The sequence below is a fragment of the Cupressus sempervirens genome, chromosome 7 (assembly GCF_028749045.1).
Source record: "Cupressus sempervirens isolate cs-2001-9-10 chromosome 7, ASM2874904v1, whole genome shotgun sequence".
NCBI lineage: Eukaryota > Viridiplantae > Streptophyta > Pinopsida > Cupressales > Cupressaceae > Cupressus > Cupressus sempervirens.
This window is the reverse complement of record NC_143124.1, coordinates 2,223,093-2,295,181: the sequence shown is the minus strand read 5'-3', so window position 1 is coordinate 2,295,181 and position 72,089 is coordinate 2,223,093. Positions and strand designations below refer to the sequence as shown.

The 72,089-nt window shown below is 35.2% G+C and overlaps 7 protein-coding genes across 7 annotated transcripts; all 7 read right to left on the bottom strand.

Annotated features, from left to right (window-relative positions):
* Positions 1-4,369: 4,369 nt before the first annotated feature.
* Positions 4,370-6,757, bottom strand: LOC149545118 (disease resistance protein L6-like). Its single transcript, XM_089793696.1, has 3 exons — positions 5,692-6,757; positions 5,303-5,578; positions 4,370-5,194 (listed from the first exon to the last, which is right to left on the bottom strand). Exons 1-3 carry the CDS (start codon positions 6,397-6,399, stop codon positions 4,625-4,627), a joined length of 1,554 nt encoding a protein of 517 aa, XP_089649822.1. The 5' UTR covers positions 6,400-6,757; the 3' UTR covers positions 4,370-4,624.
* A 21,440-nt stretch (positions 6,758-28,197) lies between these two features.
* LOC149545116 (TMV resistance protein N-like) lies at positions 28,198-32,685 on the bottom strand. The gene is made up of 5 exons (XM_089793695.1): positions 32,087-32,685; positions 30,895-31,978; positions 30,508-30,783; positions 29,644-30,399; positions 28,198-29,113 (listed from the first exon to the last, which is right to left on the bottom strand). The coding sequence occupies exons 2-5, from the start codon at positions 31,816-31,818 to the stop codon at positions 28,634-28,636; spliced, it is 2,436 nt and encodes an 811-aa protein (XP_089649821.1). The 5' UTR covers positions 31,819-31,978; positions 32,087-32,685; the 3' UTR covers positions 28,198-28,633.
* LOC149545117 (putative 2' cyclic ADP-D-ribose synthase BdTIR) lies at positions 32,083-32,607 on the bottom strand. The gene has a single exon (XM_089793707.1). The coding sequence runs from the start codon at positions 32,605-32,607 to the stop codon at positions 32,083-32,085; it is 525 nt and encodes a 174-aa protein (XP_089649833.1).
* Positions 32,686-33,764: 1,079 nt separating the features above from the next.
* On the bottom strand, positions 33,765-35,331 carry LOC149545115 (uncharacterized). Its single transcript, XM_089793706.1, has 2 exons — positions 34,609-35,331; positions 33,765-33,818 (listed from the first exon to the last, which is right to left on the bottom strand). The coding sequence occupies exons 1-2, from the start codon at positions 35,329-35,331 to the stop codon at positions 33,765-33,767; spliced, it is 777 nt and encodes a 258-aa protein (XP_089649832.1).
* A 36-nt stretch (positions 35,332-35,367) lies between these two features.
* LOC149545114 (uncharacterized) lies at positions 35,368-37,656 on the bottom strand. The gene has a single exon (XM_089793705.1). The coding sequence runs from the start codon at positions 37,654-37,656 to the stop codon at positions 35,368-35,370; it is 2,289 nt and encodes a 762-aa protein (XP_089649831.1).
* Positions 37,657-37,683: 27 nt separating this feature from the next.
* Positions 37,684-38,997, bottom strand: LOC149545113 (uncharacterized). The gene has a single exon (XM_089793704.1). The coding sequence runs from the start codon at positions 38,995-38,997 to the stop codon at positions 37,684-37,686; it is 1,314 nt and encodes a 437-aa protein (XP_089649830.1).
* A 746-nt stretch (positions 38,998-39,743) lies between these two features.
* LOC149545112 (replication protein A 70 kDa DNA-binding subunit A-like) lies at positions 39,744-41,608 on the bottom strand. Its single transcript, XM_089793703.1, has 2 exons — positions 41,433-41,608; positions 39,744-41,235 (listed from the first exon to the last, which is right to left on the bottom strand). Exons 1-2 carry the CDS (start codon positions 41,606-41,608, stop codon positions 39,744-39,746), a joined length of 1,668 nt encoding a protein of 555 aa, XP_089649829.1.
* Positions 41,609-72,089: the final 30,481 nt, after the last annotated feature.

The window sequence follows — 72,089 nt, the reverse complement described above, 5'->3', positions numbered from 1 at the left end:
TGAAAAGAAGAAGAAGGACCTTTCTAAGGTCAAGTGCTTTGGATGTCACAAGTTTGGCCACTATGTCAGTGATTGCCCAGAGAGGAAGAAGGGTAAGAAGCAGGTGGCACCTTCAGCAAGTGCGGAAGAACTCTCCAGTAGAATGGAAAATGAGTTTGCACTCATAGCTTGCATGGTTAGTTCAACCTCACAGTGTGTTTGGTATATAGATAGTGGGGCGTCATTTCATATGATAGGAGTTAGAGAGTACTTCTCCAGTTACAAGGAGGAGGACACCAACATCTAGATTTTTATGGGAAACTTGTCCAAACTCAACGCTGTTGGGAAATGGACTATTCAGTTTCAAAGGGAGAATGGAAAGATAATTTCACTTCATGATGTGTTATATGTGCCAGGCTTAGGTATGAATTTGATTTCTGTATCTGTTCTTCAGGATAGGGGGTATAATGTACTCTTTAGAGAGACACATGTGTTGATTAAGCACAAGGATTGGAAATCACCCATAACTATTGGAGTTAGGAGTGGTCGCCTTTATAGATTGCAGTTTGATACTCCTAAGGCACTTATGAGCAACAGTAATCCTAGAGATCTTGGAGAGCTATGGCATAGGAGGATTGGCCATATTCATCATGGAGCACTTAGATTGCTTCGTGAGACAGTGACAGGTGTTCCAAAGTTGAGCACAGAGCATGATGATGTATGTAAGAGATGTGTGTTGGGGAAGTTTGCAAAAGCATCTTTTCCAAAGAGTGACACTAGATCTAAGGGTGTTCTTGATCTAGTACATTTAGATGTTTGTGGACCGATGTCGACGAAATCTCTTAGAGGATATGAGTACTATGTTACTTTTATTGATGATTTCTCTAGAAAGACCTGGATATACTTCTTGAAGACTAAGGATGAGGTTTTCAGTCGATTCCAAGAGTTCAAGGCTCTTGTGGAGAACTCGACAGGAAAGAAGATAAAGGTTCTTCGGTTAGACAATGGAGGCGAGTACAAAGGAAATGTCTTCCAGGAGTTCTACACCAGAGAAGGAATCAAGAGAGAATGGACTGTTCCTTACAATCCACAGTAGAATGGAGTTGCTGAGAGGAAGAACCGTTCTATATCGGAGGTAGCAAGAGCTATGCTACATGACCAGGACATGCCCCATTACTTATGGGCAGAGGCGTGTAATACAACAGTCTACATTCAGAATAGAGTTCCACACAAGGTGATAGGGAAGAAGCCAGATGTTAGTCACTTCAGGATATTCGGGAGTTTGGCATATTTTCATATTCTTGGAGATACATGTACAAAGTTAGATCAGATTGCAGAGAGGGGGTACTTTGTTGGGTACAGTGAGACCTCAAAGGCATATAGAATTTTCATTCCGGGGACTAAAAGAATTATTGTCAGACGGGATGTCAAGTTCATGGAGGACAAGGCATTCAGGAGATCCAGAGATTTGCCAGCAGATGATCAGAGTGAGCAGCCAACAAAAGCTCCAAGACCAAGTCAAGGGAAACAAAGCTCAAGTACAGTTACCAGTACGAGTGTAGACTCAGTTAGTGAAGATTCATACAATATGGAGCAACAGGTGCAATAGGAAATGCATCTAGAAGACTTAGAGGTTCACATTTCATCCTCTACAGTTGGCAGCGGGAACCATGTGGTTCCAGATACACAAAAGGATACTCAGGAGTTTGTGGGAGCTCCTAGGAAGAGTACTAGACAATGAAGACAACCAACCAAGTTCAATGACTATGTGGCATTAGTTAGTGAGTTGATAGATAGTGAGCCTTCTAGCTATCAGGAAGCTGCAGAACATCAGGTATGGCGAGATGCTATGGTTGAGGAATATTCTTCAATAATGCAGAATGATGTGTGGGAGGTAGTACCTAGACCAACAGATAGGGCTGTAGTTGGATCACGCTGGATCTATAAGATAAAACACGATGCAGATGGTAGCATTGATAAATACAAGGCAAGGTTCGTGGCAAAGGGGTTCTCTCAGAAGGAGTGAATAGACTATGAGGAGACATTTGCTCATGTTGCCAGGTATACTTCTATACGAGTTGTAATCTCACTTGCAACACAGATGGGATGACAAATCCATCAAATGGATGTCAAGACAACATTTCTTAATGGTGAGTTGAAGGAGGTATACATAGAACAACCAGAAGGCTTTGTAGCACACAACAAAGAGACCCACGCGTGCAGATTGAAGAAATCATTGTACGGACTCAAGCAGGCTCCTAGAGCATGGTATGAGTGCATTGATATATACTTGTAGAAAATGGGCTTTGTGAAGAGTGAAGCAGATGCTAATCTCTACTACTTGATGGTTGAGGGTGAGATTCTCATTCTTGTTCTTAATGTGGATGACCTATTTCTTACAGGTTCACTAGGGCTCATAGTGGATTGCAAGAGGAACCTTGCAGAAGAGTTTGAGATGAAGGATTTAGGACTTATGCACTACTTTCTAGGCATGGAAGTGTGGCAGACAGATGGGGAGATTTTCTTTGGTTAAGGGAAATATTGCATTGAAATCTTGAAAAAATTTGGGATGGAGGATTGCAAAGACATGTCTACACCCATGATCACGAATTGGAGGAAGGTAGATACAACTAAGGAGAAAGATGTAGATCCCACTTTATATAGACAGTTGATTGGTTCGCTTATGTATTTGCTCAACACTAGACCAGATATAGCATTTGCAGTAAACTCTCTTAGTCAGTTCATGGTTGAACCAAAGAGAATGCATTGGATAGCGGCTAAGCATGTGCTACGTTACTTGCGTGGTATAGTCGAGTATGGGATCAGATATGTTCGAGGTGAAGGTATCAGGTTGATAGGCTATACTGATGCAGATTGGGCAGGAAGTACAACAGACAAAAGGAGCACTTCAAGGTGTTGTTTCAGCTGGGATCAGGAGTTGTATCTTGGTTCAGCAGGAAGCAGAAGTCTGTGGCTCTAAGTTTAGCAGAAGCAGAATACATAGCAGCTAGCATGGCGACATGTGAAGCTATATGGCTTCGGAAGTTGTTAGTAGCCTTGTTTGGTCAGAAGGTTGAGACTACTGTGATACATTGCGACAATCAGAGTTGCATCAAGTTGTCTGAGAATCCAGTGTTTCATGATAGGTCTAAACATATAGATATTAGATATCACTTCATCAAAGATTGTGTACAAAGGGGAGTTGTTCAGCTACAGTACATACCTACAGAGGAGCAGGTAGCAGACATTCTAACTAAGGCATTGGGGAAGGCAAAATTTATCTTCTTCAGAGATAAGTTAGGTGTCCTGCAGAACAGCTTCCTCGCTAAGAGGGAGTGTTAATTATTGTTAGTTGGACAACTGTTATTTCTGACCCGGAAATAGCAGTAGTATTTATGGGTAGCTTGGACAGCTATTCGTCCTTATCTATGTATAGTAGCATTAGTTATGGGTGGTTTGGACAGCTGTTTGTCCACTTGCCAAGAATTAGTAAATAGTTATTGCAAGGATAATTATTTACTAATTTTAGTGATTCCCTTTTGGACACCTTGCAACCAATTCTATTGTTGGCTGTCGAGTTGTCTTAATCTCAACCGTCGATTGTAAATCAATCTCGGCCGTTGGTTTACCAACAGGGGTAGTATAAAAGGAGGTCAGGGGGGCATTTGGAGAACATGAAGTTTTGGAGAAGCATTTTGCAGTGATAGCAAATTGTCTTGCAGTGTTAGCAAGGGCGCAGTGTTAGCGTGGGGATAGCAGTGGAGAATATCAGCGGGAGAAATTAAGAGGTTGTCGGAGTTCTGCCAGTGAGAGGCAAGGAATTTTGTATCTCTTGATTTGCTGAAGTTTAATATAATTCTTCATCTGTAGAACTGGTTTTCCCTTAGGGGTTTTTCCTGGAACAATTTGTCCGAAAATATTGTGTTCATTGGGTTGCGCATTTCTTTCCATATTTTATAAGTGAAGTTGCAGTTGTGTTATTTTTCGATATTCGTTGGAAATTTATTTTCAGCAGTTCAATAATCGTTTATGATAGGAGATTAATAATCAGTGACTGCAATAGTTAATTTACACACAAAATACTAGATTCCTCTTTTCCGTTCCAACAGAGAAGTAAAAATGACGGAAAATCCCTGAAACATTTAAAATACCAATGCAAACTGGCTCAAAGAATTGAACAATTGATCCAAATATCGGAAACGCAAAGCGACTTAATTGTTAAACGCAACTTAAAAATAGTAAGATGTTTCGACTTTCCTCTGAAAAAGTCACGGAAATCACTTTCAACAAGAAATAATAAATTATTTTCCATTCAAAATCCCCTGTTTCGATAGAAGGAAGAGCATTACGCTGGATTCCAGACTGGAAGGATTCAAGTGACTAACGGACAAATTTGAAGATTGTATTATTTATATTTGAATGAAGAATTAAATAAAACAAAAATCTGCATTTCAAAAAAATTGAGTTGTTTTTGTTGAGAGAAAGATAGTACCGTCAGTCCATGAATGCGATTGAATACAGTTGGATCTCCATTGACATGCGCTCCAATTACCAGACTTTTCAATTCTTGCAGCTCTTCAACAATCGTGATCCGCTCCAGATGTCACAGATTTGAAAGGTTCGGCAACGATTTCAAGCCATCACATTACTCTGTGTGTAACTCTCGAAGCTCTGTTGCACAAGATAACCCTGATATCATTTCCAATCTGAAGCATCGTATCACTATAAGAGTCTTCAATTTTTCTAGCTCCTTTAATCCTGACAGGGTTTCTAGTTTGTCACATCCGTACACTTGAAGTTTATACAGCCTCCTTAGCTGCTTTAAGTCCATTTCATTTAGATTAGGCATATGCATAACTTCTAACGATTCAAGTCTGGGGCAGATCTCTCTACTGATTACAAGCTTTGATATATTATCTAATCTGCTAAATACTATTGATTCGAGGCTATCCATACGAGCCTCAAAATTAGATGAATCTCCACCTTTGCTCAGATCCAAATTCCCGCTGAAGAAAAGAGTGCCCCCAAACCACAATTCTAATGATTTCAGATTTCTCAGTCGTTTAAGTGATTTGACGAAGGATGTTACATCTGTATTCTCCAAGGAACAACTTACGTATAATACTTCTAAATGACTGCACATTCCTATTAAATCCGGAAGATTTTGCAACGAGGGAGAACCGAAAATCTTCAGCACTCTAAGCTCGAGATCGCCCTGGAATTCACCAATAATCTCAAAAAAATATATTAATTGTCGGTAGTTTGAAATTGATACACTACCGTAAACTAAGATTTAAATTTCCGGCAAAGCATAGGGAAATACCTGAGTGTTCGACTGCAATTGTTGCTGAAAAGTGCTCCAAATCTCTTTCATTTCTCGCACAATCAAACAGCGCAATTGCGGAAGAGGAATCCATGGAGGAATGCTTGTTAAGTTGCCAAGATAATTGTTGATTTCCAGCAACAGGAGTTCAGCCTCGGCAGAGTCATTTAAACTAGCTATAAAATAAGTAAATCTGGTTTTGAGGGATGAATCCTCGAACGAATGGAAACACCTGCTGTTTGTTTCTGCTAGGATTTGCTTAAATCCTTTTGCTTCCTATATATAAGAATCTGAATAAAATATATATTTGTATATAAACGCACAAATTGAAATGTTGTCAAAAATAAATTGCACTAATTAAATTTCAGAGATTTAAAGGAGAAGCACACCATGGATTTAAGAAGGTCCGGTTGCCACAGCCGAGGAGGGCCTAACTCATCTGCCATTTGTCTTCCCAGGTCTCTGAGGTGATTTTGCATTTCAAAGCTCTGGAAATGGCCACTCACTTCAACCAGGCATTTATCTCGCAAGTGCTGAATTGCATCTTCAACATTCCAACCGGATGCGTTCCAGATTAAAGAAGCTCTATTTTTCACATACCATGTCTTCTTCATATCAAGAAAACAACCAATGTCTATAAATATCTGTCTCTCCTGGCTGTTCAGCCCATCAAAACTGATTATAAACCTTTCCATTATATCCTTTGGTAGAGATTTCCTAACCTTTTCCAGTTCTAACTCCCAAAAATGCACATCTCGCCCATAAACATTGGCGCTCAAAACTTTAAGCGAGAGGGGTAAACCTCCACAGAATTCCACAAAGTTTCCAACCAATTTTTCATATGCAATGCGCTGATCCTGTCCGCGGAAAGCATGGCTACGGAAGAGCTCTCTACCATGACGCTTATCCATACCCTTCATCCTGTGTGTGATATGAGCACCCCTTAACACACTTTGGACACGTGTTGTCACAGTTACCAGGCTGCCCGGACTCAATATGTCCTCAAATAACAGAGCACGAAACTGTTCCAGATGATCAATATCATCTACGACTATAAGGAAATCCAAATGGTTTGCCCTTTCGAAACGATCCTTCATCTCTTCTACTCCTTCATCTAGATTCCTAAACGTTCTATCTTCATCAAAGAGATCTTCGAAGAGCTGAGATTGCAAGCAGTGCAATTCACCTTTGGCATGCGATGATGGGAATTGTCATTTTTTATTTTTTTTAATTAACATGTGCTCTCCTCCTTCAATGTTTCCATCTCATTCCTCCTCGACTCTACCACCTAGTGTAGAGCTTTGTTCGATATCGACAATGAACATAAAAACAAATATAATGGGAATTGTCAATTATGTCACATTGTTCGACGTATTCATTTTGCATTTTCTTGCGATCGTTTCTTGCTGCCGCCATTAGATTCGCCAAGAAGATTGTTTCAGGGAAAATATCTTTCTGCAGTTGTCTATGAAAATATAGAAGACCTAGGAAACTTAGAAAGTGAAGAGATGTGTTTATCTCCATTAGTCTACAAATGATTTCTATGGCGAAGACACTTATATTCAATTCAGAAAGTACAACGTCGAAACTTGAGACTTTCTTATGGTTATCAATGATTTCTTAATGATAAATTATTGCTGGGATTTTCTTTTGATAATATAAGAGCGTGCATTCAATCTACATTTTGGTGTTAAGAATAACTTTTATATAGCCTAGGAAGTAGTTTTTAAAAAAATTTCCCCTTGTGGTCATTTTGTTGACTAGAAATAAATATAATTTAAACATTTTATAACCTTTTATTACTTTCTCATATTAGTAAAAGGTTGTGGTTTCTAAGCTCGCTTTAGTAGTTTGTCATTTTATTACAATTGAGCTCAAATATTCTCACAAATGTTTGATACATCCAAACTTAATTGCTATATTTTCAAAATTAATTCATGTTGAGTGTCACCTACGAATGAATAGTCTAGAATGCGTAAGTGTTGTTTATTTAATCATAAATATATTTGTTTAATGTTTTTTAAAAGTGGTGTAGGATGAGAAATCTTTTGGGAAGTTCTAATGTTTCCCTATGTAAACCACATCTAGATGTAATAAATACTAAGTGTTTCATTCATTCTCATGAGAGAAAGGTTCTTGTGAGCTACTATTCATGACACATGGGTCAATAAGATTGACTCGAAAACTACAAAGTTGAATTTGATAGCAATATCACAATAATTTTTTATATTTTTTTAATTGAGAATAAACATTAGGTTGTCAAATAAAAGAATAAGAAACCCCAACTAAGATATAAAATTTGATATGATAATCTAATTTGGATTAAATGAAAAATCATCTTCAAGCTTTGTTATGTGTTTACAATATCTAATTATTTTGAATTAGAGGAAGAATCATCTTCAAATTCAGAGTATAAACTTACAATCTTTTTATAATTCTACTATAACATCAAGGTCAACCTTCTTACAATATATTATTAAAAAAAAAAAAAAGATTAGCATGTAGATATATAAAATTTTTTTCCACCTTATGCTACAAGGAAATCTTTAGGCGAAATATAATCATATTCATTAGAGTTGTCATTTAGTGAAGTTACTTAAAAATTCTTTCAAAAAACTCATTCAATTGTAAATTCGTATAATTAAATGATGCAGGGAGGGAGGATTAAAGAAGAATAAACTCAACTTAAGCCTACCAACATCTCCCTGCTTATAGTCACACATGGAAGATTTAATAGGTGTAATTATTTAACTTCACATATTGAAGACCCACAACACCAAAGAGAGAGAGAGAAACCAACAATATCTTATTGATTCATCACACATCAACAAACATGCCCAGTTGTAAGGCCTTCTGGGTTATAGGGAATACAATAATAATTTAAAAAAAAACATCAAAATGCATCCAAGATGATAGATCAATGATCTGCTGTGAGACTCCAACTAGCTAACTCCTGCCTTAAACTCTTGCCCTATATCTAACCTAGACACCTTTATTTATACTTCTCAAAATGACTTACGAAAGATTCTAGATCCTCACATTAGGAAAGACCGACCTTGTAATGGTCTATACACATCCCAATGCACAATCCTTATATTAAATGTACAACCTAAATTAAATGAACAAGTCCACTCTCACTAAGAACTAACAAAGACAAACTCGGTCAAAGAAGGAATCAAGTGGGTATGTGTAGGATCACGGTGTGACAAAAAGTGGCGATCTGAAAAATCTGTAGTTCTGAAATATCTCAAAACATTTCAAAATTTATTCAAACTTTTTTCCCACCCACCTTGATACTAACTGAAAACAATTAATATCTTTATAAGGTTTACTAATTTTTTCGATACCAAACGTATATGGTCAACTATAAACACATCCTAAAAATGTGCTTTTGGCCTATTTTTATGTGATTTTTACTTCAAACATGTAGCTGACAACTTTTTTTCACCAAAATTTGATGAAATAAAAAGGGTTTCTTAATAATGTTCTTATCTTTCCATAAATGTAAGGTTTGTCAAATTATGGGTTTAGTAAGTAATTATTACTTATTTTCTAATGGAGTTACGTATAAAGTGCTGATTGACACACTACTTGAAAAATAACTATAACTTTCAAATGGTACAACATTTTTTAAATCTAAAATATGCATCACATTCTATGTTTCTTCTACTATAAGGAAAAAAATTTTAAAAATTGAATTTTATAGAGTTTTGAATTAGTTAAGGTAGTCAAACATGAGAGTTTTTTAATTCTAAAAATACTAAAGTCAAAAATCAATTATTAATTATTTATTTAAAATAAAAATACCCAAAAATATGTGTCACATTAAGGCATGAGTCTACTACTTATATCTAGAATATTATTAAAAAATATTATCATTTGATTTTGATTAAGGTGGTAAGACATACATCTACTTTTTATTTTTGTTATGAATTTTTTGTAATATTGCATTGAAATTCAAAATTTTGACCAATAAATTTTTATTTTTTTGAGATAAGTCCTAGTAGTTTAAAAACTAGATTCAATTTTCTAGAGATTCTTTTCTCTCAACTTTTTGATATAAAGTTAATAAAAAGTAGAAAATTGCACGTCAAGTTAATATAACCCTGATTTTCTGATTTTTTTATTGCCACTTAAGCGCATAGTTTGGTTGACCATGATCCTGCACATACCTGAGTATCAAAAGAAACCACCAAGCCAACTCGACACTTGAAGAAACTCAACCAACACAAGAACTTGGTCAATGTTGGAGGTCAACAAATACTGCAATTCGATAAAGACTAAGAAAATAAGTAGGAAAGAAAGGCAACCTAGGATGCCCTTGCATAAGACAACCAGGGGTTGAAAAAAATGATTCTCCAGAATGATGAAAGCATCACAACTTGAGTTGAATCCAATACAGATTGAGAAATCCATGTAGTATCTTTAGTTGATATATTCCTCTATTTAACCTAATATTCAAAGTAACTCTTCCCTCTCGTTCTCTTGCCAACTCTCTAATCCAATATATGCTCAATATCTTCAATATGCTTCTTAGGATAATCAATAGGTGCAACAACTTCATCATTTGACTCATGATACTAATATAGATCAGTAACATTGAATATACCTGAGGTATATCATTAGATATACTTGAGGTATATCATCGTATATGTCATCGGATAACTCAACTTCATATGCATTGCCATTGTCAAACTTCCTCAAGATCTTACAAGAACCAAACTACTTCATTTTTAACTTACTATATATTCCAACAAGAAATCTACACTTCTTCAAATGAATCATCACCTCATCACCAACTTCAAAAATATGGTGTCCTCTAGACTTATCTGCATGCTCCTTATACTTTTGATTACTTTGTTCTAACTTCAATTCCACTTCCTCATTTAAAGACTTCATAACATCAACAAATACTTCTCCTTCAACACTTCTCTTCTCTTCACCAATAATATCCCTCAAATCAGATATTCCTCCAAGCCACATTCTAGTAACAACCTCAAATGAGGTTTTTTCTAGTAGTCATATTCATAGAATTATTATATGCAAACTCAGCTTGTGTGAATACCATATCCTAGTTACTTAGTTTATCTCTACCTAAACATGTCAACAAATTACCCAAGCTTCTATTGATAGCCTCTATCTATCCATCTGTCTATGGATGGAATATAGAACTAAACTTGAACTCAATATCCATCTTCTTCCATAAAGTCTTCTAGAAATAACCAACAAACTTACCATCTCAGTTAGAGATAATGCTTCTTAGCAACCCATGAAATCTAACAACTTTTTTGAATAAAATATTAGCAATATGCAATCCATCTGATGTCTTCTTTGATGATATGAAATATCCCATCTTAGAAAATCTATATAGAATATCAAATATGAAAGCATACCCTCTTTTAGTCCTCGACGAGCCAAGAACAAAATACACGTACACTAATGTCACTCCATGGTTTCTCAGGAACATAAATAGGTGTATAAAATTTGGTATTCTAACTTATTCCTTTTTCAACTTGATAAATTTCACAACTCTATACAAACTTCTAATCATCCTTATACATCTGTGGCCAATAATACTCATTTGTAAGAAAAATTAATGTCTTTTCAACACCAAAGTGTCCAACCAATCTACCACAATTCTTTTTCTTAATCAAATTCACTCTCATAGAACTTCTTGGTATACCTAATTAAATTCCTTTTAACAACATACCCACTTGAATAAAATATTCATCAAACTTACTCGGTTTGTCTAATAGATTCGATGCTTTGCACTCGCTCCACACCTTAAAAAAAATCAAGGTGAGTATCATACAACTACTTCATCTCATCAAAGCCAATAATTTCAATCTTCATCTTGGTCAACAAAGAATTTCTTCTTCTCAATGCATTTGCAACTCAGTTAGTGACTCCACTTTTATGCTTTATCACAAATGTGAAACTCTACAATTAATCAACCCACTTCATATGTCTTTGATTCAACTTATGTTGACTTCCTAGATAGTGTAAATCTTTATGATCAATATGCATTGAATAATCCTTAGGAATAAAATAATGTCTCCACTTCTTCAAGGCTTGAACAAGTGCAAAAAAGTCTTGATCATACACAAAACACTTCTTTTTAGCATCATTCAATTCCTCATTAAAGAAGCCAACAGGTTTACCTTCCTAACTTAACACAACTCCTATTGCACTACCACTTGCATCACAATCAACTTGAAATTCCTTATTATAATTGGGTAATGCCAATATAGGTAACTCAACAATATTTTGTTTCAAAGTCTCAAAACTCTTATCATCTCCATGCATCCACTTGAAATCATTTTTATCTCCTCTCATAGTCTCAGTCATAACGTTACATATAGAACTCATATTCCTTATAAAATTTATGTACAAACTTGCTAAACCGTGAAATGATGTTACCTCACCCACATTCTCAGGTATATGCTACTTCAAAATTGCTTTAACCTTCCTAGGGTCCATTTTCAAAACTTTAGCTCAAATCAAAAAAATCCCAAATAAACAATCTCCTCTTGCATGAATGAATACTTCTTCAAATTAATCAACAATTTCTCCTCCTTTAATCTCTGCAAAACTTGGCTAATGTGTTCTATATGTTCTTTGTCAATCTTATTGAATATTAAAATATCATCATAAAAAATTTACAAACTTACCAAAGAATCTCTTTAGAACCTCATTCATCAATCTCATGCAAGTACTTAGTGCATTAGTCAAACTAAAAGGCACAACAACCACTCATACAAGCCATCTCTTATTTTGAAAGAAGTCTTATGCTCATTACCTTCTCTGATTCTAATCTAATGATAGCCACTCTTCAAATCAATCATGGTAAAGTAGCTTGCTCCACTTAAACAATCCATTATGTCTTCCATCCTTGGCATGGGAAACTTACATTTTACTTTTATCTGGTTAATAGCTCTAGAATTAGTACACATTCTCCTCTCTCCATTTTTCTCAAGAACTAATATATAAGGTGCAACATATAGACTCAATCTTTCTCTAATCAGGCCTTTCTAAAATAAATGATGTACTTGTTTGTTAGGTTCTTCATTCTTGGTAGATGTCAACCTATATGGTACTTTATTTGGAAAACTAGCTCCAGGAATAAGATCCATACAATGAATTATACCTATTACTGATAGCAACCATTAGGTACATCATCTATCACAATCTTGTTGTACTCATCAAGAAAAGTTTCAATTTCTACTGGTACTCGATCATCACTACCCATACTTGGTGACACTCAGTCAACATTGTCGTCCTTTGCTATTACTCGGCCATTACTATTATTTGTCACTCGACTAGTACTATCAAAACTTTTCTTTCTAGGAATCACAAAAAAATAAACTTGGTTCTTCTTCATGTCCATTTCAAATTCTTTTCCATTAACCATACAAAACCTAATAGCACTGTAATTCGCTTCAGCAAAAATTTCAATCAAAGGCATCAACACTTTCTTTCTTCCATTCACTCAAAGAGTATATTCATTAAATCTACCATCATGCAAAATAAGTCTATTGTACTACCAAGGTCTTCCCAACATAATATGACAACAATCCATAGGCATAGCATCACATAGGATTTCACCAAAGTAGTTTCCAATCTTGAATTTCACAATACATTTGGGTAAAAGTACAAAGTTGTGTCACCTTTCAAGATGAATTAATAGAATGAATGAATTTGAGTATTTCTATCTAAAAATAAATTTTATTCAAACATATGATCTAGACAAATTCATTATAGCTAAGTTATATATGGTCTCAGAGTTTTCCAATTGGAAATGTCTATTATATGCATGTTTTACACTAGTTTGTATCCAATTACTAAAGAAATAAAATTATTTCATAAAAATGACTTTTCAATAACTCATACTAATTTTCATGATGTGTTTTTAATAACATATAAACACCATTTTATAGAGCTCAAAGTCAAGAATATTCTCATATAGAATTTAAAGTGTTTTAATTAGATATAGTGTATTGTAATTAAAATTTTTTACAAGTACGTATTTAGCACTCAAGAAGATGTCAATTTTGAGAAAGGAGAAAATATTAAATCATATTAAAATAAATTAAAAATTACATAATGTTCTCGAGGAGAGAGTCCTCTTCAAGATTGTATAATTTTTCTTTTGGTTAGAATAGATTTTCTTTGAAAAATGTGGTGGGAGATGAAAACCATAGATTTTAGGTGAGTTGAAATTTGAATTGTTATAAAAGATAAAATATAGTTCTAAAGCCAATTTTTATTTTTGATTGTTCTAGCTATACATGTTATCTATAACATAATTTAAGATTAAAGGGAAATAATTTTATTTTGATATAGTTTTATGGTGGGAGCTAGACCCCTAATTTCCAATGTTTTTCAACAAGCAAAAAATTGTCTATAAAAATTAAGAAAATATGTAAATTCTTATTCCAAATAATTATTAAAAATTGCAATCCTAAACTTCATTCATTTCTACACATTTTTATGTCATTGAAGATGAACAATTATACTTTTGTTAGTCTTTTCCTTTATAAAAGGGTGACACAGGTTTGTGCTTTTACCCATTGTTAGACTCCATCTTGCTAACTTTTTCCTTAAAAAAAATACCTTGGAAACCTCGTCTTCCATAACTATCATGGTAATAACTACCTCTTCCTTGGTAAGAACTACCACATTTTGACTCAGAGTTTCCTTTATCATCACCTTTCCACTTGATTTTTCTCTTATTTTGCACATGATTTTTAGATTTGCTACTTTTTCCATAGGATATACGTTTGCTTGTTTTAAATCTACCACATCTACCTCTTTGTTTCTTCTCATGATTCTTTGTCAAGATCTCCTCAACTTTTAGGGCATATTGGTATGCTTCTTCCACACTATCCAATTTCACAAAACTTATCTCATCTTGAATTTCAGATCTCAAACCATTCTTACTACACGTGATGATGAAATAGGGGCTGAGGGAGCTAGCTTGGTAGTTGAAGAAGTGACTATCAACTCAAAAGATGAAGTGGTTGACACTTCCATTGTAGTTTCTTGAAGCTGGGAGGTGGTTGGTGCAAATTGAGTAAATGATGTTGTTGTATTACTTAAAATCTCACTAGTAGAAGCTATTGCCATAGATGTAACATTGTTTGGTGGAGTGTGAGGAAGAGATGCGATAGCTTTAGCTGTTATTCTTACCAGGTCATCTTCATCCTTTTCTTCCTCAACTGCTTCTTCCTTCTTTTCTTCTTTTTCCCTCTCTTCCATTAAGGCATGTAGCTCTCCTGCTGTGACCATGATTGAAGGAATGTTTTCTTCATCATCATCATCATTGTCACTGTCATTGTTATCATCCTTGATTATAACAGTTTCATTTGATGGTTTTTTAAGATGATATACATCTCTCCAAACATCTAAGGCATGCCTAACCATTGATTCAATGTTCTTCATCAATATGTTGCATGTATTAAGTTTTGGAATCATTCTATCTTCATGCTCCTTTAATGCCTTATTTACTTCTGCATCTATCAGATTGGGAACCAACTGTCTTAGTTGTTGTTCAAATATGTCTTTGACAATTTTCATCGTATTATCCCATCTGACTTTGACTTTGACATAAAGGTCTTCATGGACTTGAGGTTGCATTTGAGCTAGGGAGTATTTCCAAATACCCATTTTCTCCATGACTAAATCCTCAATCTCTTTTTTCTTAGCAGGAGTTCGAGTCTCATATTTGAGAGGTTTAAAGTTGCAAATTCCTGCTCCAACTCTTAGCTGTTTCATTCTCTCCTCAAATTTAGGTGGAGACTAGACAAACATAGGTTCACTTTCCTTTTTGCCTTTCCTTGTCCATCTTGAGAATACTGTAGTTGGTTGCTTTTGAGGTTTAGTGATAAACACCTTACTTTTCTTCCTTGGTGGTTCCTCTTCTTTTTCAGATTCTTCCTTGTCATCATCTGATTCCTCCTCTTCATCCTCACCTTGGCCCTCAGTAAGCATAAGAGGACCTTCAAATGTCTTTAATTTAGCCACTCTTTTCTTTCCTCTACTGAGAGCTTGTGGAAGCTTAATACTAAGCTCTATCCTCTTTTTGGCTTCTTCATAGGTGCCAAATGTAGGAAGGTTAAGATTAACTGGCTCATTCACCAGTGCCTCATGATGTCTCTAGCTTCATCAATGTTTATTTCATATGGCAATGGCTTCACCCATGCCACTCTTGATATGACTGCTTGTATGTATACCCTATCATAGTCCACCATAAAGAATATGTCATCCTTGTAGTCTTCTACAAGCTTGGGTGGGATCTAGAATCTGTTATTCATCTTTTCTTTGAATACCTCAAAATAGTTATCCAACACAATTTCAAAATTTTCATCCATTTCAGCAATAAATTCATTTATCTGATACAAAACAGTGGTGTCTTTCTTCCATACGATAGTTCCCTTGGATGGAAAGAATTTTTGAACATAAAAGAATAAACAAGTGAGAAGTGAATTGAACTTGAAGGGATTATTCTTTGAAGTCCTAACACTATCAATGTTCTTATTTAATTGCTTCAATAGCACATCTGACAGGTCATATTCAAGGTTCTTCTTCACAAACTTGAATGCTAGGTCAACTGCCTCACAAGGAACGCTGTTTAACTGACATGAGCTATAGATCTTATGAGCTATGATGTATATGCCAAACCTAAGCTCTACATCAGTAACATTATTTATCTTTAATCCTCTACCATCCCATTCGGCTAGGGTTTTCTTTTGCAGTTCCTCCTGACCTAGGATTTTGGTCATCTTTGCCTTAGTGAGAATTGGGAGACCCGTGACGTTGTGAATCATTTTGTTTTTAATCAAAATAGGTTGTTCCAACCATAGTTGACTATTTTGAAACCAACTCAATATATACCTAATCCATTTAACTTGGAAGTTATGTGGTAGGTGAGGGATATGAGTCAATCCTTTTGTTTCCAAATGTTTATGCTCTAGTTTCAACACTCCATTCACACACATCTCAACTAGGGAATTATCCATCTCTAATGTCCCTAATTCCTAAATAGTACATTTAAAATGAGTTCTTATGTCATTTATCAAAAGTATCTTTGGTGGGATTCGAGATTGAGCACCATACGGATCCAAGGTTTTAGCAACGGTGGGAACAATCTTGAAGTTCAGTGCCTTCCATTCAACACCCTTGACCAACATCTTGGAACCCTTCTTCTATTTTTTGTTGCTTCCGTTGGTAGATGCCATTGATGCTTAGTAGTTGAATGAAATTTGTGAATATTTCGTTGCTAAATCACTCTAAAATACTATAATGCTCTTCAAATTTCTCTGCTCTTCGAATGCAATAAAAAATGAAGTTGATTTTGCCCTTTTGTTGAGAAATTTTCATAAATTCTTGGTGCCATAATGACACAGTGCATGATAGACTATCATCCACTGACCTAACTCAGCAAGAGTATCGACTCGGTAGACATAGTTCCACTACTCCCGACCTTGCTTGGTGGAGTCTGATGCAACTTGGCAAAGGATGAATTCTTTGTGATCCTTGTGTATCTGGAATATTGATTGGATCATTTCCATGCCTTTCATTTATTGGAATTGCTTATGATTTTCTTGGAGAGTGCAACACCAATCCATCCTTAGAAGCTTAGTTTGAGAGGATGGAGTCACCCACTTCTTGAGTGACTTCATTGCCATGATTTGAGCTTGTTTGCTTGGTAGATTTAGGAATCCATTGTTGCTTCATTTGTTTCCTAATGTTGTTAGCCCTTGCTTTCTTTTCATCTTCAACTTTTCTTATGTTCATACAGTTTTCAGCTATATGACCAAGTTCGGTGCATGCGTAACACCTTATAGTGGTATCCTTCTTTCTTAGGTGATGCCTTGCACAATTTATGCCAATATGTCCATATACCAGGTATTGTAGTCCCATCCAAATATTGCTTTTACAAGTTGTTCAGCTGGATTGAATGTTTTGGATCTGCATTTTGATGCCTTGTGACCATGCCTTTTGCATTTGTGACATTTATCTTCAAATTTTGGTTTCTCCTTGCATTCACCGGCTTTGTGACCATGCCGATTGCAGTTATAGCACTTTCCATTGAATTTTTCTCTTCCATTGCTCCAACATTTGTTTGATGTGTGATTAATCTTCCCACAATGATTGTATGTAGATTTTTGATTCCTTTTTGCACCTTGTTTAGAAGATTCACCTTCTGCTTCCTTGTATCCAAGTCCTACTTTACCCTTTTTCCTATAAGGATTCTTCTCATTTTGCTGATTCAATTGATTCATATCTTCTTGAGATTTCATTATTCTCTCATTTTGTTGATTCAATTGATTCATATCTTCTTGAGATTTCATTGTTCAACTTTTCATTGATTTTCTTTTCAAATCTCAGTTCTCTTATTATTCTTTCATTGATTTCTCTTTCATAATTTAGATAATTTCTTAGTCTTTCATTTTGTGATTTTGAGAATCCTGATCTCTTGAGTTACTTCAAAGATTTGATCAATAATGTCATTTTTTATTAGACTAATTTTTCTCTTCATTGTTCCTGGCCTCCAAATCTTCTATTGCCTTATTTCTTTGTTCCAAGATGTCACATAGCCTAATTGATTGGATTTCTTGATCTCTTTTGACTTTCCTTACTTCTTCTTGCAAGGATCCATTATTTTCTAGGAGTTCTTTGATTGCATTGTTTGCTTCATCTAAATTGCTTGAAGGGAAAAAGTCTTCAATCTTTTCTTCAACATACTTGAGATCATTCATCTAATTTGCAAGTTCCTTTCTTCTTTTTAGGGATTGGGAAAGATCTTCTTTTGCTTCCTTGAGTTGAACCATGGCCATCTCCAGATCTAGCTTTTCATTTTCAATTGTCTTGTCAAGTCTGAATATCTCCATTTTGTCCTTTGAACTTTGCTCAAGCTGTTAAACTTTATCTTGGGAACCACAAAGCTCTGATACCAAATTTTGGAAATATTCAAGACTTGGTAAATTATTGAGAGGGGGGTGAATCAATAATTTAAAAGGTTTTTCATGAAATAAGCATGTAAAACAATCACCATAAATTCATTTATACTACTGCATGCACAAGTACTGAAAGATAAAACATTTCACACATAATAACATAGAGTTTTGGTGACCTAGAAACCCTCAAAATAGAAAGTAAAAATGGGGCGGGAATGGTACCCACAAAACTTCACTACTTTAGTAAAAAGTTGGCTTGTTAAGGCTTACATTGACCACTTTTGGTGATCTGCCTTGTTAAGAGCACAAAGGACTGCTAGGTCCACCTTGTTAGAGGATTTACAAATATACAATGAAATATGCACTTGGTTGAGAGATTTGTACAAAGAATGTTAAGTATGCCTTGTTAAAGGATTTAGAACTGGTTCACTTGTTAGGATGAAATAATGGATCAACTTACAACTGATTGTTGATAAGATCCTTAAGCACTTGATCACCTTAAGTGATGGATAAGTCTTTTTTGCTCCTTTGAAGTGAACCAAACTTGAAGGGATTATTCCTTAAAGTATTAACATGGTCAATGTTCTTATTTAATTGCTTCAATAGCACATTTGATAGGTTGTATTCAAGGTTCTTCTTCACAACCTTGAATGCTAGGTCAACTACCTCACAAGGAACGTTGTTCAAATAACTCGAGCTGTAGGTCTTATGAGCTATGAAGTGTATGCCAAACCTAAGCTCTACATCAGTAACATTATTTATCTTCAAACTTCTACTATCCCATTTGGCTAGGGTTTTCTTTTGCAGTTCCTCCTGACTTAGGGTTTTGGTCATCTTTGCCTTCCTAAGCATTGGGATACCTGTGACCTTGTGAATCATTTTCTTTGTTATCAAAATAGGTTGCTCCAACTATAGTTGACCATTGTGAAACCAACTCAATATATACCTAATCCATTTAACTTGTAAGTTATGTGGTAGGTGAGGGATATGAGTCAATCCTTTTGTTTTCAAATGTTTTTGCTCCGATTTCAACACTCTATTCACACACATCTCAGCTAGGGCATTATCCATCTCTAATGTCTATAATTCTTGAATAGTACATTTAAAATGAGTTGTTATGTCATTTATCAAAAGTACCTTTGGTGGGATTTTAGATTCAGCACCATACAGACCCAAGGATTCAGCAACGACGGGAAGAATCTTGAAGTTCGGTGCCTTCCATTCAACACCCTTGACCAACATTTCAGAACCCTTCTTCTCTTTGCTGCTACTTTCGCTGGTAGTTACCATTGATGCTCGGTATTTGAATGAAAATTTTGAAGATTTCATTGCTAAATTGCTCTAAAATATTATAATGCTCTTCAAATTGCTTTGCTCTTTGAATTCTATGAATGCAGTGAAGAATGAAGTCAATTTTTCCCTTTTGTTGAGAAATTTTCATAAATGCTTGGTGCCATAATGACACAATGCATGGTAGACAATCATCCACTAACCTAACTTGGCAAGAGTATCAACTCAGAAGACATAGTTCCACTACTCCCGACCTTGCTTGGTGGAGTTTGATGCAACTCGAAAAAATATGAACTCTTTGTGAACCTTTTGTATCTAGAATACTGATTGGATCATTCCATGATTTGCATTTATTGGAATTGCTTATGATTTTCTTGGAGAGTGTAGCTCCAATCCATCCTTAGAAGCTTAGTTTGAGAGGATGGAGTCACCCACATCTTGAGTGACTTCATTCCCATGATTTGAGCTCGTTTCTTTGGTAGATTTAGGAATCCATTTCTGCTTCATTTGTTTCCTAATGTTGTCAACCCTTTCTTTCTTTTCATCTTCAATTTTGCTTATGTTCATATAGTTTTCAGCTATATGACTGAGTTTAGTGCATGTGTAACACCTTATAGTGGTATCCTTCTTTCTTAGGTGATGCCTTGCACAATTTATGCCAGTATGTCCATATTCTCCACAATAATGACTTCTATACCAGGTATTATAGTCCCATCCAAATATTGCTTTTACAAGTTGTTTAGCTGGATTGAACGATTTGGATCTACATTCTGATTCCTTGTGACCATGCCTTTTGCATTTGTGATATTTATCTTCAAATTTTGGTTTCTCCTTGCATTCATTGGCTTTGTGACCATGCTGATTACAATTATAACACTTTCCATTGAATTTTTCTTTTCCATTGCTCCAACATTTGTTTGATGTGTGGCCAATCTTCCCACAATGATTGCATGTAGGTTTTTGATTCCTTTTTGCACCTTGTTTGGAAGATTCACTTTCTTCTTCCTTGTATCCAAGTCCTACTTTACCCTTTTTCCTATGAAGATTCTACTCATTTTGTCGATTCAATGGATTCATATCTTCTTGAGATTTCATTATTCTCTCATTTATTTGTTTTTCAACATTTAGGTCATTCTTCAACTTTTCATTGATTTTATTTTCAGATCTCAGTTCTCTCATTATTCTTTCATTGATTTCTCTTTCATAATTCAGATCATTTCTTATTCTTTCATTTTTGTGCTTTGAGAATCCTGATCTCTTGAGTTGCTTCAAAGATTTGATCAATAAGGTCTTCATTCTGATTAGACTAATTTTTCTCTTCATTGTTCCTGGACTCCAAATCTTCTATTGCCTTATTTCTTTCTTCCAAGATCTCACATAGCTTGATTGATTGGATTTCTTGTTCTCTTTTTACTTTCCTTACTTCTTCTTGGAGGGATCCATTCATTTCTAGGATTTCTTTGATTGCATTGTTTGCTTCATCTGAACTGCTTGAAGGGAAAAAGTCTTCAATCTTTTCTTCAACATACTTGAGATCATTCATCTAATTTGTAAGTTCCTTTCTTCTTTTTAGGGACTAGGAAAGATCTTCTTTCGCTTCCTTGAGTTGAACCATGGCCATCTCCAGATCTAGCTTTTCATTTTCAATTGCCTTGTCAAGTCTAAATATCTCTATTTTGTTCTTTGATCTTTGCTCAAGCTATTAAAATTTATCTTGAGAACCACAAAAGCTCTGATACCAATTGTTGGAAATATTCAAGACTTGGTAAATTATTGAGAGGGGGGTGAATTAGTAATTCAAAAGGTTTTTCATGAAATAAGCATGTAAAATAATTACTATAAATTCATTTATACTACTGCATGCACAAGTACTGAAAGATAAAACATTTCACACATAATAACATAGAGTTTTGGTGACCCAAAAACCTTCCAAATAGAAAGTAAAACTGGGGTGGGGATGATACCCACAAAAATTCACTATTGCAGTAGAAAGTTGGCCTATTAAGGCTTACATTGACCACTTCTGGTGATCTGGCTTGTTAAGAGCACAAAGGACTGCTAGGTCCACCTTGTTAGAGGATTTACAAACATACAATGAAGTATGCACTTGATTAAGAGATTTGTACAAAGATTGTTAAGTATATCTTGTTAAAGGATTTAGAACTGGTTCACCTGTTAGGATGAAATAGTGGATCAACTTACAACTAATTTTTGATAAGATCCTTAAGCACTTGATCACCTTATGTGATTAAGTCCTTTTTGCTCCTTTGATGACCCTACTGAATACCTTAGACATACATCATATTACAATTATTATTTATATCTCTATATATAATACTTTACAATACATCTCTTATATATACCTCTCCAATTCACAAAACTTACAAGGTCGGCCAATACATAAGTGAAAAACACATTACAAAGTCAGCCCAGTAGAGAATAACTTAGGTTCACTGAAGTAACTCGGTGACCTTCTGATACATGACATCCACTACATTACTTGGCATCATCATGCACTCGGTAGAAGTGAAAGCTCAGTCCATACTAATCACTTGATGTTGTTCTAAACTTGGTGACCATTGGAGACTCAGTAGATGTGGTATCACTCGGTAGATACTGCACACTGAGTTTACCTTGTTTCACTCAGTAAAAACTACTTCTTCCAATGCTCAGTTACACTGAATTTCCATCATACAACTTGATTGCTCAATAGACACTATGAAGCTCGATAGACACTACTGATCTTCACATTGTCTATATCCACTCCGTAATCACTGTTCTTCTTGGTGTAAACTGTTGCTGCTTGGTTAACACTGGAATTCTTGGTGAGTGAAGGATGCTAAGTGCTGAGCTCAATAGCTTTACAGATATGAACAAGTGTTGTCACTAATGGAAATAATAACTTAATGCTAACAGGCTACACTATAAGTTTACACAAAATACAAAAAGTTGGCCCAAGCTATAGGAACTTAGGTTTTGAAGACTAGCTTAGTGAGGTTCTCATACTTGGCTTCCATAGTCAATGCTTGGCATTGTCATGCATTTGGTAAATGTAGAAGCTTGGTCTATACTAGTCACTTTCCAATAGTTTGAACTTGATTTGCAATGGTGACTCGATGAATACTGTGAAACTTGGCATACAAAAATGAATCACTTGATTCATACTACATAGCTTGATAAATGCTATCACTACAAGCTGGGTATAAAATGAATAACTTGTTTAACACTAAGTGGATCAATCAAAACTTTATTCACATTGCTTTAACAATGAACTATGTAAGCACATCATAACTTAGTTTGCATTGAGGAACTTGATAAACATTATGAAGCTCAGTTTACACTGTTGATCACATTATGGTAGAAACTGCTCGACACAAACTGAATACTATCCTTTGGATTTGGTAGCAACTATAGAACTCAATACAGACAATATGCCTAGTTAACTATACAATATGCTCGGTAGATACTTATAGTCTAAATAAGTTTGTGTAACTAATAACAAACATGACTATAATATCAACAATTTGCCCCTTTGGCATTAGTGACAAAAAAAATTATCAGTTAAAACTGAATTTCAAGAACATTGTTTATTCATCACCTTGTTTCTCCAACTCGGTAGGGCACTCTTTTTTTGAGATTTTTCAATTTTTTTTTTGTTGAAGATGTATTTTTGAGTTTTTTTACATATATAATGCTCCCCCATACATATATACAATATACTTTACATCTTTTCTCATCTAATATATACATTTTCTCCCTCTTTTTGACATTAATGCCAAAGATGTATGCTATTTACTATAAAGTAATGCCAAAATGTGACAAGAAATCTGAATGTACCTTTAAGATCAGTGCCAAATTGTCTTATCCCAATTTTCTTGCAACACCTTGCATGTGTGCAATGCAACTTGAACTTCTACAGAAAATTCTATCATATGGTCAACATAGAGAATTTGTTATAATGGATGAGCATTTTGGCACGTGCAATATGTTTTTGCAATGCATCCATGTTTGAGAGAATCATGTCGTGAATGTCTACCAATGTAGCTCTTATTCTAGCTTCTTCTCTTAGCAATTTTGCTTGCATATGCATTAAGAATCTAATCTTTGAATAGTGGGAAGAGCTATAAATAGGGTCAAGTTGTCATTTTTGTGCACTTGACTATAGATCTTCATCAATCTTTGACAATTCATCTCTTATTTCCTTGGTGAAAGTTGATGTATCATAGATTTTACCAAATAATGAAGTTACATTGTTGCAAGAAGTCTCCAATGAGCCTAGAATAGTAGATAGATCTGGTTGATGGATAGTAATATTTTGAGTAATAAGTTCCAAAAATTTCTTCTCAACTCTCTGCCAAAATTTGTCCCATCTATTCAAATCTTCATTGAATTTATGGACTGCCTTTGCTACTTGAATCAAAATCGGTTGACAAGTGTCAACCTCTATGTTTAGTGCCTCTATTAAAATATTCTCTGCATCTTCAATTATTTGAAACTCTTTATTTCTTCCTTCTCTAGGCGTCTGCTACTTAGCTTTCTTTTGAAGAAGTTCTCCAAAAATTTGCATTTGATCAAAGTTAAGATTTGAGATGTCCCAATTTGGATAACAATCTCCTCATTAAGATCAATTTTTTCTTCTTTCTTTTTGCCTTTACTCAGAATTTGTATACTCAGTTGAGGCTTGGTCTCAACTATCCTTGTACTTATTGTTTGCATGCTAGGAATAGAAAAAATGGTAGAGATAGTAGGACTACCTAAAAAAGTAGATAGTGCACTTAGTGTTGAAATACTAGTTGAACTACCTAGTGTAACCAAAATTGATGTAGAGTGAAGCGTCAAATGCTCAATAGATGAAGTGCTTTCCACTTCTATCAATGAAGTATTGAACTAAATAGGTGCAAAAATTGATTGAGTGTTCAAGAACTTACAATGTTTGACAAAATCATTCTTATAGTAGCTTTCTTTGGGCTTGATGCTTTCAATGTTTCACTCAAAGAATGAGGAAGTGAGGCTATGACCATTGCTGCAATTTTCTTGGGGTTGGTCTCCTCTATGTTCTGAACATTAGTTAAATATTCCTCATTAGTTTCCAGTCCTTGTTCCTCTTCCTTATGTACATTGTAATAATGTGTTACTTCTTCATTATAAATTTCCTCATATTTTTCATGTTCATCATCATCTTCATCCTTGTCATTGACATGAACTATAAAATCACTTTTCTTGTGAAGATTGAAAATGCTTTTCCAAGTGTTGGTGGCATTCCTTACCACATGTTTAATGTCATTTAGCAATATAAGACAATTGTTGAATCTTAAGGTAAGTTTTTCTTCATTCTTCCCTAATGATTCTTTTACTTCCTTATCATTCAAACTCAGCATGAGTTGCCTTAGGGTCTGCTCATATAAGTCCTTAGTAGTTTTCATAGCATTCTCCCATCTTGTCTTGATTTTCTTGATTAGATCACCCAGAATCTGCTTAACAAAATGGTCTGGGGAATATCTATACTTACCTATTTTAGACATTGTCATGTATTGTATTTGCTTTTATTCCCCTGCAATCCTAGTCTCATACTTTAGTGATTTTAAAATTTGTTATGCGAGCTCCTGGGTCAATTTCCTTTAATCTTTCCTAAAAGGTGGGTGGAGGTCTTCTAAATATCACATCTCCTCCCTCTTTATCAAGTTTCTTCCTAGATGCCTTCCTTGTGAACACAAGAATAGATGGTTTGATAGACTTAGTTATTATAACCTTACCTTTCTTCTTTACTAGCTTTTCTTGCTCTGATTTCTCTACACCTTCTGCTTCACCTTCCTCAATGTCTTCTCCTTTTCCTTTAGTCAACAAAAGAGTGGAGCTAGTTTTCAATTTTTCAATTGTTTTCTTCCCTTTGTTGACTACATGAGGTTTTTTTATTTCAAGTTCTATTCTAGCCTTTTCTTCATTTTAGGTGCCAAAATATGCATCTTTAGGGTCAATAGGCTCATTAACCAATACTTCAATATTGTTCTTTGTTTCATCAACATTAACCTCATAACCTAGAGGCTTAACCCATGCAATTCTTGGTCTAATAGCTTGAATATATACTTTGTCACTATCAACCATGAAACAAACATCATCTTTGTAATCACAACAAGTTTCTTGGGTATCCTAAATATGTTATTCATTTTATCTTTGAATGCATCAAAGTAATTGTCCACAATACTCACATAGTTTTCTTTCATTTCAGCTATATATTCATTAATCTAATAAAGAATAGGTACATCCTTCCTCCATACGACTGTACCTTTAGATGTGAAGAACTGTTTCACATAGAAAAATAAAAAATTAGGAGTGAACCGAAATTACAAGAATTATTCTTTGAAGTTATTATACTCTCCATATTCTTGTTGAACTAGTTCAACATCAACTTGGCAAAGTCAAGTGACATGTTATTCTTCACCACTTTGTATGTGAGATTCATTGCTTCATATGATACACTATTAAGTCTGCTCAAGCTATATATCTTATGTGAAATTCCATGAATTTTGAACTTTAGTCCATATCTGTAATGCAATTGATATTCATTCCCATTCCATCCCACTTGACAAGGGTTTTCATTTTCAAGCTCGACCTGACTTAGGGTTTTGGTCATTTTAGCTTTTACCAACATAGGAAGACCAGTGATCCTATGGATCATCTTCTTGGTTATCAAAATAGGTTGTTCTAACCATAACTAACCATTATGCACATGACTAAGAATGAATCTAATTCATTTGATATGGAAATTCTGTGTCATATGCAGAATGTGAGTCAAACCCTTTACTTTAAGGTTTTGATGCTTAGGTTTTAACATGCCATTCAAATATAGCTTCTCCAAGCTTTCATCCATTTCCAATGTTCCAATATCTTGAATCACACAATGAAAATGTAATGAATGTCATTGATCAATAGTACCTTTGGTGGTATTTATGCTTGAGCTCCTCTCAGATCTAAGGCTTTCATGATTGCAGGACACAACTTAAAGTCTGGTGCCTTCCATTCCATGCCTTGAACTAACATATTAGGTCCTCTCTTTGATTTTATGCTAGTGGATGCCATTTCTCTTGGTAGGGTTTGATAAAACATAATCTCCAACAATGATTTGCTTAGATTGCTCGGATGCTCAGAAATTGCCTTGCACAAATATCTCTAAAAAATTTGCGGTGACAAATGGCTTTGATTTCACCCTTTTTCCAAGATTTTTCCTTTTGATAGCCATAAATTCTTGGTACAATCATTCACTCAAATGATAGTCTATTATTCACTTCACCTGTATTGAATGCTTGGTAGAGTCATCCATGACTTGTTTTCCATACAAAACTTAGTTAATCCTGACCTTGCTCAGCAGGCTCTTGTGATCTAACCTTGCTTGGTAAGGACTATAACCCAACCTCACTTGCTAATTATTAGCATATTTGAATGCTCGGTGATCCATTTACATCTTGAATGCTAGTATGGAACTTCCATTCTGCTAATTGGAACTAGTGTGAAATTTATTCTTTAGAATTGTAGTTCTAGTTATCCTTGAGAGATCAATTAGAAATGCTTGAGTCACCCAATTCTTGAGTGACATGTTCATTGTTGCTTAGACTTATAATATAAATAAATTATAATATGAAAATAAACATAGTTTAACAATAATAATATACAATAGTGTTTCTTAATTTTTAAATTTTTTTTTTTTTTGATAGGTAAATGACCGAAGGTTAGGTTATTATTAAGATTTAATATTATTATGTGTTAATCACGAGTAGATTCAAACCCAAGACCTCTTCGATGAGAGGCTCACAATTTACCAATGTGTTATAAGCTCTCACCTCAATGTTTCTTAAAATATTATATAATATAAGTATAGATAATTTTTAAAAAACATTTTAGTTGAATGAAATAAATTAATTCTTAAAAATAGAATATTGAAAATATAAACATCTAAACTAAATTATTCACAAATAAAAATATTTAACTTCAATCATGCGCATATAACACTCAAAACTATTCACCGAATCAAATCATCAAAAAACATTTACTAGAAATTATGTAGTTAAAAACCTTGCATCTAACTATGCATTTTATAATTAAATTTGAAAATGATAAATTTAAACCCCTAAAAAACAATAAGTTTTAATCAGGAGTTAGGCATAAAATGTAATGTACAAAAAAATGCATATATGGTGGAAGTTTAATGAATATAATACAACCACTAAGGCCAAATTAAATGGAAGTCCTTAATTTAAGCCACTTTCTTTTCACATAGCAATAAAAGAATTTCAATAGATTTTAAAAAATGTTTAAATCACTAGCAAAAATAGTAATAACTAATAAAAAAAATAGCATTTAAGTTTGAAAAATATATATTTTAATAATAATAGTGGCACACATTTAACATTTGATAATGTTTTTAGATTTTTGAAAAAATTAGTAATAGTATAAATAGGTTAAAAACTATAGTCTCCACTAACAAAATATGAAATAATGCTAAGAAGAAAAAACCAAACTTATTTACAGTCTAAATTAATTGAAAATAGATATTGAGGTAATACTATTGAGAATACATACAAAAAATTAATTGACCAACAAAAAAACACTAACCACCATCCATTAAAGTGGGATTGGTACTATAATTGTATTGGAAGAAATAAAAAAATTGTATTGGAAGAATTAAAAATCCGTACAGCAATGGAATTTTTAAAAAAAATATTATAGCAAGTTGGAACAGAGTTCTATATATGAAAATATTAGAAATCAAAGACAGTAATAGAATTGAATAAAATAGTGACTAGAGCTTTTGAACAGCCTTGATAAACCAAATTAATCACACTATTTGAGTTGGCCTGTACAATCGGAGTTGGCCTAGTGGTGGAGAACTTGTACTCTTAAAAAGAGAGGTCACAAGTTCAAATCCCACTGGGGGGTAGGGTATGTATGCCTCGTTTGTAGCGCCAAGTGCCTCTTGAAAAAGAGTACGAGGTAGTCCCATATCACTGTCACCATATGTAAACCCAAAAACTATGACATAGTGTCTATGACATAGTGTCGTGGACTATAAAACCCACTTACTTACTTCCTATATTGTGCTCCCACTTCCACCTGCCACGTCACATAAAGATAACGTCGGCTCCATGCTTCGTCCGTACAATCTGTCAACTATTCTTTTCAATACGATCAAAGCTTTCCCTTCTTCTCCTACATTAACCACGGCCTTAAACCCACTAAGTATTGTGGCACCATGAGTAACTTTAGTCTTCCCCGAGGTGAGTATAACTGTAACCATGGATATTTCATGTTGAAGCTGTAGAAAGGAAACGCGTGAATTTTGATATGCAAAGACTTGAAAACCTGTTTCTGAGGATACAAGCAGAGCATAAATAGTGATCCCACTCGACAAGCTTCTCATAGTCAGCCCTTTACTTTTGCCCTCAATCTCAATCTCAATCTCAACCACTGCTTCAGCACCGATCACCTCATTAAACAAATCTGCATTCAATCTTGACGAAGTTTTCTCCAATGCCTTGCCTGTTAAAATGGCAAACTCTGACGGCAGCCTCTGAAACATTTGAATTCTTCAAAGATCTTAGATTTAAGAAAAGCAAAACAATATAATCTTTAAAACAAATGTTCAAAAATACTTGAATCCTCTTTTCCTTCCCCAAAAAAATACTAGATTCCTCTTTTCCGTTCCAACAGAGAAGTAAAAATGACGGAAAATCTCTGAAACATTTAAAATATCAATGTAAACTGGCTCAAAGAATTAAACAATTGATCCAAATATCGGAAACGCAAAGCGACTTAATTGTTAAACGCAACTTAAAAATAGTAAGATGCTTCGACTTTCCTCTGAAAAAGTCACGGAAATCACTTTCAACAAGAAATAATAAATTATTTTCCATTCAAAATCCTCTGTTTCCATAGCAGGAAGAGCATTACGCTGGATTCCAGACTGGAAGGATTCAAGTGACAGACGGACAAATTTGAAGATTGTGTTATTTATATTTATTTTTATTTGAATGAAGAATTAAATGAAAAAATCTGCATTTAAAAAAAATTGAGTTGTTTTTGTTGAGAGAAAGATGGTACCGTCAGTCCATGAATGCAATTGAATACAGTTGGATCTCCATTGACATGCGCTCCAATTACCAGACTTTTCAATTCTTGCAGCTCTTCAACACCTTCTACGCTCTGCAGCTGTTGACATTCAACAATCGTGATCCGCTCCAGATGTCGCAGATTTGAAAGGTTCGGCAACGATTTCAAGCCATCGCATGACTCTGTGTGTAACTCTCGAAGCTCTGTTACACAAGATAACCCTGATATCATTTCCAATCTGAAGCATCGTATCACTATAAGAGTCTTCAATTTTTCTAGCTCCTTTAATCCTGACAGGGTTTCTAGTTTGTCACATCCGTACACTTGAAGTTTATACAGCCTCCTTAGCTGCTTTAAGTCCATTTCATTTAGATTAGGCATATGCATAACTTCTAATGATTCAAGTCTGGGGCAGATCTCTCCACTGATTACAAGCTTTGATATATTATCTAATCTGCGAAATACTATTGTTTCGAGGCTATCCATACGAGCCTCAAAATTAGATGAATCTCCACCTTTGCTCAGATCCAAGTTCCCGCTGAAGAAAAGAGTGCCCCCAAACCACAATTCTAATGATTTAAGATTTCTCAGTTGTTTTAGTGATTTGACGAAGGATGTTACATCTGTATTCTCCAAGGAACAACTTATGTATAATACTTCTAAATGACTGCACATCCCTATCAAATCCGGAAGATTTTGCAACGACCGAGAACCGAAAATCGTCAGCACTCTGAGCTCGAGATCGGCCTGGAATTCACCAATAATCTCAAAAAAATATATTAATTCTCGTTAGTTTGAAATTGATACTCTACCATAAACTAAGATTTAAATTTCCGGCAAAGCATAGGGAAATACCTGAGTGTTCGTCTGCATCTGTTGCTGAAAAGTGCTCCAAATCTCTTCCATGTTTCGAACAGTCAAAGAAAGCAGTTTTCGTAGAGGAATCCATGGAGGAATGCTTTTTAAGTTGCCAAGATAATTGTCGATTTCCAGCAACAGGAGTTCAGCCTCGGCAGAGTCATTTAAACTAGCTATAAAATAAGTAAATCTGGTTTTGAGGGATAAATCCTCGAACGAATGGAAACACCTGCTGTTTGTTTCTGCTAGGATTTGCTTAAATCCTTTTGCTTCCTACATAAGAGAATCTGAGTTAAATATATGTGCATATAAAAGAACAAATTGAAATGTTGTCAAAAATAAATTGCACTGTTTAAATTTCAAAGATTTAAAGGAGAAGCACACCATGGATTTAAGAAGGTCCGGTTGCCACAGCCGAGGAGGGCCTAACTCATCTGCCATTTGTCTTCCCAGGTCTCTGAGGTGATTTAGCATTATAAAGCTCTGGAAATGGCTACTCACTTCAACCAGGCATTTATCTCGCAAGTGCTGAATTGCATCTTCAACATTCCAACCGGATGCGTTCCAGATTAAAGAAGCTCTATTTTTCATATGCCATGTCAACTTCATATCAAGAAAACAAGGAATGTCTATAAATATCTGTCTCTCCTGACTGTTCAGCCCATCAAAACTGACTATAAGCCTTTCCATTATATCCTTTGGCAGAGATTTCCTAACCTTTTCCAATTCAAACTCCCAAAAATGCACATCTCGCCCATAAACATTGGCGCCCAAAACTTTAAGCGAGAGGGGTAAACCTCCACAAAATTCCACAAAGTTTCCAACCAATTTTTCATATGCAATGGGCGGATCTTGTCCGCGGAAAGCATGGCTACGGAAGAGCTCTCTATCATGACCCTTATCCATACCCTTCATCCTGTATCTGATATGAGCACCCTTTAACACACTTTGGACACGTGTTGTCACAATTACCAGGCTGCCTGGACTCAATATGTCCTCAAATAACAGAGCACGAAACTGTTCCAGATGATCAATATCATCGAGGACTATAAGGAAATCCAAATGCCTTGCCCTTTCCAAACGATCCTTGAGCTCTTCTACTCCTTCATCTATATTCTTAAACATTCTATATTCATCAAAGAGATCTTTGAAAAGCTGAGATTGCAAGCAGTGCAATTCACCTTTGACATGCGATTCTCTCACATCAGAGAGGAAACATGAAGCATTGTACCCCAAACGCTTCATATTAAACAATTGTTTTGCCAGAGTGGTCTTGCCGGACCCTCCTAGTCCAAATATTCCCACCATCTTCACCTTATCCTTCTCCCCTGTCTCTGAGCAAATTTTTTCAAAATCTTGGACTAGTTTGGCAAGTCCAACTGGATATTCCGCAACATGCAATGGTATCCATTTTGCCTTTCCTTACAGAACTTGTAGAACTCGAGACACAATCTTTTCACACAAATTGCTGAGAACCAAAACAAAGATTTTTCTTAAAGTTAATTATAGTAAGGGAAAATTAATCCTATGTACTGGAAAAAATGGGGGAAAATAAAGAACATGACAGTAATCTTACTCTTTATGCCGGCTAACTTCAAAGCCAGAGAAATATGAAGCGGCTAAGAGCGCTCTTTCCCGTCTGTTCAACCCAGGAGAGCCAAATCTTAGAGAAAAATAGAAGGATGAACTTTTATTAGCGATGCTGCGAAGCTCCAATGGTTGGATATCATAGAAGACTGGAATAAAGAGGGCTTCAGATTGCTCTAACATGAGAACAAGCTCGTTTAAGAATGAAGAGGGTCCACTATGAGAACAAGCTCCTTTTGAAAAAATGGGTATTTGAATAAAAGATGAGCATATGCCATTACGAACGGCAGAAGGAATAGAATCCGCCTCTGCAATCTCTTCACTTGTGTCAAGAAATGTCCGACACCCTCTTTCCTGAAGAAGATTATACAGTTTGTTGGCAAGGGTTTCTTTGACGTCAGCGCCTCGGTGGCTGATGAATATATCGTATTCTTTTGGAGACACGGTCGATTGTTCCCTCTGGTACTGATCATATCCTAAGATTTCTCGGGAAGATGAGGAGGAAGCCATGGAAGATTTAGAACAATGAAATGCATGTAAAAGTCTTAATGAAGGAGGCCCAGCATTTGATGAAACGATACAACTGCGCGAAATGACGAGCATTAAATATCTAATATATAGAGTGGGGAAAGGAACTAAAGACCACTGAATGCCTGCAAACGTAGACCTCCAATTGATATTTTATTTTATAAAAAAGTCTTCACGTATGCTCTACGTCTTCCATGTTGCCAACTCATTCCTCCTCATCTGTAGAGCTTTCTTCGAGGTTGAAAATGAGCATAAAAACAAATATAATGGGAGTTGTCAATTGTGTGGCGAAATTCTTTGATGTATTCGTTTGGCATTTTCTTCCCATCGTTTTGCATAGTTACATAAAGATCGGCGAGCAAGAATTTTGATATGAAAACAACTTTCTGCAATTGTCGTATAGTATTCCCTATCGAGTTCCTTTCAAATGTTTATATACTAGCGCTTGTACCCTGTTAGGGTCCAAGAGTACAGCCGATAGGCATTGCTATTGCAATGTGCAATGGACACATGGTTCCAATTTGTATGAAGATTTTGCTTCATTGAACCCTGCTGTTATAGGTGATTAAGTTACTGAAATAGTCCGTGTGACTTTGAGTTTTGTTTGATAACTGTGATATGGAAGCAATTATGTACTCTCCGAAATATTCTGTTCACCAGTGGAAGCTCACAAATATCTAAAATGTGCGAACTATTTCATTTTTCTTCATTTTGGCACAAGATGGCATTCCAAATACAGTCTTTCTCCAATGAAAGCCATTTGAATGTGTTAGACGTTTCTCAGCTGTCAAAATCCTTTTCTCCCTCGATTTCCAGTTCATTTTGTTACAGATTTGATTGAAATGAAATGACGGATCTAATGAAAATGCCCACCAATTTCAATAAATCTTATTGGTTGTATATTTCAAAGTCTCTTATTTTGAATTGATAATTAGTCAAATAAGTAGCAGGGGAAGCAACCACTAGTAATAAAGTATAATACATTATGTTCAGAGGAATTGCGGCATTGAAATTTTTTCCAACTAAATAACAAGAATGTGCAATAATCCATAGATTGCTGGGCTGAGTTAATCAAGAAGCCATAACAAAATGAGTATACCATAACTTGGCCTTTTCAATATCTGCAGTGCTCTCATGAATCAAGATGTACTATTGACCAAACGCAACAGCAAACACTGCTGATCTCCAATGACCTGTAATCAGATTCAAACACTCTTACATAGATTAAAACATTATGATTACTATAATAGTTCTTCAAAAGTCAAGTGAAAAGAAAATGCTGTAAATATTATTTCTAAAAACATTTACTATCATGTAGTGATTAAAACGAGACTATACATATCTTACACAGATCCTTCTTTCTGCTATTCAAGCAGACAATTCACAAAAGATTTATGAAGTTCTTGTAGAGTTTGCAATGAAGCGAACATACTAGGTGAAAGTAGTGTAGGTTAGCAAGAGAAGCAGTACCAGTATATAGGAAGGTCTATTTGAATAAAACTATTTCTTCTTACAATGTTAACGACTCTCTTAAAGCATCAAAACCATGACTGTAAGTTCAAAACCATGACTGTAAGTCTAAACTTTACACTAAGTATACCATAAAAGATGTACTATTGACCAAACTTTGGTAATTAGTTAAAATTTTAAAATAATTGTATTTTCAATTTGATATACTTGATAATGTGTCTTCTCAACTTCAACACAACAACAATCATTGCTGACCTCCAATAACTTGTAATCAGATTCAAACACAAATTAGTTTTATATCAATATCTCAAATAGATTCATAAATTATGATTACAATTCTTGGCTTTTACTTTGTGTCTGCCAACACGTTCAGTTCGCTTTTAGTGATGAATGGATTCTTCTCGTGGCCCCTGAAAGTGCAGAAGAAACAAATCATGAGTAATGATTTCTAGCAGTAGTCCTATCAGAGCTTTGAGGTTGGAAAGTAATGTAGGTTAGGGAGACAAGCAGTACCAGTATATAGGAAGGTCTGTTCGAATTACTTGTGCAACAAAGTTGGTGTAGGCGCCGTTCTTCATTCTTTCTGATATTGGTGAACGAGTTATTCTGCATCTTTTTGTATCTATCAAAAGAAAAAGCTGGGTCAATCCGAAGTCCTTGAATTGATTTGACTTGTGACATTGCTGTGAATGTTAGGCCCTGTCGTTCTGTCTTTCCAATATCAATTGTCACTTTTTCTAGTGTGAGACCCTGGAATTTGTGAATTGTGATGGCCCACGCCATAGTGATAGGTATCTGTCTTCTGTTGCCTAGTGACATTGGTGTTATTGGAACACATTTTGGATCTACTGGATCCCATACTGGTCCAGTATAATTTTCAATCCTGGCTATTACATACATAGGAATGTCAGGCGGCTTGGAGCCAGGGCTGTAGACAATTTTGGTTATGATGCCAAGTGCTCCATTGACAAGTCCTGTCTGTGTCCATATATTTACTGTGAGCATAATGCGTTCACCCTTACATAGAAGCACATTTTTTTGGAGTTTTTCTTCATCTGATCGATCTTTTTGATTGCTACCGAAAATTGTTGCAGTGCTTATGGCGACTGGGCGGTTGAGTTGTTTCAGCATGCTTCGATTGTGTGCAGTTACAATATCATTTGTAGCAAAGATGTGGAGTAAGTTTTCGAACTCTTTGCTTTCTTCAACCGGTAGCTGGTGTTTTGATCGTGTCATTAGTAGTTCCCAATCTTGTTGTGTTGGTTTTGCATCTCACATATTGGTCAGTGCTTCTTTGAATTGTATTTCTGCAGGGCCTTCACCTCTTTGGCGGAATATGGTCTGCAGTGTTACGACAGTTCTGAATTGTCTCCAAATTGCAAGAGCGTCTGAGTGTGACGCATACAGGGGCTTGTCTAATACTGGGGGTAGTTGTGCAAGGTCACCAGTTAGGATGATGGATCTTCCTCCAAAATGTGTTGATTGGTCATTAGGAAAAGCTTCACGCAGTCTGCTGTCGATCTTTAGTAGTAGTTTTGGACCAACGAAACTCATCTCATCAATTAGGATATATTTGATATACCGCATGGCCTCTTGGAATATTGTCAGTCCTTGGCCATTAAGTGGGTGCATGTCTCTTATGGGGATTTTAAGGGCTGAATGGATTGTGGTTGCATTGATGTTAAATGCAGCTACTCCCGTCGGGGCAAGTATCAAGATTTTTTGTTGTTGCGGTTGAGCATTATCGCTTAGTGCATGGCGTATGCATTTTATTAGGTGTGATTTTCCAGTTCCTGCTGTACCTTGGATTATCATGCGTAGGGGCTGGACGAATTGGCTTTTGCTGTGTTGCATAATTATATTGAGAGCCTGCTCTTGGTCGAGGGATAATTTGTAAATGGGTGCACTCTCTTGATTGGTAACATCTGTGCTTGTGCAGAGTTTGTTCAAGGCTACGAAATCTGATGCACAATCATGTAGATTTGGTGGTATAGTATGTTCTTCCCAATTTTGATTCATATCAAATTCGCGTCTACCAAGCATTTGCATATCATCAACATCGTTATAATTCATGTGGCCCATGCGTGACAATAGTTCCCATTCCTGCATTTCTATATTCTCTAATGAAGTTGTCTCGTCATTGTTGTCTTCTTGGTTATTAGCCTCAGAGGTGGATGTAGTGGTGCGGGGTACATGCCATACGGTGCATCCATTTGAACTTAAGTGGTACCAATTTGCAATAATTACATCTTCTGTAAGTCCGATGTCCTGTTCAATGTTTCTGAAGTGCTTGTACAATAGCAATTCACTCCAACAGAATTTTTGGAATTGTTCATAGTCACTAGCTGGAATGCAGTAAAATTTTGGGTATATATTAATGATGGCTTTATCTTTTCTTGTTTTCCATTTGTCCCCTTGTCGTTGTGCTGCATACGAGAATGACCTGGCAGACTCTATTAGTGATATTGCTTCCATTTCGTTAGGTCGGTTCATGTATGTCTGTAAGTAACTATTTTGTATGTGTGTTCTATTTCTTTCCTGAGTAAACCGATGTAGTATCTTGCGTCCTACATCGAGGTTGGTAAATGCTCTATTGCACATGACCAGAGGCAACTTCTGTAGCATGTGGGATGTCTCTTGAGCACTTATATCACGTTCCACTACAAGTTCCATCATAAACTTGCGGTATGCTTTCACGGCCGGTTCTTCTAACTGACTGCTTGTACATATTCTAGTTAGCATGTCTTTGCAGGTCTCTGATGTTTTTTCTACTTTTGCTGCATATTTGGCTATGTATTTTAGAACTTGGTCCTTTGATGTCACAGCTTGGCAATCGATGTTTGCTCGCCATATTGATAACATTTTAGGATTGTGTACATTGAGCCTATCATCATTTCTTGCAGGTGCGTATTGCTTTTTACCTGACTCATCGCATGTTAGTGTCGAGTAAGGTTGCTCCTTCCAAGGGGCTTTATAGCGGCACTCCTCTGTTTGGCCTTTTCTTCGTAAGAAGGCCCCATCTTTACATTTAGTGTATCTTTGTACTCGATTGAGAATTTCTATGTGATCAACATACCCATTTGCGACAAGGATGTTGTTGGTGTCTAGTAGGCATGGGTCATCACTAGGATACCAGTGAACTATATTGCTCCTTTCATTTACATCACGTGGGTTCCACACAGTGATGTGTACATCAAAGAACTCATGTGCTTGTTCTATGGCCACGTTGTTCTGCCAGTCTATGTTTATCATATCTGGGGCATTTTCAAGCCAGATGAATCCATGTACATGTGTTGTGCCTCGACTTTGCCATTTGTATCTGTACCAATAATCCTTTGCTTTAAATAGTTTTTCAATTACTTCCTCACGGAAAATTGTGAAGCGTTGGTGTAGGTACAGTGATGTTAGGTGCGGGTTGTTGATTACATTCTCCAACCGTTGACGTCCTATATGCTGGGACATGTTGCTATCTCTGGAAAGGATCTTTTGTAAATCTGGCCATTTTGTATCAGCAGAACTGAGTGTGAAGAAGAGAGTAGGAGGGCCAAGTTGATGAATCATGTTTGAGAGTTCTTTACGCCTTGTGCTCTAGTATGGTCTCATTCCTCTCATTGTGCCCCCATAGTGCAAAAGCTCCTCAGCCAGTTGGGTGTCAGGAAGGGTATTCATATGGGCTCGTAGATCATCCATGCTTAGTGGAATACTCTGTCTAGCATTTTGCTTTACGAATATTGTTGCTAAGCTTTGGTTGCGATGTCTCATCATTAGGTTGAATACAAAATAACAGAATCTTGGATGTCTCCCAAATCGTTGGTCATGGAATTTTAGGAGATGTGCTATATACTCGTGCATTTTGACTTCTTTTAGCCTTGGTTGCAATTGTGGAGCTGTACCGTTTGGGAACAATGTTGGGAATGCCATATCGAGCAATCCGTCTGTGTCATATTCATTGATCGGTGATAATGATATGGTCGGCCAATCAATTTTTTGGCTATTTGTATTGGTGATATCCAATGTTTCTTTGATCAGATCAAGTTCTCGCTGCTTATTGTGCGGTGCTGGTACAAACGATGATGTGTTTGTGTAGACACTATTTGTGGACTCTTCTTCACTTTTTTCCTCTAATTCATTATTTATTACATCTACTATTTCAATTGTATGAATGATGTTTGCTACATTGGTTCTTTTCGCTGGAAGCTTTGCCAGGTGGTCAGTACTAATAATTACATCTCGATATAGTGGGTCATTTCTAATTTTGTATTCTAATGCCTCTTGTACATGATTCCTGCTTACATAGCACTCATAAGAATGTCCCTTTCCATTTGACCTACTAATGATGAGGACATCTAGATCTTGAATTTTGTGGGGTAACTCCTTTGCTATCTGGCTGATATCTTGGGGGAAACTTATTGTATGTCCGTGGTACTTATATTGGCCTCCTGTAGCATGTGTAACCTGTAGGATTGGGTTGACCCTAGCGATGAGCATTTCTTCTACTTGTGTCAACCTTGCCAAAATAGTCGGCTGCTCTCCTGGATCCATGTTATTCAGTTGTGTGAATCGATGTATACCATTTTCACGTTGGCATCTTCTGCATGTGACTGCTGAGCTCCTGGAGATGACAGGCATGCCTGGGTATGATTCCTTGCAAATGGTGCATGTTTGCAAGGTGCCCAAGGCATCTATTCGGTGGCAAAATCTTTTTAGTGCTTCCTTGAACCCAGGGTTGTCAGTAAAATTGTTTGATGCATTGGCTTTTGTTTGTGGAAGTGGATCTAATTTTTGTTGTTGTTTTTTGAGTTTTTTATGTGCACATATGTCTTCTTTATGTCGTTCATAGTATTCTCTACTCCTTTGTCTGCATTGTTTTTGCCTTAGCTTAATGCTATCCTGTGTATCCATCCTGCAATTACATTCAAAATTCTGCATGAAACATTAGGAATTGAAGATTCACAGTATAACTAGTGCTGTAGTTAGAAATTTGTTGTCTTATTTAGGCTAAAATATATACTAGCCTAACATCCAAATTACATGTGCCATGCAAAAAAATGTGTTGCAAATTGCATGCTGGTTTGTTGATCTTAAAAGAGCATAAATTAAACATATGTCACAATGGAAAGTAATGGTAAATATATATTTTTAACTATGATTATAAAAATGCTTTAGAGAAAATATATTGTAGGAAACCTATTCAGCGTGGTTTTTTGTTTATGAATGTTACAGCAAGAATAATAGATCAGTCCATTAGCATATACTGATAGGGAAGCAATGCACTATACTTGATCAACATTGGCAATTTATAAAATGTAGGAACAATTTTTATTTATGAACACAATGCATTTTGTGGAATATTTATTACATAAACTGGGCTCATATATTGACTAATATATAAGTGGAAGATGTAGATGAATATTACAGTATATTGTTGTGATGTATTGTAGAATGATATGCTGGTATTCAGTTGCAGTGAGATTTGAACAAATATAAACACACAAAGATGAGGTAAATCTCTAAGCTTCAATATATAACTCGAGCAACATTTCTAAGTATGAACATTGTTTGTACATCAAGCAAGCATGCTCCTAAATGCCTCTTGTGCTTATTTACTGTCCTAGGCTATTTTCTATTTCAGCAGTCATCTGAAGGATCTATTCGAGGAGTTTATTGCTCTCTGTGACATAGTCCAGAGGTTCAGCTTGTATGATGGTTGCATTCAACCGTTCTTCATTATTGTATGTCGCTACCTGACATGTCAAGGTAATTATGAATTGCTTGTTTTCTACATCCTTGATAACTTGTTGTGCTTTGTCATCTACATCATCTTCAGCTGCTAGTTCTAGCAATGTATTCGCAGTCAGGTCAAGTAGTTGTGTTGCCCCTTCATCAAATGTAGTTGCCCATAGATCCCCAGTGTGGTCTTGTAATTGTATGCAGACCATGTAGCTATAATTACATTCTGTAAATTGCTTGTTGCATTTTTCGCAATACCATTCTTCATTTGCATTTTCAGACAATTTTTTCTGACACTGTTTTCTTGCCACTTGGTTGGGGCAAGCTCGGTAGGATAGCTTGTCTGTGTTGATCTCTATAATGGTTGCTTTCACGATGCACTTTATAGCACAAGTAGAACGCCCAATTTGATCGTGTATGTCACAAATTGTCATTCTCATTATTGGAGGAGGTTGTGGGGCATAGCTAACTGATGCATCACCACTGTCCTTAACATTGTCATCGAACCATGATTTCAACTGCTCTGTCTCTGGAATTTGGACATTGATCATCAGTTGTGTATTAACTGTGGTGTTGAGTACTCTTCCATTGAACTCGGTAACACGGCCCCCCTTGACCACTAGAATTGTAGTGTCTTGCAAGTAGTATCTTTGTTGCAATTCACTGCCCACTTGCTCCGCTGCTGAGCCCCAGAGCGTTAGATCGATGGGCGTGCGAGTTATATGAAGCAATTGTATGGTGCGTTGAGAAACTTCTGTTCCATTTGCTCTTATTATCGTAGAGGTTGGTTGCACACATATTACAACCCCTATGGCATCGATCACAGAGTTGTCGGGTAGGGTGGTAATCGTCTCCAGTGGTATGAATGAGAATGTATGGCTTGGAACGCTGTTGTCATCTTTACAAGCTACTAGTCTTGAGCTTTCTTGCAACGTTACTTCCAATCCACTATTTAATTTATTGTATAATTTGTTCGCAAGTTTTATTGTTCCTCTAGATAGGAGATATGTAGAACCAACTTGCACTTTCTCATAGTAGTTATGTGCTAATTCATTAAAGCAACACACACGGGTTTCTGTTCCATCGCTGTCTATTACATCGAAGCTGAACATTTTCCCTGCTCCTCTTTGTGTCTTATAGTGATGAACTTCCTTTTTTGCAGTTACCCGAACCTTAATGTTCCACCATGGTTGGTATGGATTTATATTCTTTATTGGTGTAATTATATCTTGTAACTCTTTGAGATGACATGGCGGTGTTAGGCCAAAACAGTTCTTTTGTTGTTCATGCATATTTGGCGGCAGTAGAGTCGTTCTTGCTTCATCTGTGTGTTCTAATGTGAGCTTTGTTGGTGATCCGATTATGTCATTTGATATAGATATCAATTCCAAGTTGAGCATGACAATCCACCTTCACATGAACATTTTATAACAATCATAATGTTAGCATGATAACTATCATAGGTATGCAAGGACATAAGAACGAAACATAACTATTGTGTGACATCTATTATCTTACCATGCTTTTTTTTTGTAGAGTATTTGTATTTTGTCAGCTGTATTATTGAGCCCAATTTGATTTTTCCTTGGGAAATATTCTCATTGTACTTTGTAGGTAGTGAAGCTTGGTGCACATGCATACCATCAGAAATTTCTAAGCTGTAGCGGCTTGCTTCACCTAATCCTTCTCGGAGTTTACTGACTGAACATACTTGCACGATAGGCAAAGTGACATTTTGTGCAGCAATCAATTGATGTATAGCATCTGGTGTAAGTGTATCCATAATGTACGATACTTTGGTTGCACTGGAATGTAGAGTGGATACAAAGGTGGAGTTAAGTTTATGTTAGATCCCACTTTATTGTGGAAATCATAATGAATATAACACATATTATGTTCTAATCATTTCTAGATATTAGAACAAGCAGTATCAGAAGGTATCTTTGTTCATTGTAGAAACTTAGTATTTGAAGTGCATGATAGTCATCTACGTAGTATGCAAGATTAGTGTGTGATGAATGAAGAATTGTTGATCTCAGCTACAATGTAGAGGATCTACATGAGTTCTGTCCTGGGCTTTTTTTAGATAATGTGAAATCTGAATTTGACCGTATATATTGCTTGTTGCTGCTAATCATAAATTCTAAGAGCTGTAACTACATTATCTAAACTACAACATGTGTGATGTGGAAAACAGATAGTTCTGATTGGAGAGATGATGTAAGAACGAAGTTGCTAATTGGTCCAATCCTAGATAGCTTGCTAAGCCTCAACATGCTGAGCTATTTATTTATATGCATACATAACCTATTAAATATCATAATATGCTGTAAAATTGAGCCAATAAAGAACCTTACATTTCTTGTACCATCATAATGTAGCATAGTAAAGAAACAAAGTATAAAGCAGGGCGTATAACAAAGCATACAATAGAAATGTGAAGTGAATTAAAATGCTGCAGCAACACTTTTTATTAATGTGTTTAATACAGATTACAACTATCTGATGGATACAAATACTATTCTCATTTATCTGCTCTGTTGGTAAGACAAGTACACATGATATTAACCTCCTTTTTTCTATAGGTAGCTTAGTAGCTTGGGGTGCAGGCCAAATTTTACATCAGATTAGAGGCGACAAAGATACCACTTGTAATATCCCGACAGGCAGTTGGAAAACACTTGGCAGACGAAGTTGAGTTGGGTAAAGTTACCAGTAATTGGTGCTGAGTTGGACAAATTTTCCCCAACCTCTTTGAGAAGCTAAGTATCACCACTTTCAGAAGTGATGTCAAACTTGGCAGACAAAGTTGAGTTGGGTAAAGTTACCAGTAACTAGTGCTAAGTTGGACAAGCTTTCCCCAAGGTCTTGACGCTGACTATCACCGCTTTCAGAAGTGATGTCAGTTTGCAAGTAGAGGTTTTCGCCAGTCACATGTGAGTCGAAACTTTAGTCTCCAAAGTCCAAACTAATGTGGTGGGCTTCTTCACATAATTTTAAGAGGAGTTCCAATCTTTCGTAGTCGAAGCTCCATTTGGGTAAAGATAAAGGAAGAGTGAACAACATTCAAAACCAATAGTTGTGTTCTAAGTTTTTTAAGTGCAATAAATGCTGTAGGAAAAAAAAATCTTGGGTATTAAATTTTAGAGGCAGAATCCCATAGACAACAATATAAATACCCCTTGGTACATCCAAAGCACTGGACAAATGTGTAAATGGAATCAAATATCCCTTGGAACATCCAAAGCATAGGAGTAATGCTTAAATGGAATTAGTGGAGGCCCAAAACATCACTAGGAAGTTTATACTTTGGAATATTTACAGCAATGCAAACCAACAATGTAAGTACATAATCCTTTTGTAGAGAAAATCATTTCAAAATCATTTACAGATAGCAGAAGCTGATGTATATAATAGAGCTATACATGGCTGTTCATAAACCTAATTAACACTTTCTATGTATTCAAAAGTTGCGTGTATTTCATATGGCTATCCAACTCAGACCTTCTATGCCTCTACATATCTGTGTGTATGTGCTTTCGCTGTTACAAGTACTCAACGGTATAAGATGAGGCAAAATTGTTCTTACATTTCCTATTGATTTGTACAATTATCCTTACATCTATCTACAATCATGTTCATAGGAAAACCAATATGGGACTGTCAACATTCTGGGCTATAGTATCCTACCCATCATTAGGCGGCCATTTTCTGTTCACATAATGGTTGAATGCTTGTTTCCATGTGTCAGAGACATCCATATCATAGAACTTTGCATGTACAATTTGACACGATGACTTGTAGAACGCATCTGCCACATTGCACATTGCTTCTGCTGTATTTACAGCATGTTCGATTCTTTCAACACTAGTGGTGGTAGTAGTCTCCATTGTGTTGGACACACGCCTGATGTCATGAACAATGGCTTCACAATACTGCACAATATTGTCGTAGACTTCATCGATGTCGGCATTCTGTGGACATCCGTGTACAGGCGCAGAGACAACCTCTGATTCTACATCACTATTGTTTGGTTGTGCCCTGTTGTTGCTCTCCCGACTGCTGCTGGAGATGGTAATCACATCATTTGAATCTTCTAAAGCCATTACGCGGCTAGATTATTCCACAAACAAAGGTAGATTAGGTCACACATTTGAGTCACAATGAGAATATAGAAATGAAGCTCATACTAAACCAAGACGTGGCATTGATAAGATTTGATGCAAGAAATAGAGCTTGTAACTGTCTACGCCTCATGAAATCAGTGAGGAAGGATCTTGATACAATAGGAAGACCAGTTACAAGAATTTAGAAAATAAGCTGAAATGTTTGTAAATCTATATATCACAGAATTATCACAAATGGATTTCTGAAGCAAAATATAGGAAGTTTAATCTGGTTTCAGTTGGATAAATAATACTATGACAATTATTGCTCACAGGATGATTGTTTCATATTCGTGTCAAAGCAAAATAAAGGGTGTTTAATCTAGTTTTAATTGGATAAATAATATTATGAAAACTATTGATCACAAGATGACTCGTTCACATTCATGTCAAATATTGTACTAAGACATCCAAGCAACTAAATATGTGTAAAATAATGCATCCAAAAGATTACAGCTGAAGAATGTTGTATACTTCATTAAGGCAGTGGAGTAGTTACATACATATTATCTTTGCACAATGCAGTACAATAATTACATAGGCATACTATCATCTCGAACGCTGTATCGCAGAGCCAATTAATGCAGCAGCTGTGATAAACATGTGTTGATGCTGAAATTAGGGACATACAAATTCTTTGGACATTGGGTACAACTCATCGAACCAATAAAGATGTTCAAGTCTATGCCATTTGAGCCCCCAGTTGGCTGTGGTAGGGTGCAATATTGAAGAGAAGGTACAATCCGTTCATGTCCATGTTGATATTTGCTCGGTAGCGATTGTTCTGATCCTCTCTGCGATTCGAACCGTTAAGTAGACCTCCTGTGGCCCCCACCTTTCTACCAAATGTTGATTCCACATGGTGCTTGAGATGGAGCCAAATTGTAGTCTGAATAACTCACCATGGTAGTGCAAAGACCCTAATGTCGGACTACTCACATGCGGCCTTGACAACATTTGTCCTGCCCACAGTCGGGCAGTTCCAGCCAGTAAATACCCAATCTCTAGATCACTTGCAAGTGGTGAGTGGAACCAAATTTCAGTTGGAACGTACTGTATCTGCATCGGAATGCAAGTACGACAGGTGATTAACTCCAAGATAGGTGGGTCTATAAAGAGATGGTCTACATTGCATTGTGGTGGTAGTCGATATGTAATCAAGCGGTGCTGCACCAACAACTCTTGAGCGAGCACAGAGGTTTCTGTTTCATCAGTATAGGTTCTGTACATATCCGCATGCTGGATGAAGTCATCCGTCATAGTGGTCCTGCATCGCAACATGGCTACAGAGAAAATTATAATTATTGTTTAGAATGATACTCTTTGTAGTTCTTGAGGGTTCATAGACCACAATCAGTATAGGTCAACATAGAAATAAATGGAACTCATAAAGACCAAATTGTCCTATAATTGAAGAACAAAGTCAAATTACTGTCTTCCCTTGTCTGATAAGGTTCACTATTGTCAATTGATCTCTATGAGAAAAGGAATATACTCTCAGCCCAAAATATCATGGATAATATAAAACTGGAAGAATGCATTTGAGTGTTGATAAACAACTGCTGCAGAATGGTTGACGACAGCTGGTAAAGTGAATTTCAATACAAGAAAGAGATGATGTAAACTTAGGGATTTATCACCGTGATTCTAAATGGACACAATGTTATATTTTTCTAATAGAGGTGTTAGAAATGTTTATGTCGAGAAGTTTTAACTTTACTATACCCAAAAAATACAGAGTTAAAATTAGATTCTGTCAGCTGTTGCAGAATGGTTGACGACAGCTAGTAAAGTGAATTTCAATACGGGAAAGAGATGCTGTAAACTCAGGGATTTGTCACCATGATTCTAAATGGACACAATTTTATATTTTTCAAATAGAGGTGTTAGACATGTTTATGTTGGGAAGTTTTAACTTTACTATACCCAAAAATACAGTGTTGAAATTAGATTCTATAATAACTGTAATCAGAGATTTTGAGAATAAATGCACTGAACCATATTGTATAAAATTGTCTTCAAGATTTATCCTGTTTAAAATTGTTGAAATCAACTTTTCAATTGATTGATTTCTCTTAGGTGTTGATTCATATGCAGATTGATTCTGTGTTGCTTTGGTGGGAAATAAATTCAAATTCAATGGACAAATAATCTTTATTCTGAGTAAGACTGTGACTGGAAATATTGATTCAATCAACACTTTATATATGTCACTTTCCATGGCAGCGTGGAGCTTAGTTGAGCCACTGGGAGCCTTTTTTTATGTCCTAGTTGAGCCATCAGAACTATAGCTCATTCCTCTGTTGGGTGATTAACACAATAAGACAACAATTATTCAGTTTATTTCAGCTCTGGTTGCAAGTGAAACACTACTTCTGTTATGAAAACTATTGTGTGAGAAAATCTGATTCCTTTATTAATCAATTTAATGCAACTCTTATGAATGCAGTCAAGGTACAAAATGCTATATACCTCTCCACACTCATGCATGCAATCTATTCTAGAGTGTGCTCTCAAGATATGTTGTCTCCACACTCATGCATGCAATCTATTTTAGAGTGTTCTCTCAAGATATGTCATCTCATGGAATGTATTTTACAAGACTGCACAAAGTGGATTCAGGTTTATTGACATCATTCCACAACATTTTCCAACATCCTTCACCCCTATTCAAAAATGGAGGCTCTCAAAATAGTAGAGGCTCCATCAAAGCAAAAAAAAAGGCCTCTGAATGGTTTCAACAAGATGGCTCAAAGAATTGTACTTGTAGTCTTGTTATCGAGGTGTACAAATCATGTTCAATGAAGCACTCTAGAATGGTAAAAGGTTAGATTGTAAACATCTATCATTATTTATGTTATTCATAAAATGATTAATTTTGATAATAAAAAATTTATAAGTCAAATGATGATATTGTTATTAAGATTCAATTGCATATATTTCATGATCAAATTATTACTTATGAGAAGGAATGCTAAACTTAACACTTATAGAATCTGGGTGATTTCACATAACTGACGGATTGGATTAGAATTTCTAGAGAGGTCACCCCGGCTCCATCAAAGCAAAAACAAGGCCTCTGAATGATTTCAACAAGATGGCTCAAAGAATTGTACTTGCATTCTTGTTATCAAGGTGTACAAATCATGTTCAATGAAGCACTCTAGATTGGTAAAAAGTTAGATTGTAAACATCTATCATTATTTATGTTATTTATAAAATGATCAATTTTGATAATAAAAAATTTATAAGTCAAATGATGATATTGTTATTAAGATTCAATTGCATATATTTCATGATCAAATTATTACTTATGAGAAGGAATGATAAACTTAACACTTATAGAATCTGGGTGATTTCACATAACTGACAGATTGGATTAGACTTTCTAGAGAAGTCACCCATGATAGTATTTCAAAAAAGCCTATAAAGATTATTGAAGTGAATGAACATCAATAATCTATTTGAGACTCACTGCAATAGACTGTGGTGTTAGAGTCCACCGCTTCCTTGTTAGGAGGCAGGGCTCTAAACAGGGCATAGTCCAGATCCTCAACTCCATTCCCTTCCATGTGAATGTAATAGGGGTAAACATTGATCATCAAGTAGGAGTCCATTCGCCTAAGGAAATCCAACATGGGTACCAAGATAGATTTCCAGGTAGCATTGAAGAATGTCTGAGATTTTGTAAAGCAGATAAACTAGTATAATTTACATTCTCGCTAGCTGGGACAAATGCTGGTGGTAATTGATGTGGATGAACTCCCCTTGCAGAAGATAGAGCAATGATCTTTAGTCAGAACTCAATTGCTCAACTTGGGCACCGTAGGAGGCAAGAGGGTGATTTGGATTGATAAGTTAATGAATTAAAATTCATTTATGCAGGTGCATGGTGGCCGATCAGCGAACAACAATCATTCCTTCAAAGGTCTGAATCAGTAGGGTCTGGAGCTAAAAATTCATATAATCCATATATAGAGATATGGCCAACAAAATGCTACTGGGATTTGACTATGCCCCATCAGTCATAGTGCAGTTAATTAAACAAGCTCAATTCATAGATTAGCTTATCATTCCAGCATCAACATCAGAGTATTGAAGAAGTCACTACTATACATACATTTTGGGACCAAAAATAGGGTTTTTGAATAATATCAAAGCGTCAAAATCAGCCTATTTGTTCAGTCTTTTGGCATGGACATTATAATAGGTTAATCTCTCCTACTTTATATCTAAATTTCTGCCCTTTGAGGGTTGTTGATGGTTCTGTTGTCTGTTAATGCTTTAATGAGTAGGATAAATTGGCAGCACAACTTTGTCTTGCTTTTGTGTTGCACCGCTGGTGTATACGGTATGCATTTTTCCTTTTTTTGGATCATATATCATGGGAGCTACCCCATTGGCAGTACTTAGCCATATTAAAATGACTTGTATATATTAATAATGCTTTTGTTATCAGCAGTATCCAATGGTTAATCTTTTGAATATTTCCATCAGTATAACTATAAATAGACGATGGTAGTTGTTGCAAAACTACATACATTTGATAGCATGATATTACAATTGGCATTCAATAATGACAATTTGAGTTGTCTAAGCTCTTGACGCTGGTCTCCATTCCCAGATCCCCTCATTGTAATCAAATTTGTATGTTCTTATATGTCAAATAATTCCACTGAAGAAATCAATACAACCAGTCACAAAAAAACAACATACGATCAATTTCAATCAGAATGTGTCTTTGCATAAGATATTTCTGTGGGGGTGAAAATAGGAATCTTCCAACCTCTCTAAGTGTTCATATTTTCCATTTTTCCAATGTGTTGTATAAACCACTGAAAATTCCCTGGACAATCTGGCCATGCTCCTCTTCATGTTCTTTCCTTCCTAGGCTGTTGATACCCAACTCATACCCACTATGATTTCTTCGAATTATTTTCTCTGAGTCAGGATGATTAGGATGATTATTCTATAGTTACTATGATTTTTTCTTCACATTCATTAATGTGAGTTCAAGATTGGTAGACTTAATATCTGATGGATTTTAGGTTTCTATAGATTTCAACTTAAACTGCACATTCCAAACTTGAGCTTGTTTGGATAGCTTATCTTGAATTATACTAACATCATAATTCATAACTAAATCCACTCAATGATAAAGTATCACTGCAAGCAGTCTATCTAATGTGTTTCTTTCATCAGTCTATATCGACCATGATTTTTTAGTCATCTCCATTAATGTGATTTCAATGTGTGATTGATTTTAAAATCTTTAACTTAAATAATATGCTCTCTAAGTTTGAACTTGTTTACACACATCATCTTAATAATGCTAACATGATAACCCACCTGATATTTATGGTGCACTGCAGGCCATCCATTTGTAGGAGAGTATGCATCTTCTGAAAAGGTAGGAAAGAGATCAATGGCTGCCACTGTGTGGAGAGATGTTTCAGATGAAAACTTATGGGAGGAGGACGGTGCTTTAGATGAATATTGTACAGATAAGAAGACAAAGTTGACATTGGAACAAGCGGAGGAATTGTTTGCTCGGTAAGAAAACATTAAACCTACTTACCAACTCATGACCGCAGCATTTACATTGACCTGTTCACTCAACAATTGTAATCCGTAACGAAGCCATGTCAAATACTATCCCAAATAGTACCAATTTTCGCCCCTGTTGTAAACATTGTTTATAATTTGGCTTCTTGCCCATTTTTAATTGGTTATATTGACAGTGAAATGATACTTGTAACATAGCTATAAGCAACGCATATAAATCTAATATATTCATTGTGGGATGTTGTCTCGCATTTGCTTCTCTCTAAGAAGTTCCCATTTTTACGTATGATCTTTCCAATTTTATTTTGAATCTATTTTTAACTAGAATTTCTCCAAGGACAAATGTATTGACAAACGAAAAATAGAAATTCCTTTCTAAGTATAAGATTTATGATCAGATGTCTACAACTATTAAAGGGTAAAAAGTAAAAAGATCCAATTGTAGTAATGAAATTGCATAATCATGATTTTCCACATACCAGCATAGCTTTCCCTTGCAATATACAAATCTCGAATCTTCTACTGTGAAAATCTTTTAGATCAATTCAGAAGAAATGTGTACACGTCTTGAGCTATTTACCCATGACAATCACAAAATCTGTTTCATAATTCATAAAGCAAAATACCAGTGTTATCATCGTTTCCATTTATAGGGCATCAATTAAAATTGATCTCAATAAGACAAGAAAATACACAAACATGGAATTGCATAATGCCGTCTTACCAAAATTGTTCAAGAAAACTCTAAGCCGCTATTGTCTGCCTCTTATACTCTATACCTAGCTCCTGTAAAAAGCAAAAGAAAATGATCTAAGCAAGGCTATCGAGAAGCAGTAAGAATGTAAACAAAATGGAAAGCAACTAGCAGCGAAACAATACCTGTTTAATCCGTAGCATACAAGTGATACCGTGTGACCCCTTTCCACAACAACAACATTGGCAAAATTTATAGGGGGCTCTAGCCATTCACAAGCAATATCTACAGAGGTGGTTGCGCAATGTATAAGGTCACGTAATCTACAATCCGCCCTAACCGTAGACCCGTGGCCTCCATTAGTCGACAAATTGAATGTCTATGGTGACACCTGTGAGCCTAGCAGAACTCCAAACATCCAGAACCTGTAACAAGCTGCAAAGAAGAGGCGGTACGAGAAATCTAGAATTTACGCTAACAGGAGACTCCGGCCCTCCCTCTGACAGGGAAGTGGCTACATATCCATCTAGGTTTCTTAGTCACCGCCCCGTTCATAAGCAAGTCTATGGAACCCAATGTTAGAGGCAGTCGTGAGACAATTCCGACCAACCAGTGCAAGCAGAAGCATGAGGAATTTTCGGTGGGCTATCGCCCAGGTGAAAGCCTATCGGCTAAATATTATAGATGGCTTTTTCGAATACATTACTATGCAAATATTTAACACCTAGGAAACTTGGAAAGTGAAAGAGATGCATTTGTCTTATCTCAATAAATCTGAAAATGAAAAATTTCTTTATGTTAAATAGTCAACATGGATTTCATTGCAAGGATAATTGAGGGCTTCCTATGGCAGACCAATGAATTCTACGTGATAAATTATTGTTAGGAATTTCACTGGTTATGAACTTAAAAGTTAAGAATGTTTATAGGTATATTTATACTATTCTATTTTTTTTGGACACTTTGTTACTGTGGACAAAGTGACTGTGCAAAAATCATGGCTAGTATATGCTAGATTCTATGTGAATGTGGCATTAAATCAGGCCCTCCCGACAGTGGTCACACTCAAAACCAAATGGGGAAAGAAAGTTCAACCCATCGAATATGAGAATGCGGGCTTGTTCTATTAGAAATGTGGTCAATTTGGACACCTTATTATGGACTGTAAGGCCCAAGTGTAGAAGGATAAACAAAAGGAAGGTTCCTCGAGAATTGTAATGGAAGCTATGGGGGAACCCTCAGAAGCCCCAAGATTGGAGACAACTGATGCTCAAGAAATGGAGGATACCCAGGTGTAGACCAACCTAGGCAAAGGACCAAGGGGGCATATTGATCTTGAGGAGGGGGAAGCTTTGGGGGATAAGAAGAAAATGGATGATTATCCCTTTAGATGTGAGTTGGAGGAACTATTGGGTTCGCTAATGGGGGCACTTAAGGAAGGAGATGATGGAGGAAGGCGAAATAGTGGCTAGCCACCCTCTTCCTTGCTCTCCATTAAAATAGGGAGGAGAGGGTCTACAAGAAGTTATGGCCATAGAAGGTGCTACCTAGGAGAGGGTATGTACCCCCATAAGGATGATAAATGCCTCTCCAGTGGAGATAGCAGCTAAAGTAATGGCAAGCATTGAAAAGGCTGAAAAAGAACTAAGCCCCATGTCACCATACGAGGGGAATAATGGGGAATGAGAGGTTCAAAAAAGGAAGAAAGGGTGGGTGGGGGTGGGGGGGAGGGGGAACTAGATGTAGGGGCATGTGAGACAGTTGGAAGACCAACTAGCAGAGCGATCAGGACCAAACAAGCAGCAAGGGATGTGGCCAGTGGTAAGCAACTTATGTTGGAGACTATAACTAGAAGTAAGAAATGAAATTCCTCTCTTGGAATTTAAGGGTGTTAAATAATCCCTAGAAGAAATATGCTCTAAAATAGTGCATATTTTTGGAAAAGGTAGATTGTGTCTTAATACAGGAAACAAAAATGTCTAGTGCTAATTTTGATAGAATTGCTAGTCATGTTTGACCGGGTGCTGCTTACATGCATAAGGATGCTGAAGGAACCTCGGGGGGCAATTCTACCATGTGGAACCCGTGCTCTATGATGGGGGTTGAAGTATGGAAGGATAGAAATTTCATTATAATGAAATTCCAAACTAGTATTCAACATTGGGGGCTTATAAATATATATGCTTCTAATTGTAAGGTACAAAGAAAGGAAACATATGACAAGCTAGTAAGGATTCTGGAAATATTAAAGATAAAAAATTAATGTGTATGGGAGATTTTAATATCCTTCTTTATCACTTGAAGAAGTTAGGAGGAAATAGGGATTCTCTTGAAAGTTTGCAAGATCTTAATGATTTTATGAGCAGAATGTATTTTATTGATGTGGAATTGAGAGGGAACCCATTCACTTGGACCAATAATAGAAAAGGGAGTGATCTTATCCAGGTTAGACTGGATAGGCTTATGGTGACAAGGAACTGGAATCGACTGGGCAATTGCTTGCTAGAGAACCTTACCATAACTGCTTTAGATCATTCCCCTTTAATATTTTAGTGGGAGGATGGTTTAAAAAGTGGATCAAAACCTTTTAGGTATGAAATAATGTGGCAATCTCACCCAAAATTCAAAGATAGAATTCAAGAATGATGGAATATAAGGATAGATGACACTGCAATGTATAGACTAACCCCAAAGCTTGGCAATATAAGGAGAAATGTTAAGGGCTAGGCTAAGAGTTCCTTTGGAGACTTGTTCAATATCAAAGAAGAAGTGGAGGAAAAAATTAAAAAGCTCCAAGGGGAGATTGTTGAAGGAAATAACATTGAAAGTGCAACTCAGGAAGAAGAGGAATATAGGAAAAAAATGGAAGGATATTATGTTGAGGGAGGAATTTTTTTGGAAACAAAGATCAAGAGTCCAATGGTTAACTGAGGGTGACAAAAACACTACTTTCTTTCACAGGTTAGCCTCTAATCATAAAAGAAGAAATACAATCAGCAGATTGGAAGGGGAAGGAGGAAGGGTTTATAAAGATGGGGAGGAGATGGGAAGACATGCGGTGGAATATTATTGCAAGGCTTACATTAAGGATAACAATGCAGGAAACTAGGTTATCAGAAGAAGTTTGATTAATACGATCCCACAAGTGTTGGGTGTGGTGGAAAACAACCACATTCTAGGAAACATCATGAGGAGGAAGTGAAATGTGCTGTGTTTTCTATGAAAGGTTTTAAAGCTCCAAGTCCAGATGGTTTCCCTCCAACTTTTTTCTAGCACTTCTGAGAGATTGTTAAAAGTGAACTAGTTTGGGCTACCGGAGATTTCTTTAAAACAAGGAAGATGCTAAAAAGGATTAATAAGACTTTTATTGCTTTAGTCCCCAAAACTCCGACACCCATGAGCCTAATGGATTTTATGCCTATAAGTCTATGCAATATAGTATATAAGATCCTTGCCAAAGTTCTGGTCAACAGGATAAAGACATTTCTGGAAAGAATTATTGGTACTCCACAGAAGGGATTTGTTCTAGGAATATAAATCCTAGATGCAATGATAGCCACACATGAGATCATTCACTCAATGGAACAAAATAAAAGACCTAGTATGACCTTCAAGTTGGATATCTCCAAGGCTTATGATAAGGTGAAGTGGGACTTCCTCTATGATGTGCTCGAAAGAGTGGGGTTCAATTAAAAAGTTATAAATCTAATTAAGACGATGGTAGGCTTAGTCTAGTTTTCTATTATTTTAAATGGCTCCCTTTGGGGCAGTTTTGGAGTGGAGAAAGGACTAAGACAGGGTGACCCACTATCGCCCTACCTTTTTATTATGGTTGTTGAGGTTTTGGGGAGGTCTTTCTCTAAACTGGTTAATATTGGATGTGTTAAAGGGATTAAGCTTGCTACCAGTACTGATACTGAAGTGCTACAACAATTTCTTGGTGATACTTTCCCTTTTGGAGAATCCTCAATTATGGAAGCTGAATCTTGGAAGACTATTCTCAGTAATTATGAAGAAAGTTCAGGCCAACAAATTAATTACTATAAAATTAAGATCTATTTCTTTAATACTGATGCCTCATTACAAAGGAGGATAAGAAACATTTTAGGTTGTTAGTTTTCCAACCTCCCAAATACTTATCTTGGCCTATCATTAATCACTAAGGAGGTGACTAATGACTTTTGGAATACTATAGTGGAAAGAATTCAAAAGAAGCTAGCAGGATGGAAAGGAAAAATTTTAAGCAATGCTAGTTAATTACAATTGCTCTCGACAGCTCTACAGGGTATTCCAATTTACTTCCTATCCCTTTTTAAAATTAACCAATATATGGTAGATAGAATTGAGAGAATATAGAGGAATTTCCTTTGGTCAGGGACAAAGGAGAAGAACAAATTGAGTCTAGTTAACTAGGACGAGGTTTGTAAGCCAAAGGAGAAAGGGGGGTTGGGAGTAAGAAGACTTCATGATTTGAATAAAGCCCTCCTTATGAAGATAGGCTAGAGAATGGGAGAAGATAAGACAAACTGGGGTAATATAATGAAAGCTAAATATTTTTCAAATTCCTTTTTCACTTGGAATCTCTTCAATAATGATCTCCTGGGAGGCTCCAAAATCTAGATGAATATTGTCAAGAGTAGAAGCTTACTAAGGGAAGGGACAAGGTGGATTTTGGGGAATGGGCATAGTATTAGATTCTAGGAGGATAATTGGATGGGAGGAAACTGCTGGCCTACAAAAAATTCAAAGGATCAATGGAGTTACTAAAGGAAGACATGGGAGGGAAGGTGGAGGACTATATTGACCAGGGGAGGAAGTGGAGGAAACTATATAATGACACTTACTCCCAAGAGGATATTCAACTTCTTAAAGAATTGGAAATGCTGCTAGGAGTACAAAGACCCCCAATTTTGATTCAAGAGGGCACTAGAGTTTGGGACTTAACTTCTGGCGGCAAATTTACAATCAAATCAACTTACAAACACCTCTTTAGTAAGGACTTCTGCCCACCATTATGGAGTAAAGTTTGGATTAGTAATCTACTCCCTAAATTTTTTTTTGGTGAACTATTTAGCATGGCAAAATTTTAACTCTTGACGATCTAGAAAGAAGGGGTTTTTTAATCACAAACTGATGCTATCTCTGCAAAGAAAAGGAGGAGAGTATCTCACACATGTTCCTTGAATGTCAGTATGCCTTAAAGATTTGGGATATGGTGTGGGATAAATTTGATCTAAATTGGGTTTTGAAGGACAACTTATGTCAATTTGTGGAGGATTGGAGTTGTCCCTTCTACCACCAAAAATTGGTTTTTCTATGGAAAATTTTTCCACCATATATTTGTTGGCATATATGGAAAGAAAGAAACAACAGAATATTTCGAGAGGTGGAAAAACCCAGGGTATACTTTAAGAAACCCCTCCTTTAGAAAATGTGCAAAAACATGGCAAAAGGTGTAAAACACCTACAAATATTTTTTTTGTGGCAAAAAATTTTTTACAAAGAAAAAATAATAATCTCCATTGGAAAAACATTCATAGTCTCTCAAACAATGTGTAAAATTTGGGTGAATTGTGTTATTTTAAAACCACAAAAAATTTATACATTGGTGAACAAAAAAATAATTAGTAAAATTCTAATTTTTTGGGAAAATCATTTCATTGTATTCAAGGTTAAAAAAACATATGTGAAGTCAATGGCATCAGAGGTTTGCAAAGGGTTTCATTAGCTTGAAGTTGGCGGTTGCAAAATCATGAGAAAGGCTGTAACAGGTCTATCCCAATGTCGCTGTCAAAGTGAAAGTTAATTGTTTGTTTGTTGTGAAACTGCGAGGAGGGCAGAGATCGTATCATTGTCAATTGGAAAGATAAATGAGGAGTTAACTTTGTCACTTTACGAAAAGGAGATTTCATGGCATTGGCAGTAGTAGTTAAATGATGGTGATTCGATGAAATTTTATAATATGAAGTCACAAAAAGGGAGATTGTATCATCAAAGATTTTATCCAGGTAGTTAGTCTGTTGGTTGTGAGACCGTGAAATGTTAATTCAAGAAATTTTTGCATGTTCACAATAGTTAAAGGGAAAAGACTTCCGACAGTCACGAAAAGGGAGATTGCATCATCAGAGGTTTTATGTAGGTAGTTAATCTGTTGGTTGCAAGACCATGAAATGTTAAGTCATGCATTTTTCGCATGTTCGTAGTGGTTAACGGGAAAAGACTTTTGGCAGTCGTGAAAAGATAAATCGCATTGAATCATAGATTTTTTTCAGGTAGTTAGTCTGTTGGTTGTGAGACCGCGAAATGTTAAGTCAGGTAGTTTTCACATGTTTGCAGCAGTTAAAGGGAAAATATATGCCATCCTGCAAAGTCACAAAAAGTTAAGATGAAGCCATCTTTGCCACTTTGCACCGGTTAGAAGGAAATAGGTTTTGACAACTGCAACAACGCAATGTGAAACATTTAAGTTCTGAAGCTGCGATAAAAGGGGAATCTCATTGGTAGAGGATATAAGGCTTATTGTAGGGTCACAAGGGTAAAGTGAATATTTGATTTAAAAGTTGTGATAGCCTGAGAAAAGAAAAAGAAGGGTTTCATAGTTTCATGAAAATATTTCTTGAGGTTAAGTTAAACTGATTGCGACAAAGTGTAGAAAGAAGGGTTGCACAACTCATAAGATTGTACAATGTATTTTTAAAGCTTGAAACTTTGAAAGTACACAAGAAGAGGTTTTCAAATCTATTATCTGATTCTCGATAGTTGATGAGTTGACATTCTAAGGAAAATGAAATATATGTCAATGAAAATGAAATATATAGTTGATGATTTGAGCTAAATGTAGTCTCATCCTCAACATTAGCAATACATGTCATGTGAGCAGAAGTTTCCTTACCTTGATTAAGTTCTAAAATAGCTTGCTGATCAACTTCATCAAAATTAGAGTCCTCATAGTATGCCCACATGAAACGATTTGCCTTGCCCTTAGGCCGCAAAGGGCAATCATGATCTCTGTTGTAAGGCTTCCTGCACCAATAGCATAATTTCTTCTTCTTCAACTCTTCTTCTGTCTCCTCATCCATCATAGGTGCTGATTTCTCTTTCTTGTCTAATTGTTGGAGAGTTTCATTTCTTGTTGAAGGGATTTCCTTATGCAAGGTCTTGCTCTTTGGTGCTACAAACTCCATGCCCCTAGCCTTCTTCATTGCTTCATGTAGTGAGGGAGGATCAAAAGCTTTCAACCAACCCTTCAATGGCTCCATCAATCCTTCCATGAATAAAACCACCAATCTTCTTTCACTGATTTTAGGAACCATGATCGATAACTGTTGGAAGTCATTCACATAAGCATCAAGGGAACCATGTTGTTTTAGTTGTGCCAATTCACAGAAAGTCACCTTAGGATCTTTGACATCAAACCTTTCAATCAATTTGTTAGTAAACTCCTCATATGTAGTGATAAGGTTTTGTCCAGGAGTGACTAATCCATGATACCACCATTTGTGAGCAGCTCCTTCAACATGCAGTGTGGCAAATCTTATGCCATCCTCTTCAGGCATTGGTCTCAAAGAAAGATAATTATCAAGCTTTTGAACCCAAGATCTAGTTGTGCATTTGTTACTTCCATTATAGTAAGGCACATAAATCTTACCAAGTGTTTGTTGATAGTCATTTCTTGGAGCATAGTGATCATTCCTTCCTCCTCTCCTATTCCTTTGATTCATGAATTGATCAAATGTCCATATTTCTCTCATATCAAGAGGGAGATTGGTATACTCCAAGTAAGCCAATCTAGCTTCATCTCCAAAAGAAATAGTCGGAGTAGCATGTGCTTGTTCTTCTCTTGGTATAAAGGTGGGAAAAAGAGGCCTAGAGGCTAATCCTCTAGTTTCTTCAGCATGATGTATAGACCTTCCCTCATTATCTCCACTATGTTTAGCTGTGTTTTGATTTTGAGTGGTTGTGTTCTGATTTTGAGTGACTTGCTGATGCATTTTTGCTAATAAGCATGACAACATATCAAGCATGGTATCAAATTTATTTTTAGCTCTTGCATCCCTATTTTCTTCTTCTACCATATTTTGAACTATTTTACTGGTATCTCTTTCTCTTAATGCTATTGAGGATGTATCTCCTTCAACTTGTGGATTCTGATATTGTTGTTTCCATTGTTCCCTATTATAACATCTGATTTCTCTCTCACTCATCTCCTGTTTGACTAATCACAAGATGGCAGGATGAAAGCTCTGATATCACTCTAATAACCCTTACCAATAGGCCACTAAAAGAAACCCTAAATTTAATACACTATTGAAAGTAGATTGCTGAATTAAGGAAATTGTTGTGCCACATATCTACTTAAATAACTAATGTAAAATAGTGCCAATGTATTCATCCAATGATAACCAAATGTTTTACATATGATATGCAATTTTCAACATCAAAACATTACAACATGGCACATTACAAAAAAAACCCTAACTGGTTGAATACAACTGAGAATTTGTTGCAACTACAAACTGAAATGAAGAACCTAAATTGAGAAAATACTGAAGATGATATGATGAAAATGCAACTTCAATTGAAACTCCAAATCAACAAAAGAACTTGGCCCTTGGCCAGCAATTAAGCACAAGTGAAAGGACTGAAATATCCTTCCCACAGTGGCAATAATTCAAGTGATGTTTCACACCCTCAAAATTGCTATCACTGGGAGTTTTCGTTCCCAAAGACAAATTGATTATCTGCAGGCCCTTGGCTCCACAAATACATAGGCAAATATCACTAACAAATTTGGATGTTGAGAATGAAGCCCAGGATGCCTATTTATTCATTTTCCTTCAATAGGCCGACCTCCCTCTAGAACTTCTCAAATCACCTTCTAGAAGGAATATTATTTTATTTTATTTTTCCTCCGGTTCTTCCACAAACTTCTAAAACATTATTTTATTAAGTGACTTTATAAAATATTTTATGATTCAAGTCACTTTATTAAATTCAATTAATTAAATCAAATTACCTTCAAAATGGGGACATTACATGATGATGAATGCATCAAATAACATCAATGTTTTTCCAAATTAACTTAAACTGTTAATAAGAAAAATCAAGTGCTACACTTGAAAGCTATCTTTAACACAATGTGAATTCAATAATAACTGAACATTTGCATAATACAATTAAAAAAATCATTATAAAAGGAATAAACACTTCAACAATTCAAATTTTTAGAGAGAGAACCCAAAATGTTTTTCCATTATTTCCTTATACAAATGACATAAGAAAAATTTATGATTACAAGGACAAGATTTGTACACACATTCCAAAAATTGCCTCACTACCAAGACTCCAAGATAAGTGTTCTCTGATTCCCTAGGATCCAAAATGTTTCCCCTTTACAAAGTAAAATGATCACTTATATAGACTTGAGGTTAAAAAACTAGCTTTCTGTGGTTAATAACTACCTCCCAATTATGCAAGGTATTTTTTACTGGCTAATATTTGCGAATTGGCTAATTTTAGATTTTTTTGGCGAATAATTTAAGAGTTGATACAATGTAAATCAACATAGTTTTATAAATTTAGTTCTAGAATATTTAAAATTGTTCAATAATTTATTTATTTGAAAAATCTAAACTCAAGTATTTGCCACAATATTTGTTACATTATTAGATTTGAGTCAAATAAATATAATATATTATTGTATAAATTAAATTGAACTAACCAATAATTATTATAATTATTAGTTAATTTAGGGATATATCACCAATATTTAGTTTTCACTATTTATTTAAAGTATATGTAACAATCCTCATAATATTTCACAAGGTCAAAAAATGTTCGATTTCGATTTGTAATATTCCATGGTGATTAATGAAATCCCTATTATTATTGAGATTTGGCAATATTTTATCAAAAATATTATGATTTGAAACTAATTGCAAATATTAATCATATTTAGAATAAAAAATTGAGAGACTCGCCAATAGAAATATATATATATATATATTTCAAAATAATGAAATATTTGCCAATATTTATTATCTTTTTTTTGAAGTGGTTTTCTTAAAGTTTACCCTACAATTATGTGTTTTAGGAGAGGTTAATTAACCTTGAAAAAAATTAACCCAAAATGATAAAATTTATGATTTACAATATATAACTTGAAACTTATATCTACTAAGAGAGAAGTTAAATGCTTAGGCCCTAGTCAAATAGTCACCTAGTCACTAAATACATTTGCAAGGTATATCCATATTTCTCTCTATTTAACATCACCATGTTTTGATTTCCTTCTATACACCTTTGATCATTCTATACACCTTTGATCACTACGTATCCTCTATTGACACGATGTCTAATTCCTCAAAGCATGTGATGGAACATATAATATAATGCCATATCTTGATTGTCACTTGGAATTATCTCTTGTAAAATCCAATAGATTTTAAGATCTTTTTTTATCTCTCACTTCATGCAATTAGTAAATTTCATGTGAATTTGAGGCATTTTATAAAATATTTTATGTAGATGTCCATTACAAATTTTCAATGCTTCAATGATGCTTGTATTTTGACCCACGGGGAAGATGTTTATGAAGCTTGTTGAATTTTGCTTTACAATTGTTAGCTACACCCTCTCTAAATGCCTTATTTGACATTTTTTTAATGAATGGAATTTTCCTATTAACAAAATATTAAAGATACATATCCACACAAAAAATGGGTCGTGGGATACAAGATCAACCTTTGAGTTCCCTCGACACATAGCCATATAAGAAAACTATTCATCAAAAAAAAAAAATTAACATAATAAAGAAAGCCCTCAAGTTACAAGAGTAGTGCCAGTTGAGGGAGGGTCTTTATCATCAAAATCCCAAAAGTCCTCAGCATTGGTAGATGGGTTTTGGGGAGCCCAACTATCAACAAGGGAAGAAAAAACTTCATCTATTTCATTTTTCCCCTTTGGCCTATGTGGATAGATTTAGAACAATCATTTCTGAGTCTTGTAAAAGAAATTATAGATGAAATTTATACTACGAGCTTTCAAGTTCAAGGAGTTCAAGATTCTCAAATTTTATAGATGGGACAATATACAAAGGAAATTCATGAGGCATGGAAGAAATCTAATTTATGGAAGATATCTGCTATGATGAAGAGAACATGGATGGCGAAAACAACATTTTCCCCACTAATGAATTCCACATGTTTTTCATCACTATAATGAAATCTAGGTGTCATATTATATGACATTGTCATTTGTTTTATAAATTATTTTGTTCAACTTATCAATTTTGATAAATGTATGTTATTTTTCCTTTGTCTTAAATAAATTTAGTATTACACATACAAGAGTATTTGGTATTTAGTTAATTTGTAGATATTCTTCTCTTATCCACGCAAAAAGTTTGTCCTATATGTATTTGTGAATTATTGAACTATTAATTAGAAATGAATAAATATCTATCTTATCTAAAACACAATGCCACTAAATTTATGGGATTTTAAAACCAAATTTATAAAACATGGTTTACTAGATCTACTAATTTTTTTAATGTTTGGTTACTAATTTATTTCATAGAAATGAATCAATGAGCTATGAATTTCCAATTAGATCAAGAAAGAAGACAATACTAAATGAAGCAACAAAGAGCATACCAGAGAGAATACAAGAGAGAGTAACACATGTGGCAATGACAACAAATGACAGAAGTTGAAAGAGAAGAAGAAAGAAGAAGGAACAATGAAGTCTGATGACTAAATTATGCTAGAAGAAGGGTATAATTTCTATTACAAGAATTAGAATTATGAAATAGGGATAGAAAGAGTCATCAACAAACATCCGATGAAGCATTGCCTACATTTGTGGAAATGAGTCACCAGAATGAAAATTCAATAACAAAAGAATGTGTTCCCAAAATTCCTCATCCTACAAGCCAAAATTGTAAAAATTTAGATTGACAAGGAAATATATTAAATATACAAAACCAAACTACATTTCATTAGGATAATTTCTATAGATTCCAACTGTAGTTTCAACAACAATTGGATAGCTTGAGAATGACATGTATGTGTTATATTTGCTAGGAATGCTATCTATGAATGAAAGTGTTCTATACATCAAAATGTTCAGTGTGCAATAGATGTTAACAAGAAACGGGAAATAATAGTTTTTCTACTTTAAATAATATGGATCTGAGGCCACAACTTGAGAAGCTTGCAAACTTGACCCAAGTTGAGGATACGCTAATTGCACATGTCAACCCCATACTTCAAGTTACACATCCAACAAGTGGTCAATATAAATATAAAGTGCATACAATAAGTTTCCCACAAAATATAGAACATGTTTCCAATATATTGCCACACACAATAGATAATTTTCGAGTTATTATTGTTAGACGAAGAGTTCAACATGGAACACACTATAACTTTACTATGAATAGGGATCGTGTCTACAAAGAATTTAAATACAAAGTAGAGCATGAAAATTTTTATTCATATGTTCATATTAATAAAAATGCTCTCAATGATCTACCTAGAAATGTAGATGAAAATATCTTTGCCAGATTAAAGATAGTCAATCCATTATTTGATTCAGATGCAAATAAGATTATTTTTGTTGGTCAAATCATGGAGTCAGATGAAGAAAATATAATAGACCATAAAACATCAATGGCTTCAAGACCACCTAATGTCCAAAAAGAAATCAAACTTATTTTTTCTTGAGTCAATAACCTTGATGTGATTCCAACATCATTGATAGATTGGCCAAGCATATGTGTCCCTCCCATTAATGAATATGTCACATTAGGATTACTTGATATGGAATTTATAACATTCTTTCTTGATGGAAGCTATGATTAGGTAGTGCCATGGTTGTGGTAGGTTTATCATCATGAATTTGTGAAACATCTGATGTGTTATAGGGATCATCATTTTGGAAAACATCCCAGATTTATATATTTTGTGTTGAACATGATAATGACACATCATGCACAAAAATCATCCTCAGTGTTTTTGAAAAGAAGCTTTAAAGACACGCCCATTACCATCCATGGGTTGCAACAACATATTGAAACCACACTCCACTCTGGTCAGGAAAATAAATTGATGTAGTTTGGGACATCATTAAGGGTAACATGGTCTTATTGGACTAAATCTTGTGCAGAATTAACAAATTTGCTTCATTAAATTGGTACTCACAGAGTATTTTTCTCATTAACTGCAACAGATATATATTGACCTTATTTCCATGCACTTATGCGAGGAACAATGCCAATTGATCCATGAGAAGCTTAGAATTGGAGAATACAAAATATTAATGACTATCCTCACATAGTCGTACATTATATGCACTTAAGACACTCAATGTTTAGAAAAGAGATTCTAGAAAAGGGAATGAATGTCAAAGAATTTTGGTGTAGATATGAATGGCAACATAGGGGGTCCTCACATGCAAACGGATTCATATTTATTGAAGGAACACCTGATGTGGATAAAATTGATAGGTCAAATGAGGTGGAAAGAAGAAGTGCTCAAAGATATTTTTCATTCCATTGTTCATGTATGGAACCCTACCAATGATCCTCATCAACAAAATATACATTCACATTAATAAATATTTATATATATTCATGTAATGTGATATTAATTAATCTACTTATTTTTTCTTACCTTGAGTTGTAGGCATTCGTCAAATTTCAACAACATAGATGCCTTAAAAACACAACACAACTTGCAAAGGTGGATTTGGACCGTGACTATGAAGAAATATTAAATTGTGTGGAGTGATACACAATTTGTAAGGATGGTGGATATTATATTAGTAACCTTGTTTTCTAATTCAAAATTACATCCCAAATTATTCAATTGTGACACACTTAAGACATTATAGTTAAGTCCTTCAACATAGTAGGCATTGTCACATAAAATCTTATCTGTGAGCTTGATAGAACATTTTCTTTTTATCAACTATAGTGCATCATTACCAAATATTACACTATTTCCATCATAAAAATTCAAGGTAATGAACTTAATTTTGTCTCCAGTCATGTGATGTGGACACCCATTATCAATGATCCACCTGTCATTCTTGTTTACACGAGTCACAAGTACAGTTGCCTTATCTTCATTAGATTCATCCTTCATTGCAAGATATAACACTTCATCATCATGTTCATCAGATGTTTCCTCTTCAATAATGTAGCATGACCTTTTTCCTTTGTCTTTGTAGTCATTGCTACCTTCATCTCTTCTACTTTTGTACTTGTCACCACCTTTGTAGTCTTTGTTCTCTCGACATCTAGCAGCAATATGACCAACCTCATTGCAATTGAAACAAATGATAGGTAATTTACCTTTGAACTTACCTCTACCTTTGTGGAATCTTCTTGCTAGTAGTGCTTCAAGTTGTTCAACATCCTTCTCATCTGTATTACTGTCACTAGATACATATTTTATCTTTTCCTTCTTCTTCTCATCAATTTCCTTAAATGAAACTTTAGCTTTGAAGGCAGATTTGATACTCTCAGGTTTGTAATTATCAAAGTTAGATAGCTCAAAATTAGTAAGTCTACCTACCAATCCTTCAAGTGAAAGATCATTCCCTGGTATTCATCTTAGTTCTTGAATTGTAGAGACTCTAATAACATATATAGGCATAAGTGTTCTTAAAAATTTTCTTAACATAGTATCATCATCTAAATTTCCATTAGCTCCTCTTATTGAATTAACTATTTCTTTTATCCTTGAAATATATTGAGCAATATTTTCACCTTCTTCCATTCTCATATCATCAAAATTTCCTCTGAGACTTTTAGTTATGGCTTTAAGAACATTGGTGTCTCCTCTGTAGATGGCAACAAGGGCATCCCACATTTTATTTGCATTATCAAGACCTTTGATATTATCAAATTCAACATAACTTAGGGTAGAGGCAATCTCCAACATTTCTTGGTTATGTTCTTTCTTCTTTCTCATATTCTCAATAGTTGGGGATCGAACAGGGTCAACATGCTCAATGGTAACGATGGATTGTGCATACTATCCAAGTCCTCCAAGGTGTAGCTTCATCAAACTTTTCCATGTAGGAAAGTTATTCCTGTTGGGATTTGGTACTTCTCTTTTTGAAATCTTGATCTTTGTGCTTCTAGTATCCTCAAACTAGTCTTCTTTAAGCGAATGGCTCTAATACCAATTGTTGGAATACTTTACAATAACTGAGAGAAGGTGGTGGGGGGGGGGGGGGGGGGGGGGATCAATTATCCAAGGTTCATATGTAAAAACAAAACTTTCAATAGCTTAGTGAATCCATAAAACATTTATCTTCATTATGCATGCATCCATAAAATTATGCAATCACTTAAAATTTGTAGGTTATTGTCAAATCTACTTGTAGAAATGTAAACATGAAACATAATAGATTCATCAACACACTTGAAACAATGATCTATGTGGAAACCCAATTTGGGAGAAACCACCAGTAACATGCTACTCTTTTTCATGCTTCTAAAGTGATGCCCTGTTAAAGGTTACAATACACATTGGTAAATATGACCCTGTTATAGGATTTCAATCACCCTATTAGAAGTGAGCCTTGTTAGAGAACTTTAGACCATTCACTTGGAATGTTAGTTGATTAAAGGATTTACAAATAACTGTTAAGTCAACCTTAATCCAAGGGATTTACCCTAGACTAATATAATTGTTAGAGACTAACAATAAGACTAGATTTGATAATAACCTACAACTTCATTTGTAGATTAATGATCAAAATTTCAGTCCTCAATTCTACTTGGACTTCTTACTTTTTAGCTCTATCAGCTTGTTCACCCTTCAAGCATTCATTCCTTAAGCCTTCTTGCTTAATATGCCAATGTAGTCTCTTCGCTCAGGTCACTTGATGAAGCAAAAAACCTTGACTCCTTGTCTTCCTTAAGTTCTCGTTCTTAACCACTTTCACTTCTGACCAACCATTCCTATAAATAGGAAATTAAGATCTTTTGTTGCTAATTCTCCATCATCCAATTAGGGTTAGGATAGTTTAGGTAGCATAGAATGAATCTATCCTACATTTCATATCTCTTCTAGAAACTTCTACTTGAATCCTCTTTGAATTCACCTAAAAATTGTTTACCTCAATTTTTGTGCCACTAGCTCATCAATCTTATCTTCCACATGGTTCCCAAATTTCAAGAAAACAAACTTGTTGGCTTAGAACCATCTAAATTCATGATCTTTTACATAATGCAAACATTCGACATTATCTAGCTTCCAATGCTCGACACACATTATGTTGCTCGACATCCTCTGTGAATTTACTCAGCACAAACTAAAGTTCATGTTGGATACAATTGATTAATTATGTATTGTCTTTGATGTTACACAAATGTCATATCATTATTTTTCAATATATGCCAAGCTCAATTGGGTAGTGAAGATAGTTTTCTGTGTCTATTGAGCATTCTTGTGGTTGCCTATTACAAAAGGCAGTGTCTACTGAGTTTACTCAGGCCTTGAAGGAAAGTATGTAGAAGATGAGTGTTAATCGAGCTCACTCAGTTAATGAAGGAAATTTGGATGGAACTAGTGCTAACCAAGCTCACTCGATTGCCAAAGAATTTTTGCAAGTCTACAATGTTAACTGAGCTTCTGTTGGTTAATACAAGAAAACATTTTTGAGTTAGTTTCTACTGAGCTTGGTTGGCTTGCATAAAAATATTTTGTGGAATTTTAATGGCTTTCAATTAAATCATAATACCATAGGTTCTGTACCAGATATTGTAATCTAAATTCTTAATTAAGATCAATGACTTTCTTCTAATGGTGATAGAGGATATCCACTTATCCATTTTGTTTAAGAAGATCTCGCATTGAATCTTGAACTTCATATGTCATGTACCAACATCAAAGTGACTATTTAGGAATCACTACCCAATCATGATGGCCATTCTCTAATGGGATAGGAACTTTGTTTCAATCTCTTCACACACACTATTTCTTCCCAAGGTAATGGTTGTATGCCTAAAATGTGGGCACACTTCTATGAGTCATTATATCTAAGATGCTAAAAAATGAGGTTTCAAATAGCAGCTCATAGCTCTCTATTAATGGAGTGCAAGGATTTGTAATGGAGGCCCTTAGTTTGACCTAGTTTTTTCCCATGCAAGTACACCATGAAACAAGAGATTCAAGGATCCAAAATATGCATGCAAATGAAAATGCAAACTAATCTAAATGATGAAAATGCAAGACAATGCAAGATCTACTCTATGAAAGAAAAATCTAATCTATTGATGCAAGATCTAAGCTAATATGAAAATGCAAGGATGAAACCTCATGATGGAAGCCATGGATGCATGAGAGAAGAAGTCAAGAAGATAGACATTCTCTACAAATAGCTTTCGTATTTAAACTCCTTCAAAAATTGCTCTCCAAACATGTAGCATAACAATAGCATAATAATGGATCTCAAAAATGAGGAGAGGGCTCTCCCTTATAAAGAAAAATGTGGAGGTGGGAAGCTTCTCACAACCAATATGGGATAATAGAGTTTGATCCATGTGAGACAAAATTCCACTAATGAGAAAAGATGAGAAGAATTAAATGAAGGAAGGGAAAAATGAATTTATTTAATTTTTATTTATTTCATTTCTTTTTTCATTGGGATTTATTTAATTAAATGGGAGCAAGTTCTTTTAATTAAATATAAAATATTTAAATAAATTAAAAGAGGGATTTTTCTCTTAATTAATTAAATGTGGATGAATTTAATTAAAAAAGAGATTTTCTTTTAATTAAATAGGGACTTATTTTATTTAATTATAAGGGAGATTTCCTTTTAATTAAATAAGACTTAGGATAAAATGATCAACTTTAGACAAATAAATAATCAAATTTGATCAAGGAAATTGATTTAATAAAATATTGCAAACCATTGATTTAGGAAATTCATAAATTGATCAATTGAATAATGGGGGCTCATAGTCTAGGTGACCATTTTAGGGTGCATACAATGGTGGCTTCCTACAAGAGGGATTTGATGAGTCTATTTCTTACCAATATATGTAGTTTTAATCACACATGCATCTTATCATCCTTTTTTGTTGATTCATCTATCAATTCTTTAACCTCCATCAAAAGAATGAATAGGTTGATAACCATCTTCAAAAACACGTGTCTTATGATTCAATTTTGGAGGTTAGGGTTAATGGTATGGAATGCATGTTTTAAAAATTCATTTTAACTCATTTGAGATGAGAGGTCAAAATTTTGAATCAAAACATGTATTCTGAACCCCAAACCTTAACCTCTTGATGGCTAACGGTTAATGATGTGGATGAAAAACACATGTTTTAGCACCTTTCACTAACTTGTGATATCTTGGGATTCATGTACCAAAATTTAGAGATTCAAAATGCGAGACAAAGCTAGAGACATGTTGTAGGTATCAAGACCATAAAATAATTAAAAATGAAATAAATTATAGATTCATTTAAAGCTTAGATTAAGATGTTCCTTTTCATATTCTAAGTGATAGTTTTGTAATCTAGCTTTGGTAAATACCAGGACAACAACTGGCTCTAACTAGGGACATGGACTGCAAAGCAAGAAAAATGGACCTAGAGCTAGGAGAATGCAATGGTTTATCAAAGGGCTATAGACTCACTCAAAGGAAACAACAAAGGGGATCAACTAGTGGAACTAACAACTCAAAAATAGGGCACAAAATAATAACTCTTAACCAGACTATGTACAAGGAAGGTGTCCCTGCCTCCAACAAATCCAAGTAACGATGCAAATTCATTCACTAGATAAGGAAAATAAATATCATGGCATAATAACATGTGGCAACTCTCAAGTTTTTGTGGACTCAAATATAAGTCCGCTTCTTGAATTCTAACTTCGGAATTCCTAACATGTTCCACATCTCTTTATAAAGGAATGTATCCAAATAACCATGTCTCATAAAAAAATCTCTTAGTGAACCCATAAAACATTTATCTTCATTATGCATGCATCCATAAAATTATGCAATCACTTAAAATTTGTAGGTTATTGTCAAATCTACTTATAGAAATGTAAGCATGAAACATAATAGATTCATCAACACACTTGACACAATGATCTATGTGGAAACCCAATTTGGGAAAAACCACCAGTAACATGCTACTCTTTTTCACTCTTCTAAAGTGATGCCCTGTTAAAGGTTACAATACACATTGGAAAATATGACCCTAGTATAGGATTTCAATCACCCTATTAGAAGTGAGCCTTGTTAGAGGACTTTAGACCATTCACTTGGAATGTTAGTTGATTAAAGGATTTAAAAATAACTGTTAAGTCAACCTTAATCCAAAGGATTTACCCTAGACTAATATAATTTTTAGAGAGTAACAATAAGGCTAGATTTGATAACAACTTACAACTTCATTTGCAGATTACTGATCACAATTTCAGTCCTCAATTCTACTTGGCCTTCTTACTTTTTAGCTCTAACAGCTTGTTCACCCTTCAAGCATTCATATCATTAAGCCTTCTTTCTTAATATGCCAATGTAGTCTCTTCTCTCAGGTCACTTGATGAAGCAAAAAACCTTGACTCCTTGTCTTCCTTAAGTTCTCGTTCTTAACCACTTTCGCTTCTGACCAACCATTCCTATAAATAGGAAATTAAGATATTTTGTTGCTAATTCTCCATCATCCAATTAGGGTTAGGATAGTTTAGGTGGCATAGAATGAATCTATCACACATTTCATATCTCTTCTAGAAACTTCTACTTGAATCCTCTTTGAATTCACCTAAAAATTGTTTACCTTGATTTTTGTGCCACTAGCTCATCAATCTTATCTTCCACATGGTTCACAAATTTCAAGAAAACAAACTTGTTGGCTTAGAACCATCTAAATTCATGATCTTTTAAATAATGCAAATATTCGACATTATCTAGCTTCCAATGCTCAACACACATTATGTTGCTCAACATCCTCTGTGAATTTACTTGGCACAAACTAAAGTTCATGTTGGATACAATTGATTAATTATGTATTGCCTTTGATGTTACACAAATGTCATATCATTTTTGTCAGTATATGCCAAGCTCACTTGGGCAGTGAAGATAGTTTTCTATGTCTACCGAGCATTCTTGTGGTTGCCTAGTTCAAAAGGCAATGTCTACTAACTTTACTCAGGTCTTGAAGGAAAGTATGTAGAATATGAGTGTTAATCGAGCTCACTCGGTTAATGAAGAAAAGTTGGATGGAACTAGCGCTAACCAAGCTCACTTGATTGCCAAAGAATTTTTGCAAGTCTACAGTGTTAACTGAGCTTCTATTGGTTTACACAAGAAATCATTTCTGAGTTAGTTTCTACAGAGCCTGGTTGGCTAACGAAGGATTTTCTTATTTTGGCATATTAAGCTTAATTGATTCATCTATTGTTTCTAGCCGAATAAGGTGATGAATATTAATTATTCTAAGTTGTATTTGAGCTGACTTGACAATATGAAAGATATAAGTATAAGGTCAAGTTGTGGTTTCAAAGTGTGAAAAGTATGAAGATGTTATTAAAGATTTAATGATGTAGAGAGGAAGCAAATTTGAAGGATAAAAAAAATATCCTAGTGGAGTGGAAAATCTATATTCAATAAGAAAGGATCAAGTACAAGCCATAATAGAGATTTCTAATCAGCAATTCAGTTGCATTCAAAGTCATCTCATTGTTACTTTCTAACCATTGTAGCAATGATCTAAATCTCTTAACAAAGTTGGCTTAGCAGCTATTTTCAAATCCTCTAACAAAGCAAAAAATCTATTGAATTGTCTCAAGACCTCTAACAAGGCCACTCCTAACAAGGTTATTGAATCTTTTAATAGGGTCACACCTAATAGTATATTTTATAACCTTTAACAAGGTTGGCTCTTAATAGGGCTCACTTCAGAAGAGTGAAAACAATAACTAGTTGCAATTGATGGTTTTTTCCAAATTGGGTTTCCACGTTAAATCCTGGTATCAAATGTGTTCATGCTATTTTATTTTATATGTTTGCAACTATGTTAAAGTAATTATAATCATAGATAACATCTAAAGTTTGTATGTTAAGCATTTATCGAGCATCAACAAAATCTAGTTTTTAGTTTGTATTTTGTACTAGATTTATTTTAGTAGTAACTGATTCACCCCTCCCCTCTCAATTATTCCTCTTATATTTCCAATAGTTCATTGGTCCTTGGCATCAACTAAACTTTACTTGACATCCATTGTTTTACTCATCATACACTAGAATAAATTTTCACTCATCTCCAACTAATTTTTCGCTCAACTTGTACTAACTTTTCTCGGCACCTACTCTCCACTTGGTCAAGCTTGGTAGACAACCTTTGTGTAACTTGTTCTTCTAAAATTTCTTAGTGTACTAGCCTTTATAACCTTAAGAAAATTATCAATACATCATGTTATCACTATCTTAATTTATTCTTGTACTTTTTTACATAATCATAACTTAACCTTTCCTCTAGGTGCTATTGTTACACCTTTTGATCAAATCCTCTTCATCAATCAACCAAGTGGTAGTACTTAAATCATATAAGTAGTTGTCTTACCAGCAAATAGTAGGTTTAACATCAGTGACAAAACAATGATTGAAACACACAATCTTCTTCAACAATCTTCTTGTAATCTAATCACAACAATCTCCCTCAACAATGATCATTTTCAAACTAATCTCAACATGTTACTGGTGGTTTTCTCAAATCGGGTTTCCACATAAAATCCTAGTATCATATGTGTGAATGATTCTGTCATGTTTCACGTTTACATTTCTGCATAGTGGTTTTGACCTAG

Coding starts and splice junctions, on each gene's coding strand:
- LOC149545118 (XM_089793696.1), bottom strand. CDS start 6,399: ATGAAGGATCGTTTCGAAAGGGCAAACCATTTGGATTTCCTTATAGTC. Junction 5,579..5,691: donor CGGACCTTCTTAAATCCATG/GTGTGCTTCTCC, acceptor TCTTATATATAG/GAAGCAAAAGGATTTAAGCA. Junction 5,195..5,302: donor AATTGCAGTCGAACACTCAG/GTATTTCCCTAT, acceptor GGTGAATTCCAG/GGCGATCTCGAGCTTAGAGT.
- LOC149545116 (XM_089793695.1), bottom strand. CDS start 31,818: ATGGTGGGAATATTTGGACTAGGAGGGTCCGGCAAGACCACTCTGGCA. Junction 30,784..30,894: donor CGGACCTTCTTAAATCCATG/GTGTGCTTCTCC, acceptor TCTCTTATGTAG/GAAGCAAAAGGATTTAAGCA. Junction 29,114..29,643: donor ATTGCATTCATGGACTGACG/GTACCATCTTTC, acceptor CAAATGTTTCAG/AGGCTGCCGTCAGAGTTTGC.
- LOC149545117 (XM_089793707.1), bottom strand. CDS start 32,607: ATGGCTTCCTCCTCATCTTCCCGAGAAATCTTAGGATATGATCAGTAC.
- LOC149545115 (XM_089793706.1), bottom strand. CDS start 35,331: ATGACACGATCAAAACACCAGCTACCGGTTGAAGAAAGCAAAGAGTTC. Junction 33,819..34,608: donor ACAGACCTTCCTATATACTG/GTACTGCTTGTC, acceptor ATCTGATTACAG/GTCATTGGAGATCAGCAGTG.
- LOC149545114 (XM_089793705.1), bottom strand. CDS start 37,656: ATGATTCATCAACTTGGCCCTCCTACTCTCTTCTTCACACTCAGTTCT.
- LOC149545113 (XM_089793704.1), bottom strand. CDS start 38,997: ATGGATACACAGGATAGCATTAAGCTAAGGCAAAAACAATGCAGACAA.
- LOC149545112 (XM_089793703.1), bottom strand. CDS start 41,608: ATGGATACACTTACACCAGATGCTATACATCAATTGATTGCTGCACAA. Junction 41,236..41,432: donor CAAGCTTCACTACCTACAAA/GTACAATGAGAA, acceptor GTTCATGTGAAG/GTGGATTGTCATGCTCAACT.